Raw genomic sequence first — 50,885 nt, forward strand, 5'->3', positions numbered from 1 at the left:
TTGATAACTAAAAAAAAATATGATTTACTGTTTATGAATCTCAGCATAATTTGCGTTTAAAACGCAGGGCATCGGAAAACAGCTTGAAGCTGCTTTTTCCCGTCCGTGCAGAGTAAATTTTCACTCTGTACCGTTCACTTTGTGAAGTGAACAGTGCAGAGTGAATTAATTTACTATGCACACAAAGGTGAACAGTAAAAAAATCTAATTTTTATTTTATTTTTAATTGTGTTTTATTTGAAAAATTAGTGTTTAACATTATTCAATGACAATACATAAATTAAAAGGAGATCGCATGATGATGTAGCATTTGCAGAATTTGATCGTAATCCCAATTTTGTTCATGATGATATTTTACCTGATTTTGTTGCACGCTCAAAAAACCATGGAAACTGTAGTCTTTGTCGGATGAATTTCGTACGTGATGGAATTGTAGATAGTTTAATGAAACAATAAAAAATATTTTATACAAAATATTATTTATTTCACGATATAGTAACAGTAGTTAAATCTACAATATTTAAATTAAAAATCATTAATATTAATTTATATCTTTTTTAGTTATTTTATAACCTCAATTTGAAAAGTATTCTTAACCAAATACATTAAATTACTTTTTGTTTAACTTTAATTTCAACCACAGTTTTAATCAAATATATATAAATACCAAACCAACCTCAATCAAAAGTGTTTTTTATAAAATAATTTTTTTCAAATTATAACTACAAAAACTACCCCAATACCAAAAAAAACCTATTCATGCCTTTTAAACCCTCTTTAACTACTTGTTTCTAGTCTTTACGGGCTCCGTAGAGCTAGGCCACTCTAAACTTTTCAATAGACATCTAACATGCTATCAGTGTCTGATCCTTTCCTTGTCATAATTTTCGCTCCAACTCCATGCTTCGCGTGAGGGGATGTTAGAATCGCTTCCCAAGCCAGGAAATTCTAGGCTTTTCAATAAAATCTAACACACTCAATAACTTAATGTGAACGATACCAACTTGACACCCAAGCACTACTTCCCTAGGATCACCATAGCTAGCCAAGGAAGACAAGCCAGTTGCTGTTTTTCCCAGTTTTCAAGTGCCTTGCAAATCTAACTTCTCTGATTCGCTCATTTCTTTTTCACTTTTTATAAATTAATTATGTAACATACTTCATTTTGAGCAAGATCCAGACACTATAATAAATTTCCTGTCCAAGAAAAACACCTCTCTGTTGACTCTTGACTGGACATGATACATATTTGGTTTTTGCCAGACAGTTTCGGATGTTGTCGTTGATTTAGCCTTCAAGTTTCTGACCCGAGGTTTTGTTTAGCAGACATGGTTTGGTTGCTGCAAATTTCATGTTCTGATGAGAACCAGGATGGAAGAAGCAAAAGGCAGCAGCAAACATTTCCAGCAAAGTCAGGGAAGCAGAAACATCAGCAAGCACGACAGAATTTCCAGCAGAGTCAGCAGAAGAGTGCTGGTGGGTTTGAGTTTTCCAGCACCTATAAGTCGGTAACCAGAGGTGTTGGGGATTCCGACTCCCCATGCGCGGACCGGTGGTGTATCGATAGTTGCTCATTGGAGGCTAAGCACACTGACACAATATTTAACGTGGTTCGGCAAAACCGCCTACATCCACGGGAGAAGTCAATATTATTAGAGTCAGATAAAGAAAGGATTAAAACACACATGAAGGAGGAGGATCACTTCACTCAAACTCTACTCCCATTGCTCTTACACTGCTGCACAAGGCAGCAGGGCTACTGCCCTTGACAGCCCCTCACTTTCTCTCTTGTTCTCTCACGTTCTCTTCTTTACACTCTCTCTTTGCTCTTAAAAACATGCCTCTTTTATAGGCAAACATGGTGAGCCCTTCCAGCACATTTGTCAACATGGAAGGGCCAATAAAGCCTTAAACCATGCCACCAAATGTGACACTAATGATGCTTCTACTTGCTTGGTGGTGGGGTATTGCCACAAATGACAATATCCTAACAAGAAGGAGTTTTCCAGCAGGAATTCGACTGGAAGAAAGAGGAACAATCCTACAAGAAAGATGATAAGAGAAGTCAAGAAATAAGAGGCATTCTATGCGGCAGAATCACTCCTAAAGTCAGCAACTCAACTAGCCAGCTTTAGGTTCCTGAGTTGAGCCCTGAGTTCTGATTTGTATTAACTAGCTTAGACTAGATTATAATGAGTTATTCTTCAGGAAGTAGAATCTTTATTATGTTAGGATAAAAGTCCCAATCTATCCACACACATGCAACGGAAGCCCATAATTAAGCATGCAAAGAATAATTTACAGCAACACACACACACACAAAAGCATTAAGAAAATCTAGGGCTAACAGACAAACACATTATATATATTTTAATTTGACAAAAATATCAAATACTTAATTTTAATCATCATTGGAGAAAATATACATATTATTTGATCTAGTTAGTTTTAATCATCGCCATCATCAGGGAAAATAGACGTCTAAGAAATATGAAGATCAAGATTTTCATCATTCCACTCGGGAGAGGGCGGGAGGATGAAGAAAGGGAGCCAGCAGATGTCATCCCACTCTGGAGAGGGAGAGGGTTGGATGAACAAGGAGGGTTCAAGCTAGAGACTTGAATGAATCCTGTAATGGTGAATTTACTCTTTTTTTTTTTTGTTTTTCTAATTATATTGTGTTAATAGTTCTATAATTTTAATAGATTATCTCATGATAACAAAAGAATTATTATCTTTCTTGATTTTTAAATTTAAATTTTAGAGTCAACGTTAAAAAAATATTATTTAATAAATTCTTAAACCTTCAAACAATTTATGAAAAATATTAATTATAATTTTATGATAAATTACCCAAATTTATTGTTAACAATATTACTTTAATTTACTTTTATGTTTTAAAATTATTTTAATGTATTAATATTAAAAATAAATTTTAATATATTTTAAAAAATAATAACTTGGATGTTTTCCTATTTATTGCAGCAACAACTCTTTAAATAATTTAGGGCCTTGATAAAGACAACGCCTACACAGCCATCTTTTAACTTCAACATAATCACCTTCACATTCTCTTTCTCTCTCTCCCTCATGGTTTTTGGACCGTTAATAATACCCTAATCAAATCTCTCTCCAAAATTTCTCTTGATTCTCTTTCCGGGTCACGATATTTCTAAAAAATTCAAACTTTCCTGCAATTCCCCTTGTTTTCTCTTCTGGGTTTCTCTCAGATTTCTCAAAATGGGCAAAAATCAAGCTTACAAAGCTATGCAAAGATCCAGGCTTGGCTCCAGCTCTGCTGGTCCTGAAGAGATCGAAGATGGGATGGTTTGTACCTTTTCATACTGTTCTTTAAATTCTCATGTTCAATTTCCACTCTTTTATTACCCTTTTTCTTCTAGTTTTATGTTTTTCTTCTTTGTATTGATTTTTGTTGCTTTGGCTTAATGTTTGTGGTTCTATGTTTATTGTTTATTGAATCTTTTTTGCCAATGGATTGACAGTATTGTTTCTATTGTTGAATTTTTGGTATGGATTTGAGAACATAGTTATTGAAATTAGTAAGATGCTACCGAAAAGTTGGATGCTTTGGGGCAGCTAATAATCTGAGTTTTCTAAGCTTCTAGGTTAATTTATTTGTTGTATGTTCCTTTTGGGTTTTGATTTGGTCGTGAATTTATGTGGTCAACACAAATGGTGGGCTCCTTTAACTGTTTTATCCTCTTTGTGGGTTGTTAAGGTTAAAAGTGTGTTTTCGCCATTTTACCTGGAATGGTGTTTGACGGTGATGGATGCTTATCTTGCTGCTGCTGTATAGTTGAGCTGCTTTGATGCAATGCTATACACGTTGCCCTTTGCATGTTGAACAGTGGTTCCAAGTGCTTCATAATCATTTTTGTTTCCTTCTTATTGTAAAATCTTTTATCTTTGCCACTGTTTTATTGCTGTATCAATGAATTTCTTTGGTTTCATTGTTTTAAGACTTATTCAAAGATGATCATTAGACTTTGATTTCATTAGACAATAGACATTGGCTATAACTGTTGGAATACGCTTATATGTTGAAGAAAAAAGAACAACTGAGACATGACAGCACAACTAAGCATTTTTTTTTCTTTTGTATCTTTTGCAGCATGAATGCTTATAGTATTAAGTGCAAAATACTTCTCCTTTTGTTCTGTAATTGTGTTTGTAAAGAAATATAGAGATATAGATGTAAAGTTAAGTTTAGTTTTTGTATTTTGAATGCTTCATTTTTATTATTTTTATTTTCATGGAACATTTCTGATGAGGCGAGTCGCAGGTGGATGGTTCTTTTCATTCACCAGAGTGGCATGCTGCTCGTTTGGCCAGCCTTAATAAATCTCACACAGTAACCTGGGAAGAGTTCAAGAAAAAGCAGAAGGTAATCTGTGGATATGCTACTTTCTTTCATAACTGTCTTGCTGTTTGTGCAACTATTAGTTGTGCACATATTTGTTTGTATAACGATTTGATATTTCTAGATTCTATATGAATGCTGAATTTTTGTTCTGCATTTGATGTACTAGGAGGATGAAATGAGAAACGGGGAGCTAGAAGCAGATAAGGACAGAATGATGCGGGAGTACCGAGCTCAATTGGATGCTGAAAGGGCACACAAACTTGCTCATGGCCGGAATCACTCTGGTAGCAAATCTAGTCATAAAAAGGGTATGTATATGGATATCTTGTCTTTGTGTAACCATCCTCTTTTGCACATCTGAATTTGAGATGTGCTCTTGCAGATAGAAAGGACAGGGATTTAAAGAAACGCAGAAGTAAAAAAAGAAAGGTGCCTGAATTTTCTAATAGCTTACTTTTAATTGAATTGCATTGTCTACAATATTAAATTTTCTGTCACTCAGAACTACAGTGCTAAATTTGATGATACCAATGTTTTCTTATTGACAAGGAAATCCACGCAACTTCTTTTGGCTAGTTTTTCTTAATGAAACTAAAGATACCATGAAGAATATCCTTGTGAAAAAATAGTTGGTCCTCGTGCTTTGATGACCAGAGTAGATAGCTTCATTTTATCTGGTCTAGGTAAAATGACTCATGGCAGATTAATTATCATTAAGGGATTTTGAATGTTCTTTACATGGAAAGAAGTAGCAATATGAAGCTATCTCATTTCAAAGGAAGTTGCAAGAGAGCTTAGCTCCTGTTTGTCTGTGCTTGTTCTTTTAACCAGTGAAAAAAGGCCACTAAGAAATTGTCATGGTCCTGCCATAGGAGGCTTTTGATAAATTAATCTGGAAATTGTGCCTTTGCTTCTGTCTGAACTCAAATCCTTTACAATTGTATTCCATAAGAACTTGCCCAAGGGGCGATATCAATTTGGTTGAAAAGAAAAAGGCATATTACTTGAAGAGAAGTTAGGGGGCAAGGGTTAGAGAACTTGGGGGGACAAACTCTTGGTATTTTGTGGTTTCACAGGGTGTTTTCTGTAGGGGAGTTATACACCATCTTATGTCTTGTGTTCTCCAAATGAAAACACGGGTTTCCACAGGTAATTCTTAAAGTAACAGTTACTCTTGATAGATTTGCAGAAATAAAGTGAGCATTTTGGGTTGTTGATGCAAGCAACATTAACGGCTTTTATTGGAAAATACCCTTTGTGATAGTGAAGCTAGTGAAAGAAATACTGAAATGGCTCATCTTTTGAAGCTCTTAAGATGGTTTGTTTTTCAAGTGGGTTATCTGGGATAGATTTTAGGTTGGTTTCCAGGAGCTCTTACATGTGATCTTGAGATTCTGATGCTATTTGATGTCCACTTTGTAGATCTTGGTTCGTAACCCATTTTGTCCCTGTTTTCTTCTGTTTAAGATTCAATTTTCTTTTGTTTTTTTGTTCTTTAAAGTTTTTTGGCATTAGATATGCTGGGTTCTTAGAAATGTATGTCTTATTCATTTGATTGTATGAAAAATTGATGAAAATGAAGGGTAAATTTGGGTTCCAAAAAGGTTCAAGTTCACCTAGATTTCTCCAAAAAGAACTAGTTATAGTTTGGTCCTTAAAGTTGCAATTCCATGCAATTTAGTCCTTATGGTTAAAGATAAAAAGCAACTAGTTTGAACATGTTTTCTGATTTTCTAATTTGTAAAACTAATTTTCTGAAGGAGAATGAAAATCTGAAAGGAGTAGAAAATTGGAGATAGAAAATGGAAAACCTTTTTTTATTTCCGAACAGGCCCATAGTTTCTTCTGTAGTTGTTTTGGATTATACCTCGTTTCTATTCTGTATGCATAAGCCTCCATTAATATGTTTTAGAATCTTTGAGAATTGCTGTTTTAAATTTCATGTGAATGCATTTGAAAGCTGTGGGTTCACGACTATACAAAATACAATGCCTCTTGAATGAGACCAAGTGCAATATTGAAGTTTTAAAATCTATGCTAAAGGTGGGGTAATCACAAACTTGCATTGCTCATTTATCAAGTGTCTCCTATATAGTCTTCTCGATTGATAATCACCATCCTTTTTATTTCCATCTCCATTGCTATGAATACCTCATTCCTTTGGAATATAAAACCGAAACAAATCCTGATCTTGCATTACCTTGCAGCATTCCAGGCGGAGATCTGATGATTCTAGCTCCTCCAGTTCATCTTCGGATTCTTCAAGTAGTGAAGACGAGAGAGAATTGAAAAGATCAAAGTCCAAGTCTAGAAAAACAAAGGAAAAGAAGCACAAGTCAAGACCCAAACACTCCAGTAGTGATGATGAAGAGGCTGGTGGACCTGTGCCACTTTCTAGATTTTTTGGAAGCTTGAAGAACTAATGGCAGATGTCTCTTATTATAAGAGGATATCAATAATAGCCTTGGTTCTTTCTTGCAATTTTTTCCAGAAATTTGCTGAGCAAATATGTATCCAATTGCACCTTCCTTTGCATGTCACTGAGCTTGTGATGTTATTAGTTTGATTCCAAATTTTCGCTTAAAAATATCAGTTCCATCGTTTTTTCAGAATATTATGGTACACTATTTGGCAAGTATGTGAGCTGTATCATATTAGTTGGAGCAGCGACGCAATAAATCTGAACCAAGAAATTGAGTTTATGCTATAATTTTTCCTGCTGGTAGTTCAAATAAGCAAAGAACTCTAGTTTATTTTACCGTGGCTCTTATTTTTCCTTTATATGTTTGGACTAATGCATTTCACATGAGTTTGACCAGAAAATATACCAGGCAAGTGAATGATAGCACCATGCAGAGGCCGCCATAGGGCATCATCCAGGAATCGTAAGATAAGAGGGATGATTTGAAGCTTGCACACTCACCACTGACGCATATTTCATATTTGGAAGTTGCTGAACGGAAAAACGTTGGCTCAATTCAATAGAAAGAACACTACATTGACGCCGATACAAACACCATTTCAATTGTTTTGTTCCCCTGAATTCTGTCCAAAATAAATATTTCAGTTCAGGAACCACCCGGTTTTGGATGGAACATATTTACACCAAGAAAGCAATCACCGGTAAACATATAAATCAAAGAAGCCACGCTGGTCGACTCATTGTCACTGGTTCTGGTATTCGGGGTTGAATGCAAGAGCTTCCCGATAAATAAGCTCCTTCATCTGTTCTTCAGTCAGTGCATGCTGCTCAAAGTCAAAGCTGAATGGGGTCATGCAGACTGGTTCGTCACTGATGTCGTGAAGCGAAGTTAGGTATGGATGAGCAAGTGCATCCTCAACTGAAACAAATTACGAGGAATAAAGATTATCTAGAGTGAACAATTTTACGAGGAATTGGAGAAATAATATGCAGGATATCAAAATAGTGAAACAGAACATGTAACAAATGTCAGGCTCTACATATTTATCACATCATGTTGGATATTCTGTCAAGGGAAAAGCTAACAGCTGTGTTTACAGCACTCGTTAAGATGGTAGTTATTGATGGTTATATGTTATTATAATTAAACATCTTTAATTTTTCTTCTGCTATCATTATCTACACATGAATTATCAGTCAATGAATCTTTGATTCAACAACCATAAACAAGATATTTGCTTAGATATAACTAGATATTCTCTAGTTAATACAATACATAAATAGCATTAACTATTAAGAACGAATCTCATTACAGGTGCCCTAGTGCACCCGCTAGCCAGACCCTTCTATTAAAGTCAAGTTTAAATTAGGGGCAAGTTCAGGTTAGTATGGATGATCAATCCAAGTCATATCTAGATTATTGCATATATACCTCATCATCAGAAGAATCTCTTATTCACATGATAAGAAATGTATCTCTTGTTCACTTAACCTTAAGATCATGGGACTACTGTTATATGTTTCATTTAACCACAGTTTATTTTTTTCTTTTCTTGTGAGTTGGAATAAACGGTGGGCTTTGTTCACTTAAGCTTGTATGTTTCACTTAAGCACAGCGTGAGTTGAAAGCTGCACAGAAGACTTGGACTTGCATTGCATAGTGGACCATGATAGAAAACAAAAGGTAAGTCGACCATGATAGAAAACAAAAGGTAAGTCGACGCAATTGGTATTCCTTTCCTAGACAGGACTTGAAATCGGCAATGAAAACAAAAACTGTACAGCAATTTGAGGTTCGATAAATATTTTCTGCTTCCAATTTAATTGCATGCCACATAAATGATCTCTGCTCTCACAAATGCAGCACAGTAATGCACATAAATTTAATATTCACAGTTTTTGACAGATAATAGTGCAATGATGTTTTCTCCTCCCCACCTCCAAGTCCTACACCCATTTACACGACTCAATAGCTTTGATCTGTCACTTATCTAACTGAGATGAACAATGGATGAAGAGCAACAAAGGTGCAGGGGGAGGGAGGCTTCACCAATTGGTACCGAAACCATTGCAGGCTGGAGTTCCATTGAATACCATGTATCAATGAGTTTGATAGTCAAAACAAAGAAAACTTAAATTACCTAGTGTGTAGTGGATGCAGGACTGTATTTCTCGATACTTATAATTAAAACGAAGCAAAGGATAAAATGTAAAACTAGGGATTTTAATTCTCAAAGTCACACATGACCATTAATTGCTAAATAAGCAGTCAGTGTCTAAACAATCAAAGCACCGCATGATCCCATTTCCAATCTCATAATAGAAAACATAGCAACTAAGCAATGTGAAGCATTTACGCCAGAGCATGTAAGAGAAAAGACAATGAAAACAAGTAATTCAAATTGCGTTTACACTCTGAAGGTCAAGGAAACAAACTCACCAGTAATCCTCTGTCTGGGATCAAAAGTTAACATCTTTTCAACAAGATCAATAGCTGCTGGGTGGACAGTTGGAAACTTTTCAAGGAATGACTGACGACGATGAAGTTGGAGTTGTCGAATGTATCTCTTTGCGTTTTCATTCAAAAACTCCAACTCAGCCTCTGATGGGGTGCCAATCAGCTGCAAGGATTAGAAATGATTAATCATAAATTGAAAAAGTTTGTGCTCAGAAGAGGACACTTTGATACAACATATCCATATGCCTATTTGAAGACATGCAATACTAGTAGCTGCACACATTTGACTAAATTTTTAATAGCATATAATTTTTAAGAACTGAAAAGATATAACCAAAGGACACAATAAGTTGTCTGTCTAAGAAATGCAGCCGAAATAACTTAATTTCAGGTCAAGATTACATTTGGTTTGCACTGCAAATTCTTTTCATGAATGCGACAAAAAATGAAAAAAGAATGCCCCCATTGTTTCCAAAAAAGGATAAAAGGTAAGAGATTTGAAGGATTATCAATAAACTCAATTCAGATGTGATCCAAAAACTTTTTCAGCGGATAGGAAAATACCAACAGAAATTTAACAATTAATTTACCTCCATAAGCAAACGAAGCTGATGCACATGATCTCTGCCAGGAAATAGGGGCTTTCGATCCATCAACTCCATGAATATACAACCCACAGACCATACATCAATAGCTGTAGTGTAATCTGAGGAGTTCAAGAGCAGCTCTGGTGCTCGATACCATCTTGTAACAACATATTCTGTCATGAAATCAGTTTCTGAGGTAACACGAGCCAGACCAAAATCACATATCTTCAAGTCACAATTAGCATTCAGGAGGAGATTGCTAGGTTTTAAATCTCTATGCAGGACGTTTGCAGAATGTATATATTTCAATCCACGGAGTATCTGATACAGGAAATACTGCAGAGAACAAAAATAGAAGAATGTTTGGTTCGCAGCTCTTCAACTTAGTTTGAATAAGTAAAAATTGAAATAGCTCTTCGACTTAGTTTGATGAAAGAAAAAAATTGAACAAAGATTAAAATACAGAGCCAAAAATATGGATGTTATCAAAGTAAGAAGCAGAAAGTAGTTTTCAGTTGAGCTTGCCAAATTATGTTTGACAGCAAACTAACCAGCAAACAAGTTATTGTTCTCGGCATTTATCATTCAAGGCTCAAGGAAAATTCAACGCTTGCTAGACATCCCAAAACTCAGGTCAGCTCTCATATTAACAAAATGCCAAAGAATATGAAAAGTCCATGTTGACCACAGAAAACATTTATTTTGAAAAAGTGTATTGAGTGAAAGAAAAATGCACAATGGGCTCTCAATCAGCCATATGGAGGACCCAAAGGGAGCCATATTAAGACCAATAAGATGAGAAAATTTCAAATAACTAGTGCAGAGCTTTGGGTTGTTTGCTTCCAGTTCTTATCTCTAAACAAAGTAAATATTTAATACTAACCTGACAGTGCTCTTCTGATAATACTTGATTGGAGCGAATGATCTGATGCAGGTCAGTGTCCATCAGCTCATATGCAATGTAAACATCATTAAATGGCACCCTTTGGGGTGGAGGAATTATATCCCTGATTGCCACAACCTGCATGACAAATACAACGGATGTCAGAATATTCACAGCATCAACTTGTTTCTCCCATGAAATTTTCGCTTTTTAGTTATTTTTTTTTCAAATTCAAGTAACGAGCAAGGATTTTTATTCAAGGTAAATGTTATACAGAAAGGATGGAGATAGTTTAAAACCCTTTGTCTTAGAGTAACCAATGGTCAAATGACGCTAACTCAGATTGTTTTAAATTACATCTATGTTAATTGCTTAAGAAAATCGTTACCAGCTTCAACCTGAGTCATGGTCTTAACTTCAATTTCAATAACCTGGTTAAGAATATCTAGTCGTGCATTGTCATTGGAGTATCATTGAGATGGGAAAGTTAAAAAAGGAAAAAAAGAAAGAAAGAAGAATGCCATGAACGAGCTACCGGCTATGACTAATTGTGATTCAACAATCATGGTAACTTTCATTCAACATCCTCCCATTCGAAATGGAATTTCTACTGTCTAAATGCCATCCAGACTAATCATATCCACTCTTGCTTCATATCTACCAAATGCAATATAATTGAATCATCCCCATTTGGATACTTTTATTGATGGGTCACCGTATTTACCAAATTCCCACTCTCATCATTTCATCAAAAACCCTGAAACTACAACACATTGACACGAAACAGAACGAATAGCAATAAAATTAATCAATTACTCACTGACGTTTTCATGATCCATGTGGCGAAGCAACTTGATCTCACGAAGTGTCCTCTTCGCATCAATCTTATTATCAAACGCATTTGCTATCTTCTTTATTGCCACATGCTCAGTCGTCTCAGAATTCAAAGCCGAACTAACAAATAAGCAAACAAACAACAACACAAAATCAATAAAAGCTCCAATTCATTCCCTTAAACCCCCCTTCTCCCACACACAGAATCAACCCTTAAACAAACAACAGCTCCAATTTATCCATAAACAAAAACTAAAAACCCTAAGTTCATCACAAACACAATTTTTGCATAAAGAGTCAAACTTTCCCTCAAACACTCCAAAAAAACACGACTTTTATAAACAAAAAAAGTGGATTTCAACTCTAAAACCAAACAAAAATATAAATGAAGAAACAAAGTGGGTTTTCTTCCAAGAGAAAGATAGTTACCAGACGATGCCATAAGCCCCTTTACCAATAGGCATAATAGGAGGTTTATACTTAGCAGTAACTTCAAATATATTTCCAAATATATTATATTGTATAAACCTCCCTCCATGACTCAACGTTGCCGGTATATTCTCCATCCCTCCTCCTCCTCCTCCTCCTCCCATAAATGGTGGCTGTTGCTGCAGCTGCTGCTGCTGTGGGGCATCAGCCATCTCTGTATCCGCCTGACTTCCACCTTCCATGCCTGGAATTTTGCTGAAAGTACCTGTCTTTTGGGTTTTTGTTACAGTCAAAATAAAAAACAGATCTAATGAAAGTATTTTTTATTGTTATGAAAAAAAAATTTAGACAGAAAGAAAATGGAAATCTGTGCTGTGTGCTCTATTTATTTATTTATTAAATTTTTTGTTGCTGTTAATGTTGTCCTTGTCCTTGCTTTTGTTTTTCTGTTATTTTTAATGTTGTTGTCTTGGCTAACAGAAAATCTACACGTGGCAACTAGATTTCTTTTACTTTCCTTTTTCCTTTTTTTTTCCTTTCTATTTTGGTGTTGTCTTAAAATGAAAATAAATCAAAACTAAGTTATCTATTCGATCATTTAACATATGAGTGTATTTTATAGCGTTTTTTTCATGCATGTCAAACCTTTAAGATTTAGATTATAAGTGCGATAAGTGAATACAGATTGAATTATATATATTGATTCAAAACAACATTGTTATTATTTTTTAATATCAATCTAAATTTTACTTGAATTTTAATCGGATCTATTAAGTTTAAAAAAATTAACTCGGTTCAACTTTAACATGCTTATTAGATCATAACAATAATTTTGATAATATTTTTGATATTTTCTTGGTTGGTGCTAATTTTTTTCCTCGTAAAAAATGAATTAGATCATATGAACAAGAAAAATTTCTTATTCTACTTGTTTTTATCCCGAGCTTAAGTGGGAACATAGAAAGCAAATGAACTTACCATCTAATGTTAATTTTGATAAAAATATTTCCAATATAATGCTAAATTTAATGAAAAATTTCCAAATTATGATTGTTAGATTTGTGAAATCCGATTTACTTCATAGATTATATTTTTTGAAAAATATCTCTAGAAAAAATTAACATAATTTTGTGGATGATGTAACTTGTATATGCTTACATATAACGCTTAGGTTAACCAAATAAATTCGTAGAATAAGTTTTTTCAAGTTCTAATTGAAGACAATCTGAAGAGGAAAATATTAATGCTGGTGAAGTCTTGAAACATTTCACAAAGAAAATGTTGGTCTTTTCATGGTCTGTTATGAATTTTAGGCATGTGAGCTGGGAGCTCCTGAAAAAATAAGTTTCTAATGAGTGACTCTCTGATACTTAAATTAGTATTTGTGATGGGGAAGAAAATGATGTATAGTAGAAGAAAAGTAAAAGTAAGTCGCATGAATATTTGGGTTTAGCCTTTTTCTAGCTATGTCCAAAGTTGGTCTTTGTTCAGTGAGACTAGATGTATAAATTTACCTGACTTAAAATTTCTTCATAGAGAAGGAAATCCTGTTTTTGGCCAATCAAGGTGGCTTATCTGTTGGTGCAAGCTACCACGGGTTATGTACCTAGTATATGATTGGAGGAAAAGTTGGTGTGCCAGAGAGTATTTATTTTTATTGGCTTTTCATATGGCTAGTGGTGTAGTAGAAAGGTAACTATTGGTGATAAAATACGATGCTTGTCATGCAATAATCTTGTGTGTGCGAGATAAAAAAAGTGTATGTTACACATAAAATTGTTAGATAATTCACAAAATAATAAATAGAGGTGTGTTCCATGTAGCTTTATTTGTTAAAAAAAAGAGAGAAAAAAAAATTTGAAGAAAGAGAGGAAAGTGAGTTTGTCATAAGTCCGATGACTTATGGGCCTAGTTGCCCAAAAAAAAAGGTGACCACACTAGTCGCCTAAAAAGGGCGATCATTTGGTCGTCCAAATAGGTGACCTTATTGATTGCCTAAATGGGCGACAAGCAAGGCTGGTCACCTATGCATGGCCCAATGCAACTAACAAGTTTGGTTGCCTGAGCTGGTTAGCTGGGCTTGGCCCTGACGACCAGTCGAGCCCAAACAACTTTTTTTAAAAAAGCTTTGGCCCATCATTTTCTACCAAGTCTTTCAAATAATGTGTTTGAAAGACTTAACTTAGCTGGGAAAAAAACTTACAATTGTTACATGTATATTTGCATAACAACACTACTGTGGCTAGGTCTGTGTAAGAGATGAATGCCTGTGCTTTTATGGCTATATTTGCATTTTCGTGTATAGATTTTCTTCATGAAATTTTTTTCAACACTTTTGAAGAAGGATCCCTGATCCTTTTAGAGACAATTGGTCACGATACTTGTAGGTAAGTGGCTATGGGAACCTGGAGACATGCATAAAGATTTAATGTAGATTTTATCATGAAGATGTATTTGGAGTCATGGAGACCAAATGGGAGACAAAATAGATTTCATGGAGAAACAATACTATTTTATTGAAAAACACAATACATGGAGATACAAATCTTTAGAGATACTTCGGGGATTATTTGATCTCGAGTAGCTCATCATATGTAAGTGCACAAGTTTCTTTGCCTAGCTCTGATTGCTTTTTTTTTTTTTTTCATAAACTAGTGGAAGTAACCTCTAATGATTAATCATTTTATCTTTTTTTTAAGTGCATGCCACTTCTTAGTATCATGTCCATTGTCATAGTGAAATAGACAAAACTTATTACAATTCTTTATGTTTGTGTTGCTTTTCATAAATGGAAGATATTGCATAAATGCTTTCCATTTTATAACAGCTAGCACCTTAGTTCGTGTGGTGGTCAGATGTATAATCATGAGCTCAAGAAATGTAAGGCGATCACGGATATACCTATTGGTGCTTTTTTTGGATGCTCTTATTAGAGATTAATGGTATGGTGAAGACTCTACTTGTGTGTAAGAATATGGGTGACCTTGTCTGGTAAAGATAACTTTTTCTACCATGACATAATTTTCTATTACATGTTTGATGCTATGAGATTTTTATCGGGAGGGAGTACAATCTTTCATATAGAGAATATTTGTATACTCTATTAATTAGAGCTTTTGTGGATATGGGTTGAAAGAGTCTTTTCATATTGAGCATCTCTTCATTAAATTATTGGAGATAAGCTATAGTGCTTTCATCTTCATGTTGTATGATTGCAAAGATCTTTGTGGTGCTTTTTTGACAGAAATGCTTATGCTAAAGTAAAAGATTAGTTTGGAGCTAAGACCATAAAAATGGAGAATAAAGCCAGGATCTAGGTTATGGTACCTTGCACGTGAAGATCTATAAAAAGTTATGTGAAGAACTCCGCACATAACATCAATGTCTTGTATGATAAGCTCTAGGATGCTTTTTACATTTTGTATATGCTCTTGAGGGTCTATGAGTCCCTTATAATTGTCTAGACTGAGTTTTACAGAGACATAGTTCTTAAAGAGTCGAGTGTGGAGGATTTTATGACAAAGTAGAGATTATTCTACTAGGTTGAGTTCTTACTGACAAACTAATAAAGTTATGAAGTTTGTCTCTCACCGAAGTCTTTTTCTAATGCATAAGTGAGACGATAAAGATTGATGGCATCTAGATTATTTAGAGCGGCTTGTGTGAAAGCTATGGGTATAGCTTCATCCCTGTCTTTTTAAGGAATCAGAGTCTTCATTGCAAACTTGGTGGGGGCATTCATAAGAGCTTCTTCTTCTTCTTGTGTAAGAGGCAGAGTGTGAAGATGCAGTTGCATCATCGCGACATCATCATTGAGTAACTATACTTAGTTGAAGAGTTGTTATCTAGGGGAGCTGGAGTCCCTGTGGTGGGGAGACAAGTCACTTTTCCCCCATATTGAAGTCTTGTCAGCTATGGAAAAAGTTTTTGGTGAAAGGTTAAAATGAATGAACTAGCCTTTTTATTCAGTTTTCCATAGACAATGCTAATAATGGAGTAATGAAAAAAAATTCACATAAAAAATGTTGGGCTTTCCATGGTCTGCTATGAATCTTGAGCATGCGAGCCTAGAGTTCCTGAAAAAATAAGTCCATTATGGAACGAGGGACTCTCCAATACTTAAGTTGGTATTGTAGAGGAGAAGAAGATGTTAAATAGAAGAAGAAAAGTAAAAGTATGTTGTGTGTATTTTGGTTTAGCCTCTGTTTGACTTTGTTCAAAGTAGGTAAAGGCCTGGTAAGACTAAGTGTATTTATACACTAAGTTTAAACTTTCTTAATGGAGGAGGAAATCATATTATTGGCCAACCAAGATGGCTCATTGGTTGGTATGAGTTGCTATGGGTTCTATGCCTAGTACGTGTTTGGAGGAAAAGTTGATGTGTTATAAGGTATATTTATTTTTATTGGTCTTTTATGTGGCTGGTGGGCATAACAGAAAGGTAACTATTAGTGATAGAATACAACGCCTATCCTATAATAATGTTGTGTGTGCAGATAGAAAAAGTGTGAGTTATAGTGTAAAATTGTCAGATTATTCATATAATATTATATAGAGGTATGTGCCATGTAGCTTTATTTGTTAAAAAAAAAAGAGAAAAAGAAAAAAAAGGAGAGAAAGGAAAATGGGTTGGCCAGTGGCTACGAACTATAAGCTTGGTCGCTCAAATAGGTGACCATGTTGGTCGCTTGGGCTTGGCTTAGGTGACTAGTAGGCCCATATAGTTTTAATATCAAAAAAAGGATGGCTAATCAACCTTGATTAGCTGATTTAAAATTCTTTTAAAAGAGGGGGTTTAATTAAAAAGAAAGAAAATGAAAAATATTTTCATTTTTCATTTTTGATGTAATGCATAAAGTTCTTTGTGATTATTTACTTGAGAAAAATTTTTGCCAAATTGCTTTTAATAAGAGCTAAATATTTCTTAGTGGCTCCAAAAATAAAGTTTGTTAGATCATAACTTGTATTGAAGATAGACTTGACTACTTAAGATTGTGTATACGCATCAACATTCTTAATTATATTTTTAAAATATTTTTCTTTAAAATCATTTCCTAAACAATTTCAATTGTATCATGAGATCTATTGATGTGAACCCTACTGGAATTTTAATTGAATTCGTAAACCCAAGATCTATCTAATTTAAGCTTGAGATAAATAATTGAGCACATAATGGATGACCTACCCAAAAACACCAAGACTATAATAAACACCCTCACACAATGTCCTCACCTAATACAAAAAAGATTGATCAATTATTTGAAGAGTGTAGTTTAATCAAGAACTAAGCAAGCAAATCTTTATTTTCAATGCTACAATATGCAACAACTTTTTGTGTATTTCAATATGCAAATTAAGTCTTATAAAAAAAAGTATTTATAATCTTGGAAATAAAAACCTAATACAACTTGACAGCTTCACATGATCCAATTTGAAATTAGGCCCTAAATAATCCCAAAACAAATTAACTGGCATAAAAATAATAAAATAAATATTATGAAATGTTATCTTATAGTGCTGCAACTAATAGCTAAACAAATACATAAAAAATAATTGTTTGGATGTAAAGTCTCTCCATGCTGCTACTTCTCTTTTAAAAATAGACTAGGAAATTTTCTTATCCCATTAATCCTAGTTTGCTGCCACCTTAATGTCCATGGTAGAGTAGGATTTTCTACCAATTAAATCTCCTTGATAGATTAGGCTTTTTTCTCCAAATAATTCATGATTTCCTTGTTGGATTAGAAAATACAAAATACTTGACAAAACAAGCCCAATGATGCTGAAATTTCTCCCTTGGTCGAAACCATCCTTAAGCCCATCTTGAATATGAATAAAATTTATTAAGGCTTGATCTTCTTGGGTTGTTGCTTTTTTGTAGTCCACCTTGGCCTATATGTCTTGCAAAAGCCCATTAAAGGCTTCCTTGAACTTTATTTTCCCTAACCCTTGTGATTAAGCCTATTGGAACTACTAATGGATTCTTTGATGTGGGTTGGATTGCATCATCTATTTATTTTGGTTGTTTTATGTTAGTGTTTCAAAATAGAAAGGATAAATACACAAAAGTTAAAAACATGTTTGGTTATAAAGATAATGACATAAAATAAATACATCTATAGAAAAAAACTTCGAGTGAACTTTTATATTTTCAAAACAAAATTTTGAAAATCAAAATAATAAATTGATATGTCACTAACTTAGTTCAAAAGTCTAGACATCGATTCCTATAAATCTGTTGATCATCGAAGTAAAATAAATATCCTTTCAATTCAAGTAAATAAATTCAATGTCCCTTAAAGCTAAGGGGAATCGAGGAGATTATGAGTAATTAATTAGATAAAATTTTCTAATTAATTTTTTACCATCAAACGAATTTAATTTGAAAAGCAATTTATATATTTCTCGAGATGAGCTCTAATCAATTTTATTTTTAAATTTAATATTTATATTTTATTTATTACCTATTAAATAAAAAAACTATTAAAAAAGTCATTTAAATTAAATCAGGTTAGTATTTATTAAATTCTAGTTAAATTATCATACATTATTTGACTTTGAAAAGATAGCTTTTAAAAAAATTGATAGTAAAGATAGTTTTAGTAATTTTTCTTATTTCAACTCTATATAGAGTAGAACTAGTTATGTGAACTGTGTTTCACTGTATGTTAGATATTTTTATTTTTTGTAAAACAATTGTATTTTTAGGTTTTTTCAACACGTTTATGTAGTTTAAAAAATTTGAGTTCAAATCAAGAATTTTATGCATATATAATCAAATAAATCAAGAATGCGAATAAATAAATAAAAATTCATTAACGATATCAAATAATAAAACTTGAAAAATTGAGAGACAAGTGTAGATTAAGATATTTAATCTGGAAAGACTAGACATTGACTCGATTCTGTTTGCTAAATTTGTTTATTAAAATAATTTTTTTATTCAAGCAAATGATAATAGAAATAGAGACACAAATTAAATTGATTGAATAAAATAAAGGGGAAAAAAATACCATGCAATGCTGCATATATTAGAAATATTATCTGGAAATAATTTTTTTTATTTTAAAAATAAAGTTCATCTATACAAAAAAATAAATAAATTATAGATGAATCCAAAAAACTTTTTAAATGTAAATGCATAACAAAAGAAAATCATCATTTAGAAAAGACTCTCTAAACGAAATGAAAAAGAGAATATTTACTAATCTAAATATAAATTAAAACAATTTAGAGAAAAAATCATAAAAATCATTAATTGAAAAAAAGAATTAGAAAAACAAGTAAAGGCTAGGCAAGCTCGCCTGACCCATTCTGTCAGGGCTCACGTGCGGGCCTCCCTTGGCAGGCTTGCACAACTAGGCTTTTTTTTTTTTTGAAATGTCGCGGGTGCGCGACGTCGCGGCGAATATTCCACTTTTTAAAATCTAGGAAGTGTGTATGGTATCTATCTGGCAAATGTGGGGAGACAAGAAAATATTGTCTTTTGTTGGTAGGAAAATGGAATGGGAGTCGCCACCTAGTATTTTGATCACTAGGAACCCTAACTGGTCTCAGAGATTAGGTACGGGGACTGGTTGCGTAAAGGGAAGGTATTAGCACCCCAAATACGCCCTACCTAAGGTAAGCTGCATTGTTTATTTGTCTGATAAAATTCAAGGTCTCGTTGTGTTTCCTAGTTGTTGGTCCGTCTATGGTTCAACAAAAGTCCTCCTCAATAAGGAGGTCCTTATCTTATCGGGTAAAACCTAATCCTTCTAACGTCTATGTATGTTGGTCCGTCTATGGTTCAAGAAAAGTCCTCCTCAATAAGGAGGTCCTTATCTTAAGGGGTAAAACCTAATCCTTCTAACGTCTATGTATGTTGGTCCGTCTATGGTTCAAGAAAAGTCCTTCTCAATAAGGAGGTCCTTATCTTATCGGGTAAAACCTAACCATTCTAACGTCTATGAAAAACCATATTTTTTATATCAGGAATACGTCTTACGTATAAATTCGTAATCTCAAATACTAAAAGAAGACAAAAAGATTTTTTTTGAATTTTTGAAATATTGGCCTAGTTCTCATGGCTTGAATAAACGGGTTATTAAAGCCAAAATGCATGCTAATACATATATTGTTTTGAAATTTCCTTTGTTTGTGTGAAAATATGATGTTATGATATTTATATATATATGTTGGAGAGACTAGGCCGTATTTTAAAACAAAACATTTTTTAATTATATATATATATATATTTTTTTTTTTACGTTTTTGACGCAAATCGGGTATTTTAATACTGGCTTTGTATCCTTACGGTATAAAAATACAACCAAATATTAATCCACTTTGATACAAATATGCAGGAAAAATCAACAATATTTTTAAAGATATTTTAGAAACTTTTTTATTTTGAAAATCTTTGATGTTTTGATGAAAACCGGGAATTTTAATACCGGATTTGTATCTTTACAGTATAAAAATACAAACCGATATTAATCAAAATACAGTAATAAAATTACAAAAAAATCACATATTATTTGAAATAATTTTTGAAGAATTTTCGTAATTTTTCAAATATATATATATAAATAATACAAAATATAATATATAATATTAATATGGGCTGGGCTGGTCTGGCCCAACCCACTGGGCCGGACTCAGCCCAAAAGGTGGTGGGCCGATTTCGGCCCAAAATGGATTGGGCCGATTTCGGCCCAAATACTATTATTTTCTTCTGGGCTAGAAGAGGCCCAGAAGACCGGGCTGGGCCAGGATCAGCCTGGCCCATTAACAAGATTAGCTGGGCCAGAACAAGTCTGGCCCAGCACAAGAAATGAACGGGGGGAATTATTTTCCCCCCCTTCTCCTGCATGCAGAACGAATGTTCTGCATGCAGAAGGAAATGCAGGTCACGGAAATAACATGAGGGGGAAGGAAAGTTTACCTGGCGCGGGGAGGCGGTGTCTGGCTGTGTCGCTGGCGGTGTTGTGGCGGAGGCCGGTGGCGGTGTCTTGGCTCACGGACGGCGGCTCCAAGCAGCAGCGGCGGTGCTCTGTTTTTAGTGTTTTCCCGTGACCCTCCCAGTTTGGTTTTTTCTTTCAAGTTTTCAACTCTTCCTTCCTCTTCCTATGTTTTGATCTTCTTTTCTTTTTTTTCTTCCCTTCCCTCTCTTCTCTCGGTCTGTTTTTTTTGTTTTCTCTCCTCTCGGTTCTCCCTTCTTTCGGGTCTCCCTCCCCTTTTCTTCCTCTCCTTCTTCTGTGTTCTTGGGTCTATTTATAGAGCCAAGAGGCGGGGCTTTTTATGGCTGCACATGGGGGGCAGGGGCTGCGGCGGTTGGTCGGCCATTCGGGTGCAGCTGTCGAGACGTTACTCCCCTGTTTTCTGCATGGCGCGCGGCGGGTGGTCGGCCAGCGGGCGTGGCTGGCGAGGTGCGGCTCCCTCGGTTTTCTGGCAAGGCATGCGGTCAAGAGAGAGGCAGCACACTTGAAGAAGAAAAACCCACCATTTTGCTTTCTTCCCCTGCTGCACGTCCATGGGAGGAAGAAAGAGGAACAGTGTCGTTCAAAACGACACTGTTCCGATCTTCTCTTTTTTTTTTTTTTTTTGCATGAAACGGCGTCGTTTTAGGCAAAACGCGCCGTTTCATTTAAGTCCAGCAAGACGCCAAAACGCGTCAATTTGCAAAGCAGCCCTCAATCATCTTTTGTTCATTTCAATTGCGCCCCTGCCAAAATTAGTCCCTGCCCTTATAGTTGGCCGCGTTTTTCAGTTTGGTCCTTGGCCTCTGATTTATGCAATTGAGCCCTCAATTGATTAATAAACTTTCAATTTCTTCAATTAGGCCCCTGAACCGAATAATTGCAGCCCCTCCATTTACGCGCCTCTTCCAATTTGGTCCCTGGTTTCGGATTTTCTTAATTAAGTCCCCAATTGGCCCTTAAACTTCAATATTTATGCAATTAAACCCCTGATTTGACCTAATAAATTCCTAAAAAATATATTTTGGCCCCAGAACTTAAATTTCTTCTAATTAAAGCCCAAATTGACTTAAAAATCAATTTTTCTTACAATCAAATCTCCTATAAATTCATTTAAAAATCCAATTAAGTCCATAAACATCCAAATTTGGGCTTTTCTCCTCAAATTTCAAATTTTCCTTCTCAACAGGGCTCTCCTCCTTCAAGAATATACTGTCAAAAAATCCAATCTTTGTATTTTTAACCTCATTGACCAATTTTCCAACCATTTTCTGAGCGCTTCTGCCTCCTGTTATTTTTTTAACCTCCTTTGGCTATATATTTTTATATATATTTTGTGGGGACCAAAAAATGGGTTACAACATGAAAAACAATTGGACAACGTGTCGTCTGATTTGTCTAGTTTCCAACCACAATGCGACCAAAAAAGCTTAAGTTTTTTTGACCGAAAAACCCGTTTTTCAACTTATTTTTGGCCCAAAACAACTCTAAAACACCACATGAACTGTAATAAATCTTACTATGACCTCAAAAAACCTAAAAACTATCTCAAAACTGATGTCAACCCGAAACCAAAAATCAACCTAAGTTCAAATATGTTGTTTCATAACCCCGATATTATTAAAAAGATATTTGCAAGATAAATTTGTAAACATAAAAAAAGACCACTGAATTAACAATTTGTTGTATTAAGATAAGTGTTCATCCATATTACACCTGAAAACTTAAATGAAATGCTTTTTTACTGTAGTTATTATAGCATTAGAAATAGTAGTATTTTTTTTTTGTAAGAAATATTCTTGAACTAATTTGAATTCAACTAATTTGAAGAAGGATGGAGGGGGTTATATGCATCGTCTAAACGTAAAGGTGGTGGGTGACCTCTTTATCTAGCTTTTACATTGCACTCACCAGCAAAATACTTGCTAGATGTTCGGGCTTGGCCCAATCAGCTAGCAATCCTAGCCATTTGTTCCATATTCTCACTAATATATATATATATATATATATATATATATATATATATATATATATAGTTTTCTTCCAATATTTTTTTTGTATTTTTTGTATTTTTGGATGTTGGGACCAAAACAATAGGTAACAACAATGACTTGTATTTAATATATAAGAAAAAGTAATTTAGTTCCATACACAAACAACAAACCATGTGAATATTTTTCTTTTTTCAACAATAGTCACATGCATTTATTTGAATGGTATCTGTCAATCAGGAGTGGCAATGAGAAAACTATCTGCTTGCTCGGATTTTTTAGGAATTATATAATTTATATTTGGTTTTTATATATATATATATATATATATATATATATATATATATATATGATGGCTAAATCTATGACCCTTTCTTAGTTATTAAGATTCAAATATTAGGTTAGACTTTATAAAAAAATTCTTATGAAATCTTACCAAAGAATAATCCGTCTTTGAATACGTCGAAGAGGAGGACTTAGTTTCAATATATATACATGTGAAAACTGATATAAAAAGAATTCCCTAATCATAAATAAAAAATAACGCTTTTCTTTTAATATTTTAAAGGTTATTAATATATATGATCTTGCCATCTTTCAAGTAATAAAATTGATTTTTTTTTTTGCAATTGGTTTCTAGATCTCTTATATACATGCAGGCGATATTTCATTTCTGTAACTTTCTTTTATTTATTTATTTTTGTACATCAAATAATAGAAACTTTCTAATTGATAGTTTCAAATTAGATATTATTATTTGGTTATTTTCCTGGAGAAATTAGGGATGAAGTAGTGGTTGAAAATAATCAGAATCTTAAAAAGAAAAAAGAAAAAGAAAATAAAAGAAAATTGGAAGAATAATATTTTCTTTATTGTAATATTTTGCACACGTCTCTATTGAAGTTCTACGATTATGATTTGCATTTGATATATGAAAAAAAATGAATTTAATTCCATACACAAACAGCAAACCATGTGAATATAACGCTTAAAAAAAATAAAATAGTACGGCTTCATAACAATGGCACGCAATTATATTTATTCTTCCAACAATAGTGACTACTAAATGAGAAAGCTGTTTGCTTAAGAAGGTTAGCGACCAGTAAATGGCTAGCTTTCATCAATACTATTACTTGATTATCATAAAAACAAAATAAAGCTGTTTGCTTGCTGGGATCTTTAAGTGGCTGGTGGAGTACTTTCCCTGCATGCAGCTTCGAATATCATATCAAATGCTTTTTCTATGTGTGACTTGAGCTTCTGTGGATCGATGAAGTCTTTTTCTACAAGCAGAGAAACCCGAAGCTTCCCCACATAGCTTGTTACTCCTGCCATAAGGCTCTGCATTTGCACCAAAACAAACCATGTCATAATCGCAATGATGTTCCAAATTGAAAAAGAAAAAAGAAAAAAGAAATAGCATCATTTCATAATGTTTGTGTTTATCCTTTGAAAATGAGTGAATTGTTTTTTAATCCTTAGGGTTTCAATGCAGTTACAACTTAGGCTTGATTTTTTTTTTTTTTTTGTGTGGTGTGGTCTATGTTTTGTGTCAACCACATATTTAAAAATGTTTTTTAATCAATAAACACCATAGTTTTGCATGAGTCCCACTAAAAACTCTCTTTTAAAATATTGGTTAAGAAAAATTTATAATTTTTAGTTTTTCTTGAATCTATCTTTTCAAACTACAACAGTAAAAATTACTATAATACTTCTTTTTTTTGGATAATCATTGAGATTATATTGAAAATATCATAAAACCAATAACCAAAGCAAAATACTGACAAAAAAAAAAGAAGAAGGAACAAACTTAGAAAAAAAAAACTGCCACAATGCCTTTATGTATGAAAACTATGTGTAAGTGCATTATTCTTGTTGATTGCTGTGTTGTTTACAACAACAATCTAAATTGTAAAATAATATATTGGATTTAAAAGTGCTTTTAAAAAAATTTAAATTTTATTTTTATTTTTATTTAAAATTAATATTTTTTTAGTATTCTCATAATATTATTTTGATGTGTTGATGTAAAAAATAATTTTTTTTAAAAATATTATTTAGACGCATTTCTGAGTAAATTAAAAGTACTTTAAAAAACAACCGGTATCACACTCCCAAACACATCTTAAAGAAAAACAACTAATGATTAAATAAGACAACGGTAAATAAAATTGAAGAGACTGTAAGTAAGAGGTTTCCAAATATGAAGGACTGAATTATAATCACATTGAAATTCCAGGGACACGATGAATAATTTACTGTTTGAAAATTACTTGAACATTCATATACCTGAGGTGCTCCTGTCACCACAAAATATAGCCCATTAATTGGATTGTTAGCCAAGGCCATCTGCTCCATTGGCCCCCTTACATTTGAGATTCCCATGCTTGTATTCTTCATTGTGCCATATATGTACTTCGATGCTCCCTACAGGAGCAAGATCTCAAAAATCATAACATGGAGTAGTATATACTATATAGTAATGTCCACCCTTAAAAGAAAAAGAAAAAGAAAAAGAACAAGAGGTCCTAAATAAGTATTTCACTAAAAAAAGGCAAGTACCATACGTTTGGACCTCGAAATTTCGCAGCAAGTTGAAGGTACTTAGCAGTGAGGTAAACACCAAAAGAGCTTCTCTTCCTCTTGATGATTTTTCTTGCATTGAGGACAAATTTTAAGGGATTATTCTTAACCTCAGCATCTCTTAACTTTGGAATTCGTACGTTCAAGAAAGCAAAATGGTTGCCCCATGGCGACTCAGCATCAGGTTTTACCATTTCTTGGATTGGCTTGTAGCCTCCATGCATTCTTGTGTTAAGCAGCACCAATGATGTACTACATGCACTGCCTGATCCTTGGCTCACTGTTTCCATGTACATCCGAGCTCCCAAGAATATGATTCCAGTAATCGCATCATTTATTGTCTGCAATTACCAAGAAACGTAATTAATTCAACGAGAAAATTATATGTCATTAATTAAGTTCTAGGCTTTGAAATTGAGAGGAGGCACGGAAGTTTTTTAAGAAGAAATTGAAGTTGTCTTGATCTTACCACTCCAAGCTTGGCCTTGATTTGTTTAATTTGATCAAGAGAGAAAGCCATTGTTGTTATGGCAACAGGAAGAAACTCTACTCCAGAATGCCCTGATCGTATTGGTGTTTTGTCATCCTTTACCAAACAACTCTTTATAAAGCTTGAACAAAAATCTGATGCAGTGTTGTAAACTGAGGAGAAAAATCTAGGCACTTTTCGGAACATGCTAGAATTTCTGCCATACGTATTGGTGTGTAAATGAACAGAAGGAAATGTCAGGGGAAGAGGAGGAGCATCAGCTCTTTGTAAACAAGAAAGGAGAGCTCCCATCAAAGAGAAGCCATCACCAAGGGAATGGTGTAGCTTGAATATCATGTTACTAGCTGCGTGACTTGTGGGGTAATTTATTATGTGAACTTCCCATAATGGCTGGCTTTGAGGCAACTGCTCCATTGCCGTTTTTGAAAGATACTCATCAAAGCATTCATCATAAAATTGAGTTGACATTCCGGTGGTGAAAACCGGAAAATTTACATGATCCGTGAGCCTCACTTCCACCCTCTTCCATCGCTTTACTCCATCTTTATCTACAACCTGTAATTTCAAAACTCTATTTGGTCGATGCTATTGATGCAAAAGTAAGGAGAAGAATGAAGATACTAAGGTAGAAAGAGTACCATTATGGAGGAGAAACGAGGGTTGACAGGGAGGAAAACATCCTTGAGAAATGGAATAGCTTGGGAGTCATCAAAAGGCGCTTCGAATTCCATAACAGCTATGATAGAGAGTGATAGAATAGAGTTGCTCAGAAATTGTCCTGAAGGACTCACAGGTTCTGATATTTCTTGATCCTGTACAATCTCCATTTCTAGTTTCAAGACCCAACTCTTATTCTCTATTCACCGAAGATTGTTCGTGGAAGGTGAAGGGTATTTGTTTTGCCGAGTATATAACGAGCACAAACCAAAGAAAGAAGAACTAACCCTATGGCTTTAGAAAGGTTGAAAGGTTATTTACATATGTGAGTTGCAATATTTTTTATTCGAGAAATTATTATATAAATTAATTCTATATGTTTGAAATCAATCACATGCTATACATCCATTCACATTATATATCCGTCACAACCATGGTAATATTAGTCCATTACATCAATCAAGTAGATTGTTTTAATCCATATAAACTCAATCAGGAAGTCATAAATTAATTTTTAATGTTTTCTAGGTAGAGTTTAGATAACGTCTCATGATACAAGAAAACAAACATAATTATTCCGTATGTAATAACTCTTTCTGTTAAATGTTCAATCATTTTTTAAATAGCTAACAACTACTTTTTAATATAATTATCGGTGATTATCAGAAAACAAACACAATTAAGACATATTCTCCTTGTTTTTTTATTTTAAAAAAATAAAAATGTTATTCGAAATTAATCTAAAAACATATTAGCTGAAGCAACATACAGAGACATGACCAAATAGAAGAAAAAAAAAGAAGAAACTAACTTGGAGAAATAAAGGAAGAGAATATGGAAAAAAGAAAAAGAAATCAATGCTAGAATGTTATAACAGAAATAAAAAGACCAGAAAAAAGAAGGAAAACTGAAAATAACTAAGATATAGGACCACATTTTTTTTTTCATTTTATATTTTATATTTTTATCTTGAAACATTAACCGAATGTACCTTGTATAAAGTTTGAGTTACACACCTTCCCTCTATTCTTCTAGTTTTTTCTTAAAATAAAAATGTACTTCAAAATCTAAAAATATATTTATTTTTAAAAGGCATAGAAGTTGAAAGAAGCTTCATTTTGTCCATTTTTTCAAAAAGAGTCAGTGACTTTTCAGACATAAGTTCCTTGCAGTAACAGTTCAGAAGTGTTGAATAAGTAACATGATTTTGCACAGATGGTGGGAGGTTGTCAAAATAATTCTCGGCTGCAGCAATCCCTTTGGTTTTTGCTGTAAGATCTAGGTAAACTGCATGATCAACATGGGAAAAGTTCATTTTCCTCTTCTGCATCCACTCCATTACCTAAATGGCATGGTCGAACCTGCCGTACTTGCGGAGCTCTTTGATGCAAGCAGTGAGATTGATTTTTCTTGTTTTCCCACCCTCCAATATGAACTCATTTAACGTCTTTGACACGCTCCCTCTACTTGCCCCTAGTTCCGAAAACCTCCTGTACATCCTCTTCTGTTTTTCCGCTGCCGCCTCTGCCGCCGTACAAAGATGCCACACCGCTCGTGAACCCGTCCAAATTACACGACTTAGACTCTTCGCCATGCACTTAACTCAAATTCAGTGTTAATTAAAGCTTTCTCTCTCTTTTTGGAGAAAGGGGTTTTGGTAGGGCTTTACTTATTATTTTTGTTTTTCATTTTTGTTATTTTTGTTCTTTCAACACATTGGCACATTGTCGAAACCGGCCTCACTATTCTAGGCCAATGTAGTGCATGTTACGATTCCGAAACTATGCTTTTGAACCATCAATATACCTTATTAATCGCATGTCTATTCTTGTTCTCCAGAATAAATCTCCATTTGAGTGTTTGTTTCGTCATACTCCTGATTATAATTTTCTGTATATTTTTGGGTGTCTTTGTTTCCCCCTTTTACGTCTATATCATGCTCATAAGTTAGATTTTTATTCTTCTCCATGTGTGTTCTTAGAAAGTATCAGGTAAACCTTACAATCAAGAAACACCAAATTCAAACCCCACAATCGATAAGTATCAAGTCAACTCTCCAATAAGAAAACACCAAATTCAAACACCGCTATCGGGAGTATCAGGTTCACCCTGCAATTAGAAAGCATCAAGTTTTCAAACCCTGTGATCGAGAAATTTCAGGTCAACCCTGCAATCAGGAAACACTAAGAAATTTAAACCTTGCAATTATGAAGAAAAGTGAAAAGAACTATACTATTAGAAAGTTCTCAAGAAAAGAAGAAGATCAACCTCACGATCAAGAAGAATCAGGTTAACCATGCAATCAGAAAGCATCAAGTTTTTAAACCTCGTGATTGGGAAGTATCAACTCAACACTGCATTAAGAAAGATAGGTTAACTCTGCAATCAAGAAGCACCAAGAAAGTCAACCATGTCTTTAGGAAATCCAGCTAACCTTGTTAATTAAAATAGTTAAAGACACCCTCGGAAAGTTCCAGTTGAAGGGGATCGTTGAGATTCAAGATTTTAGGTCAACTGAGGTGGAAAAAAAACAGTTATGTAGGAGAATAGTTGTGAGCATACAATTCTCCTAGTAGCTGCAACATTTTGGTTCTGGTTAAAGGGAATCACCAGATTGGAATTTTAGATTAACCAAGTTGTAGACAAAGATTTTGGTTCTAGTTGAAAGGAATCACTAGATTGAGATTTCAGGTTAATCAAGCTGCAAACAGAGATTTTGGTTCTGGTTAGAGGGAATCTCCAGATTAAAATTTCAGGCTAACTGAGCTGTAAACAGTGTGATCATAATTCTTGATTGAAGGGGATTGTTGCAAAGATAAAGTTTCAGGTTAACCAAACTAAAAGTTTTAAGAAGATTAGTTTTGAAGAACAATTCATTTGTCTTTACAAACTTACTAGACAAAGCATTTGACAAGCCTTTGCTCTGTAAGTATTGTAAAGAAGGGGCATCTGTTGTTATCCATTTTTAGGCCCTTATATAAAAAAATCAGAAAAAAATACAAAAAATTGAAAATATATTAGAAGAAAATAAAAAAACATATAAGTGAGAAAAATATACCAGAACACCTAAGAAATTGTCAAAGACGTGTTGAGGAAGATCAAAATATACAAGATTGGAAAATTTGACAATGTATTTTTGACTAATGAAGCCCATATTGGCAAAGGAAAATTCAATTTGAGGAAGGAATCAAAAATTGGATGTTCAAGGACTCAAATGGAATTTTTCAAGGTCTAATTGTATTTATTAAGGACTTAATTGTAAGATAAATTAATTTTTTGAAGTCAAATTACTCTTTAATTAGAAGAAATTAAAGTATGAAGGTTGAATTGCAGTTTATAAGAGTTAATTTGGTCAAATAAGAGGCTTGATTGCATAAATATTGAAGATTGATGGACAATTATGGACTTGATTGAATAAATCCAAAACAAAAGACCAAACTAAAAAACACATGTAAATACAAAGGCTGAAATTGACCAAATCAAGGGCTAAATTGAAAAAATTAAAAGTTTGTTGGTCAATTGAGGGTCAAAATACACAAATTCAGAATCAAGAACTAGAATTAAAATAGCGGTCAATTTTAGGGTTGATAATTGAGTTTGACAAGGGTGAAATTGCATGAAATTAAAAATTTGGGGGTCATTACAAGCATAATTAAAAGTAATTGGAAGAATAGGGGCTTGATTGAATTTTACCAAATACTTTTAATACCATCATATTATTTTTTACTGTTGTAATTTACAGTAAACTATATCTACTACTACCATAAAAAAACCTATATGTGTTAAGAGTTTTTGTTAACTAAACCGAGTTTAGAAGTCAACTCTTGCAATTAAAACAATTAAAGATGGTCAGCTCATTAATTAATACATTAATTGCTGGATGTGCGTCTCACGAGAAACAGGGAAGTTAGGCCTAAAAGGAAGTAAAGAGTTTGTCCTCGTAATTTATTAATGAATCATTGCACGTTCTATTTTGTATTTGGAAATGTGACATTGACTACAGTTTAAAATATTTTTTATTTAAAAATATATTAAAATAATATATTTTTATTTTTAATATCAATATATTAAAATAATCTAAAAATATAAAAAAATTAATTTTAAACAAAAAAAATTATTTTAAAAAAAAACATAGTTTGAATAACCGTGTTTTCAAACACACTCTTAAACACTAGGAAAGAAGATACCAAGTTGGCAGTGGGTTGTGCATTAGTAATAATAAGTCAGTGTTTACACACATTAAATTTAAATTGAAGGGTTAATTTAAAAACAATTAAAATTTAACAAAAGGGAAAATAAATCAAAAGAATGAGGGTTAAATTGAAAACAATAAAGAACATAAACTTTAATTGAATGATGAAATTAAAAATCAAGAAAACTTTAACAAATGAGCCAAGGGAAAACAATCAGAAAAAAAAAGGACTAAATAAGAAAAAATAATATATAAAAAAATTGTAATTCAATAACTAAATTAAAAATAACTAAAACTTTTATAACAGGACCAAGGATGGCAATAAACAATAAGAAATAAAAGGACTGAAATTGACAAACGTAAAGAAAAGAAGACAAAGATGTACTTTCTTTGGATGAAAGAGAAAAGAAAGAAGAAAAAAAAAAACGACCATCGACAAGAAACCAACATGATATGCTGACACGTGCTGTGTTATTAAGAAGAGGACACAATAGTGTATCCAATTATGACATGGCAGAAGAGCAGGTTTGACCACTAGATGAGTTTCCATGCGTCACTCAAACACTATGGACAATACCTACACGTTGGCGTGTGAACGTGACACACTAGCATCCTTTTAGTATAAAATATTGTTTCCCAACGTAGAAATATCATAATGCCCTTCAAGTACCTAAGAATCACAAAAGAAAAAACTATAGTAAAAGTACACAAATGTCCTTAGATGCATGCTTTGATTTTTATTTTTTCTAAGGGTATAATATTATTTCTACTATATTTCAAAGTGCAAAAAAAAAAAAAAAAAAAAACTTTGATCAACAACTCAATCTTTTTTGCTTTTAAAGGTAAATAAGTATTTTAACTATTTCAAAGTTTTTGAAAACACTAAAACACCCCGTGAACAACAACTTAAGAAATGGTTAAATCTAGAGACAAAACTATATTTTTACTGTGTAAAAAATAGAAAATACTAACATATACCTAAACAATATTTTAATTACTAATGGACCAATCATAAAAATTAAAATACTTTTAATATCATCATATTATTTTTTACTGTTGTAATTTACAATAAACTACATCTACAACTACCATAAAAAACCTACATGTTTTAAGTTTTTGTTAACTAAACCGAGTTTAGAAGTCAACTCTTGCAATTAAAACAATTAAAGATGTTCAGCTCATTAATTAATACGTTAATTGCTGGATGGGCGTCTCAGGCAACAGGGAAGTTAGGCCTAAAAGGAAGTAAAGAGTTTGTCCTCGTTAATTTATTAATGAATTAAAAGTTGGACCTTCTATTTTGGTTCTATGAATGTGATATTGATTAAAGTTTTTTTATTTAAAAATATATTAAATAATATATTTTTAATTTTTAATTTTTTTTAATATTAACACATTAAAAGGATTTGAAAACATAAAAAAATTATTTTGTTAAGAAACGTAGTTTGAATTGTGTTTCTAAAATCTATAGGAAATTAAATGAATACACAGAAGGAGAATAAAACAAAACTTAAGAGTTCATCCTCATTAATTTATTAATTCATTAAAAGCTGGGCATCTGAAACAATGCTTAATTGTCTGTAAAGGATTGTGTGTTCAAATTTGGCCCCAAAAATGGAATCTCATTAACAAAATAAAGAGATTTTAATTAAAATATAATTTTTTATCTTTATTTTTTATATCTTTATAAATCTTTTGAATATTTATACAAATCGCTTTTGATTTTTATTAAATGAGTGCATAAAAAAAAACTATATTTTTTACTGAGAAAAAAAGATTGATAAAAAAAAAGATTATAGTAGCAAGTTATCTTATTTATAATGAACTTAAATTATAATTTTTCTTAAAAAAATATTGATATATGATTAAATAAATTTTTTTAAATAAATCTTAATGACAAAAAATCTTTATTTGCATCTATTTCTTAGCTTCTCAATTTAATTTTTTATTTACACCAACATTTTTTTTCTAACATTTATTTCCCTAACCTTTTTAGTTCATAATAAAAAAAAAAAATCAAGCTAAAAAATTTATGACTGTTCTTGTAATTTTTTTTATTACAAAATATTTTTTAATCCATCCCACAACAGATCAGCAGTAATTTGCTGGTTGATTTTTAAATCACATGAAGTTCGTCATAAGAAAAAAGATAGCTAGATGAAATACACAATTCAATTGTCACGACTCACGCACCATAACTTAAGAATAGACACAAATTATTTAGGTGGTGATCCAATGATAAGAGTTTGGGATCAAGAGATTTGCTCCCTTTGTGATCTCAGGTTCGGACCCTGTGGTTGCTCATATGATGGCCACTGGAGGCTTACATGGTCGTTAATTTCAGGGCCCATAAGATTAATCGAGGTGCGCACAAACTGGCCTGGACACCCACGTTAAACTAAAAAAAAAAATACACACACATGTCCTCGGTCTGGAATAAATGAATTGTATATTACTATATATATTTATGTGAAGTACGTACTGATATACAGCAAAAGTTATTCAGGTTCTCCATCTCTCGTTACTGAAAAACAAAACGAAAACGATATGGTCTTGGAGAAAGAAGAAGACGCTTTAGAGCCCGTGAGTCCTTCTTCACAGTACTTCAACAGCTCAGCTCTAAACGTCTCCGTTCTTGGTGTTTTGGAGACTGAAGTTCCCATTGATGACTCAAAAACTATTCCTTTGGTCAGGGATGTTTTTCTCCCCATCAACCCACGTTTCTCTTCCATCATGGTACTCTCTCTCTCTCTCTCTCTCTCGCCCCCTCTGTCAAGTGTATGAACATGTGTCTCATTACTTTTTCTTCTTTCTTTTTCTTTTTTTCGGGAAAAAAGCTACATTTTTGTCTGTTCAAAGACATGCTGCAGTACTATATCTTTTTCAACAAATAACAATCTCAGTCCTTGTAAAATTCTGGTTGTTATACTGTGAAAAGAGATATAGCAGATATGTTTCTCCTACTCTTCTTTGTATATTCCCTACAAATAGATTCCTATGGAGGCCAATTTTGGCCTACAGATCCTGTGACCGATAAAAAACTTGATGGGCAAAAAAAACCCGTCGACAGCTTTGCAATCCGCTACATTGTTTGGGCCTTGGCCTCACAGTAAACCATGGACATCCAAGCTGTTCATTATGTTGTCGGGATCTCCTCACTTGTGTTGGGTCTCGACCTAACCTTTAACTATCTCGATTGGGTATGAATCCTAGATTAATTCCACGGGAGTCTAGTCATAAGCTTTTTTTTTCAATTATGCCTCCTTGTCTTGTCAATTGCTATCACAATAATCAATAGCAAGTACAATATATATCTTATCCAATACGGTGTCTACACTTCTTAAACGCCTCATTCTAGTCCTCTTTACTATATAATATTTTTCTGAATTTAAGTATTGAGAGATTTTTTATGGTAAAAGAAATTTTGTTTTTATAAAAAAAGTGTGAAACAACTAATTAAGCACACACAGCTTATCAAAAAAAAAAAAAAAAAAACACATGAGCCAAATGTCAAATGATAGTTTCATAAACTAGCTAATAATTTCCTTGATACACTAATTGGGCAGGTGAAAGTATGATATTTATTATTCTCTCTAAATTTTTAGATTACTATGCTAATTTTTTTTAAGAAAAAAACCTGAAGACTTTGGATCAATTAATGCATTATGCCTCGAATATATTTCTCACTAGAAAACTATGCTTTTTAATGTTATTCTTCTTTTGATGAGTAATCTTTGACTCAAATAGTGAAAACGTGGATACAGGTTATTGATGAGAATGGAGAAAAAAGATGGAAGAAGGTGGAAGTAGAGCTCAAAGACCATGTTTTTGTCCCCATTTTCCCAGAAGAAATGTCACCACAATTTTATGACGAGTACTTTGAAGATTACTTATCAAAACTATCAATGTTACAACTTCCACAAAGCCAACCCTTATGGGAAATTCATTTAATAAAATACCCCACAAGTAATGCAGCAAGCACTATAATATTCAAGATCCACCATGCAATTGGAGATGGTTACTCTCTTATGGGGGCTCTTCTTTCATGTCTACAAAGAGCTGATAACCCTTCTCTTCCCTTGACATTGCCTTCTGTCCAACCACGCGTAGACACATCTGGTGATCATCGTACAATCTTTAAGACTGTTCCCAAGATTTTCTCTTTGCTGTTCAATACCGTGTCTGATTTTTTAGGAAGCCTTATGAAGAGCAGTTTAGTTGAAGATGATCTGTCTCCAATCCGATCAGGAGATATTGGAATTGAGTTTCGACCAATTGCTCCTACCACAATGACATTCTCTCTTGGTCAAATTAAACAAATTAAGGCTACTCTTGGTGTGGTAAGCTTACTTAATTTCAAGTACTATTTAGTTGTTTTTCTTAAAAAATAATAACATTTTGGCTAAGAAACCATTAGAGTTCTTAATGAATCGGCAATTACAGACAGTCAAATGACTAAATTATAGTTTTCGAAAAACTAGATGAACTAATAAGTTATTACATCGATAAAAACATAAGGATTATATTATTAAATCTCTTTTTTCTTAACGGCTAGGGTATCAACTTTCGTATTGTTTTCTTCACATGAAAATCTTAGCTATCCATGCATATATATATATATATATATATATATATATATATATATATATATATATCTCCTTACCAAATTACATGAAGATTTTTAGGCAGAATAAGTCCAAATTTTATAAGCGAGTCCCATGAAAGGTAGAAAAGAGTAGGATTAGAATATTGAAATGCAAACAGTTCTTTCCATTTCCCAGCTCACTATGCACACCAAAATAAAAGAAAGCAAAATATGAAGTTAATTCTGATCAAATATCCATTAAAGAAAAAAATTTGGTTGCAAGCTCTAATAAAACCTAAGCTAAGATTTTCATGTAAAAAAACCAGAAGCAACTCCATCTAAAATTGTTTTAAAAGAAAATAAATTGCTAATCATAGACAATTTTAAACATGATTATATTATTATTGGATCAACTTTAACAAAAAAAAATTATTAATCTTGAAGGAAATAAAATGAAACCTAATTTGGTTTACATGTAGAGATAATTTTAACACAAGGGATGGCTAATGATTGATGAGACAATCCTTCCCTTTTATTTTGTTCTTATCTCTCTACATCATCAAGTTTTTAATTTGGTTTTCTTGATATATATCAGACAATAAATGATGTTATTACTGGAGCAATTCTCTTGGGAACCCGCTTATACATGCAAGAAATGAGCAAAGGGTCAAGCGATCATTCAAATTGTACAGCATTAGTGATGCTTAATACAAGAATGTTTCGTAGTTACCAGTCAATTACAGAAATGGTAAAACCCAAAGCAGAATCACCATGGGGCAACCATTTTGCCTTCTTGCATGTCCAATTACCTGAGTTGGTGGCCAGTACTGAGTTAAATCCAATAGAATTTGTCAGGAAAGCTCAGCAAATCATCAAGCGAAAGAGAAGCTCTTTGGCTGTCTATCTCACTGCTGCATTCATTGAGATCGTGAAGAAATTAAAAGGACATGAGGTATGCTAGCTTATCTATAAGGTCTCTACAACAAAATTGAATTTCAGTGGCATCTTGTAAGTAAATGTTATGATGAAATTTAAAGTAATTGCATGCATATATGGAGTTAAAATAATATCAATTTTGGATATTTATATATATTAATTGGATCTAAAATCATTTATACTAAATTAATGCCTCTAAAATTAGTACTCACATCTAGATAAAACTATTGTTACATCAAATATCACAATTAAATTATCGTTACATGTCATTAAAGATATATAACAATAACAATTATGTAGTAATAATTGTAGCTTTTTCAATGATAATTTCAAGAACGTTATCATCGCACATGAGTGCATCAGTGGAAGCAGAGAGTTCGACACATCATTCCAGACTTCCCTCTTCTATAAAATCAGAAGACCTCTAGTATAGGTGCAGCTGCAGTGAAGGCAATTTATATTTTTAGGTGATCATGCTGCCTTTCTTATCAGTTAAACATTTTTCTGTGAATGGTTTACAAGCTTACTAAACAAAGCCCTTGAAAAAATGTTCATGTTTTTCTGTGGGAGGCATAGAAGAGAGAAAAGGGTATATGAAAAAAAGCCTATGAAACGGATATTGATGGTTAGAGAATTATGATCCCTGTGAATGGTTTGAAAGAGGTGTGTTTGGCATTTGATGGAAATTAGAAAGATGGGTAATGCTACATTTTGAGACTTCAATTTTTTATTCTTTTCATTCTCCTAAAATGCATTTGTAGGATGCTTGCTAAAATGATATCAATTAATCAACCATGTGCCTCAGGTAGCAGCCCAATACATTCATAAAACAATGGTGAACGCAAGCATGACAGTAACAAATATGATTGGCCCAGTGGAAAAGATGTCTTTGGCTAATCACCCAATCAAAGGCATGTACTTTGCCGTTGCTGGCAATCCTCAGGTACGTTATAATCACTTGTCAAATTTAATTAATCACTTATCAAATTTCAACAAAACAGTATATATATAACATGTGTTGATGGGGTTGCAGAGTCTTAACATAACAATTGTAAGCTACGTGGATAAACTAAGGCTTACATTGGGAGCTGAGAAGGGCTTCATAGATGCCCAAAAGTTGAAGTCGTGCATAGAGGAAGCTTTCCAGATGATACTCAAATCTGTTGCCTGTGAAATTCAGCAAAAGAATTGAGAGGGAATCAAATCATAGAATAATTTCGTTTCCGAAAATCTTACTCTTTATTTACTGGTCTCTTTTGAATTATAATTAATGGTTGTTGGAGCTAGCAAGTTTGATCAAGGTCAAATATTTGCTGAGTTAATTATATATAAATTATATCTTGCATCTCTTTGCTAAAATCCATTGAACTCTTTTCTAATTGCCTTTAATGTGTGTAAGTATAAGATGATAAGCTTCTAGGGTATGTTTGGAAACGTGTGCAAACTACATTCTTTTAAATTTTAATTTTTTTTATTTAAAATAAATTTTTTTATGTATTTAGATCGTTTTGATGTGCTGATATCAAAAATTATTTTTAAAAAATAAATTTTTTTTATTTTAATGTATTTCTAAACAAAAAATACTTTGAATCATTTCCAATACCATAACATCAAACACAAATGTTGTATGTATGGATATTTTTATTCATCATACATAAAACAAAACTAAAGAGTTCGTCCTCATTAAGTTTTTTTTATTAATAATCTAAGATAGTTTATTAAGGCTAAAGAAGTCCTTTAGGAAAATTCCAAAATCCAAGACGTTCCCAAAAAATGTCCCTTGTCATGTGTTTTTGTATCTCAATAGAAAGCTTTCATGGTAAGATATCAAGGCTAAAGATTAGGAGGTTATAAGCTACCGAGAAAATCTAAATGATCCCATTAGATTTTTTGTTAATGACAAGACTTCTAACCACTAGTTTACCATCAGATCAAGAAATAAAACTCGTCTGGATTTTCTTCTTTAAGATAATTTTTTCTGCTCTAGAGCCCTTTAAAAGGTTGTAGCCCCAAATGTATAATTGAATTTAGAATTTTTAATCGCATAATTTTGATATGTAAAGCTTAAGATATATCTTTTTTTTAATATTTAGTATGAAAATAAAATTTTTTTGTTGAAGGTAAGATTCTAACCTGAATTTTGAAGATCCATTTAAAGGTTTAAATGAATTTGGATTTCTGCTCGTAATACTGTGTATTTTAATTTAGATTAATTTTATATTTAGATTTTTTAACTCTAACTTGATGAAAAACTTGTAAAAAGAATCAAAGTTTGAAATATAAATTATAATTTTTTATTTTATTTTTTAGCAATTATTTTACCAAAATTTTCAGGTATGTTAAACTCGTAAAATTATTAAAAAAACACATTAAGAAGCTGCTTCATCCTCTGTTTCTGTAGCGTCTTGGTTATGCACTCTTTCTTGGATGCTGACTCTCACAGCTTTTGGTTCTCTTGTTTCTATTGTTCTTCGGTGTTATTTTAATTATTTAGCTTCTTAGTAAATGCTCTATAGATTTGCTAAGTTTCAATATAGATGGTCTGTCGTTTCATTTCCAACAGATTCGTTTTGTACTTCTTCTTCGCTATTCTTTACTGCCTTTTAATACAATCTTTTTCCTTTTAAAAATTCTCAAGTTTTCTTGTCTTTTTTTTTTATATAGCTAATATTTAAATAACAATCATTCTGCTAGGACGTGTCTAAATCAAGACTGAACTAGGACGTGTCTTCAAGTACGAATCAATCATTCTGCTCGACGATTATTTGATGGATCACCTTGATCCAAGTAATTCTTATAAGAAATATATTCCTGTTTTCCGAGCGGTTCTTCAGGAATGGAACTAGAGTTTAATTTATTGAACTTTTCTTTTTATTACTACTTATCAAATATGTATGGCAATATTGTAACATCTTCCAGCTTCAAAGCCATAAATTATGGTGTGAATTAATTAAACAGTACTCTAAAAGCTGGTAGGATTCAATTCAATTCAATGACAGCTCAATGACAGCTCCTGTTGGCTATTTTCCACATATGAGAAGATTCAATGTTAATGGAAAAGTCAAGGATTAAGGAATTTAGAAGAGAACATGCACGAGCATGCCTAAGGTCCCTTCACTTATATGCATTACAGTGTTTATCATTATTGTTGGAAAGTGTTTTTTAAAAAAATTTAAATTATTTTAAAAAAATTAATATGTTTTTTATAATATTTTTAAATTATTTTGATGTGTTGATGTCAAAAATAATTTTTAAAAAATAAAATAAATATTATTTTAATTCATATAGAAAATCTAGGGGTTACTGGTAAAGATTTTATTTGCTCCATATTTATATTTTTCGACGAATCCATTAGAACATGCATAATTCGTATGTACTTGACATTTAATTTGATTTTAATAGGTATGATCTGGATTTTAACAAAAAAAAAAAGAAACAAAAAAGAAAATTCTAAAATATACATTATGCTTGTTATGCAACATTCTTTCACTCTATAAATTAGATCAGATGTTGGATGTCTTGTAATAAATCAAATAAATTTAGGTTAATCTACTAAACCTATAATTCGGGTTATGAGATTATAATAGTCATACAAAAAGAAAATAAAAAAATAAATTATAAAATCTAATTTCCAACCAATCCAATGTTAAATGATTAATTAAAACAAAAAATCTTAAAAAAACAACCAAAATCAACTCGAGCTAACCTGTTAAATGGTGACTTGGATTATAAAATTGAAATAACTTCTTAAAAATAAATAAATAATGAAACTCAATTTTCAACATATTCAATCTTAAAAGTTGAAATAAAAAAAAAAACTAAATTTATGAAATCGGGATAACTCTATGAAAAAAATTGAAAAATTAATGAAACCTAAAAAACCTGATATTGAAAGATAAAATTTTTAAAAAAATATAAAATGAAGATTGTGTGGAAAAAATAATTATAAAAAAAATATTCAATTAAAACATGGCTTAAAATTTGAACTGAGTCAACTTGGATCAACCTACCAAACATGTGATCAATGTCATGAGTTCGGGAAAATCCTATAAAAACAAATTAAAAAAATTATAAAGTTCAATTAAAAAAATATTTAATTTAAAAAGAACTCAAAAAATAAAAAAAGTCAACATGAGTCAACTTTCCAATCTCATGAAATTGGTTATATATGAGATCGAGATAACGCTAAAGAAAACAAATAAAAAATATTATAAAACCCTATTTTTAACAAACTCAATTTTAAAGGATAAAATCGAAAAAAATATTTAATTAGAAAGGAATGCAAAAAAATAACTAAAGTTAAATTAGGTTAACTTGTTAAATTCAAGAAATGAGTCATGAGATAAGGATAATTTCATAGAAATCATATCAAAAAAACATATGAAACCCATCTTCAACAAATCTAATATTGAATGCTACAATCAAGAAAATAAAAATTAAATTTATGAAATTAATATATAACCTAATAAAAAAAATTACAAAGCACAATTTCCAAAAATAATCTAATATTGAATGATAAAATAAAAAAATTAATAAAAAAATATCTTATTAAAAAGTGAAATTAAAATTAAAAATAAATAAATAAATATAAAAAATTATTTTAATAAATAATATTTTATGAATATAAATAGATTAATTTAGCCATATCCTTTAATATTTTAATAATTCAATGTTCCCGAAGCAAATAATGTCTACAATGACAGCTATTTGGCTGTTTTCCAAAAATCAATGATTAGTTGTTGGTTTAAATTAATTCTTATCTTTATATTAATTCTCTCTTTGAGGTCCCTTGACTTCTTACTTGATGAGATGAAAAGTGGTTTTTTAAAAATTATTTTTTAATTTTTTTTTATATTTATTTGTTAATAAAAAAGTTAATCAATAAAAAATATTTTTTAATTAAAAAAAATTTAGTTTTATTTCTAGAAAAATATTTTTCTTTTATTTTGGATGGAAAACACTTTTTGAAAATTGTGAAAAATTTAGAAATATTATATTATTTACTGATTATATCAAATTTAATTCTCAAACTTTTGATTGCTATATTTATTTTTTTTTAAATATTATTTTTCAATTTCATCCCTTAAAATTTGATTTTTATATTAACTTTGGTCCTTATTTTTATAATTATTATTTTTTTTCCTTATTATTTTTGAATTGAAATTTTTTATCTATCAAATTTGGTTTTTATTCTTTTGATTGTTACTTATTTTATTTGAAATAATTTATGAAATAGTAATTATTATTATTTTAATTTCTTTATTTTTCAAATTTTTTATTTGTTAGATTTGATTTATATTATTTATTATTTTATTTGAGATAATTTAAAAAATTATATTTTTTTTTCAGTTTCATTCTCATTCAACTTTTTAATTTGTAAGATTTGTTCCTCGTTATTTTAATAAACTTGAAAAAAATAAAGCATTAATAAGTTATTTTTCAGCTCATTTTTCATGACATAACAAAATACTAGAAAGTGTTTTCAAACTTATTTTTCATTATATTATCAAATATCAGAAAATAATTTATTTTTCTAAACTTTATCTTTCTAAAATTCACTTTATATATAAAAAAACCTTTCCAGTAAAATTTTTTTTTACAATTTTAAACTATCGGTTACTGTTTGGTAAAAGATCTTGTTGTACTTTTTTGGCTGTTCAAAGATTGTTTTAGCTCCACTTTTCTATTTGTCAACGATTCCATTAGAATATGTTAACATTTTATTTGAATATGAATAGGTATGATTAGGATTTCAACCAAAAAAAAAAAAGTTTTAAAATATGCATTAATTATGCTTGTGACGGAAAATTCTTTCCCTCTATAAATCTCATGTTGGATGTTCTGTAATGAATCAAAGCACTGAGTTATATATCTTCAGCTACCACTTTTCTTTCAAATTAGGAAGGGAACAACATGGAAATTCAAATTATTTCTAAGGAAATCATCAAGCCCTCTGCTCCAACACCTCACCACCTAAAAACCTATAAGCTCTCAGCTGTCGACCAGCTTGCTGCTTTTTCAGCGGATGTCCCTATCATTCTCTTTTATTCCCCAACAGATGAAATTTCCAGCAAAAACTCTGATTATCTAAAGAAATCCTTCGCTAAAACGCTAACACTCTTCTACCCTTTTGCTGGACGAATAAAAGATGATTCATCCATTGATTGCAATGATGATGGAGCCACTTATATTGAAGCCCATGTAGCAGGCAACATGTCCATGATACTTCAACAGCCAGACATGGATCAATTGGAACAGCTACAGTCATGCAAGCCGGACGAAAACGTTGATGAGCCAAGCGGCAAGGTAATGCTAGCAGCCCAAGTGAATTATTTTGATTGTGGTGGGATAGCAATCAGTGTTCGCATTCGCCATCGAATAGGTGATGCATCCTCACTGGCAAGTTTTGTTAAATGCTGGGGTGCAATTTCTTGTGGTATTTATGATAATAATGCAGGAACGGTTGTTGATTGCTCCTCAGTCTTCCCTCCGCAAGATTTGTCAGGCATGTCATTCTTATACAATCTTATACCTCGTAGTTCATTCAATATATCCACGAAAAGATTCGTGTTTGAGGGTCCTAAGCTAGCAGCGCTAAGAGGAAAGTTGTGCAACGGGCCATATTTGAATCGTCCAACCCGGTTCGAGGCTGTATCTGCCCTTATTTGGGGTGTTGTTGGAGAAGATAGTGAGTCTAAAAAGGTAAATAGACCCGCAACAATTGCCGTGGATTTGCGGAAAAGAATGGATCCACCCCTACCACAACATTGTATTGGAAATATGGTCCATTTGGCTGAGGCAAATTGGGAAAATAAAGCAGTGGACTGTAATGGTTTAGCTGGAAAAATTCATGAGTCAATAAGCATGATAAACAGTGACTATGTGAGGCAGGTATACGCAGACGGCACCTTCTTCAGTTTAATGAGACAAAGAATGGCGGAGATGGCAGAAGATCCTAATAGCTTTAGGGGTGTAATTGGTTTCAGTAGTTGGTGTAAATTTCGATTTTATGAGGTTGATTTTGGATGGGGAAAGCCCATTTGGGTAGGCACTTCTTTGAGGCTTGAACCCAACTGGGTCATGCTATTGGATACAAGGGATGGTGAGGGAATGGAAGTAAGGATTGCATTACCCAACGAAGAAATGGTCAAGTTCGAACAAAATCCAGACATCTTAGCCTATGCTTCTTTCACTCCAGCCATATGAGCTTTTATGTCGGATTCCCTTTTTTTACCCTTTTTTTAATGAAAAATTTGGATGTTTCATGTGTATAATAAAGGAACCCTAAGGATTAATAACAAGGACATACTCTTGCGCATTAAGCCTAGAGGTTTGTTCTTGGTCCTCTCCTAGTTAAGGGATTGATTGTCCAGGTTTGAGCGTGTACTACCAGGCACATGGGGGCCTTTGTTTAATTAAATTTCACTGCAAAGGAAATAATTCTTTGCTGTTTACAATATATTTGTACTGCCACCCATTAATTGTTCCCCATCAATTAAGATGAAAAGTCTTAAATCTTTTATGAAATTTTTTTCGATATTTGGGGTGCCATGACCCCGATCTTCTTGTCTTTTTGTTCCTGTTATAGCAGACTAATTATTTTTTCTCCAAGTCTGTTTTTTTTTTTTTAATCATGCCCTTGTATTTTACTTCGTTTATTAATTTTATAGTTTTTTTAATATATTTTCAATAATTATATAAAAAAAAATGTCGAGCAGTGCAAAAGATCATGTACAACTGGAGCACATTTATCTTCAGTAGTTGGTGCAGATTTCAATTAATTTTATGAGGTCCGTTTTGGTAGGCACTGCCTTGAGGTTAAGAATTAATGGCGGCATTCTCTTAGGTACATGACTCATGAGATGGTGAAGGAATAGAGAAGCTTGGGTGGCATACCAAAAGAAGAAATCAGAGCTGGCTTAAGATAATGAGACATTTGATAAAACTATAGATATAGTATTTTAAAATATTTTTTATTATTTTTTATGCATGTCTAATAAGTAAGGCATTTAAAAATTTTTATTTTGTATTTGGAGCTTTTTATTAAATAAAAATAATTGTCATTTTTTAAAATATAATTACCAAGTATATCTTATTTATTAATAAATATATTTTTCTGTTAAGTGAGAATCTTAAATAGATTGGGTGTTGAATTATAGAAGTAGGTGGTAGCTTAAAAATTTAATTTTGTTTTTTTGCTAAAAACTATTTTTTTTATATGTTTTGAATCGTTTTGATCCGCTGATTTTAAAAATGATTTTTTATTTTTAAAAATAAAAAAATTTTATTTTAATTCATTTCGACACAAAAAGCACTTTGAAAAACAACTGTGACCATACTTTCAAACAGGCTGACGTCCGAGATAATAGTCAAGTTTGAAAAATATCCTGGCATTTTAACATATGCTTCTTTCGGTCAAAGCATATTACCTTCAAGTCATTTTATTTTTTAATTGGAAAGCTTTTCTTTTCTTTTTTGTGTGAAATTTGAGCTGACATGAAATTATTGTTCAGTTCCCATCCTCCTCCGAGAGGATTGGCATGGCTCTTCTAAAAAATTGCTCATCATCGCTATGTTTTCTCAAGTAACGATCATGTGCTTGGCAAGTCCCTTTCTTGCACAAAAGTATAAAATGTTACCTAGGAGTTTTAGCATAGTATACATAAGAAAGAAATATATTTCTTATTTGTATATTCCAGAGAGCAAAATAATTGCAATATTGCATATAACATCGTTATTCAATATCCAGCAGAAATATATGTAATAATTCAGTATATATGGTAATAATGCCTTACAAATCCTCATCTGTAGACTTGGAAGAAGACTTTATGTTTTGGCTGAAAAAGAAACGAAAGAAGATTCTCAAGGCAGATTTATTTCGACCCTTCAAATTATATGATCCCTGAAGGTATCTCACATGAAGATTTGAATATCATTTCAAAGGCTGTCTCCATGCAGGACTTGAATTTTTGAGAATCCATAAATCCTTTCTCTGTTCCCACAGCTACTTTTAGCTTTCCTGCATAACTTACCATTGTTATGGTAAGACTCTGCATTACCATTCAAATAGAAATTAGTAAGTAGCTGTAAATGAACATGAAGAGCTCAGCAATGCTAATTTTACTGAGTATTCTTTCCAAAATCACTTCTCAAAAAACCTCATGCATTGAATAAATAGAATCGTTTATGGAACCCATAAATCCAATGATTAAAATTCTCGAAAATCGATTGAGTAAGAACTGTTCCATAAAATTAATTAGCAGTACTCGATGAACATAATGTTATGATTAAATTAACAAAAAAGGAAAAATATAAGCAAATATGTACCTGGGGCACACCAACTACCATAAAATAGAAGCCTTTAATTGGATGATTAGCCAAAGCCATTTTGTCAACAGGGCCAATGATATTTGAGATTGTCATGCTTGAGTTGAATAGTGTTTGTTTGATGTACTTGGCCGTTGCCTGCAAAGTTACACACTCATTGTTCTTCAAATCAAGCTATATTCAAACGAAAAAAAAGATCAATTTTTTTTTAAACCTTGTATGATGATCTTGATCATTTATTTCCCAACAGCCATGTTACGAAAAGGATACGAGTTCTTGCTTTAGCATTAATGTCTTTTATGGAGTGTTAAAAAGTAATATAAAATCTTTCATAAGATTTTTTATTTACTATCTTAAGCTTTGAATTGAAACTGTGATATCAGAGTTTTAACAAATTAGGACAAGTTGAAACAATTCATGTCTCTAAGAAGCAACAGCAGAGTACGTAATTGCATATGTTTAATGTCAAGCTCATACCTCAGGGCCTCTAAACTTCCTCAGAACCTCCAGGAGCCTACCAGTGAGGTTAACAGCAAGAGAACTTCTCTTCCTCTGGATGATTTCCTGCGCTATTGTGACGCATTCAAGAGGTTTAGAAAACCTGGAATCAGTTAATTCAGGCACCGAAACGTGCAGGAATCCGAACTGGTTCCCCCATGGTGACTCAGCATCAGGCTTGACCATTTCCTTTACTGATCTGTACCCACTAATGACTCTAGTATTAAGCAACACCAAAGCTGTGGAATGTGCATTGGTTGATTTATCATCAACATTTTGCATATATAATCGTGTTCCGTAGAAAATTATGCCAGTAATCACATCGTTTATCGTCTGTCGAAAATAAAAAAAATTTGAATGTTAACATACAGCTTCTGCAACGTATTTCTGATTTCTTGTTCTTGAAATTGTTAGTGAAATCCACGACAGCTACCAAGTTGACAACTAGACTAACTAGTGAAATTCTAGAGACAATTCATACAGGCACCAAGAACATTATGCAACCAAATCTGCTTTCCAAGATCTCATTCTGTGTGGCTAATGTTCAATCTTTTTGTCCCAAATTTTTTCTTATCAAAATCAGACCTTGAGTCTTTGAATACAGCTAGTTTGCAAAGATTTTATAGTCTTAAAAACCAAAAAGATACTGGAAAAAGTCCATTAAACTTTGCTAATTTCTTTGCAAATGTTTAACGAGAGCATGGCTTTTGGGGTGAATCTGAAGATGACATATAAATTGGAATTGGAGGACCGCAGCACATTTATTGATCGAATTCTGAAGTAAAAAGTAGAGAGGTTGGAGGCACTCATTTAACAAACTCAACCATCCAGAAAAGAGTGGTTGATATCATTAACTAAAAACTAAAAGTCACTATCCCTCACATGGCATTATGGATGGATTATTTATAATGTCTTTTCTCTCTCTCTTTTTTTTTTTAATAAAAAATTTGGCCCGTATTGGATTAAATTATAAGTTAATTTGTTGGTAGAGGGTGAGATTGAAAGATGGAGGATTAAATTTAAAGCATGGAAACACACTCCCCCGTCCCTCTATTTTATTTTCACATTTATTAACTACCTAATGCATGTAAATTAAGAAGTGATAGATGCATGTCTACTTTATATAAGCTTACAGGGAAGAAGTGAAACTAGAAATTCAACATAATTAAATTCTAATTCCATTTAATTATTTCTTTAATTGTTAGGCCATTAAACAATTGGAAAATTTATGGATGTAAGGAAAGAGACATTGATTCAACTTACCACTCCAAGTCTGGACTTAATTTGTTTGATGTGATCGAGAGAGAATGTGATTGTTGAAATCACAATCGGCTTAAACTGGACTTCTTCATCCCCAGATCGTATAGGTGAGCGAGAATCTTCAACAAAGCTACTCTTCAGAAGGCTCCATCCGAAATCAGAAATAGTGTTAAAGATCGAACCAATACATTTCGGTACAGTGATGTTCAACTTACTAAAGCTGCAGTCTGGATTTGAAGGATATTGAAGTGAAGGAAATGTTAAAGAAAGAGAAGGATTATCGGCTCTTTGTAGACAAGAAAGAAGAGCTCCCATGAGAGAAAAGCCATCTCCAAGTGCATGGTGAAGCTTGAAAATGATATTTCCAGCTGCTTTGCTGGTGGGATATTTCACAAGATGAATTTCCCATAAAGGCTGGCTTTGTGGAAATTGCTTCAGTGCTGTTCTTGATATGTAGTCATTGAAGTAGTTGTCATAAGAAGTTGTTGACAACCCAATTGGAAAGATTGGAATGTTAACATGGTTTTGGAGCTGCACCTCAACTCTCTTCCATTGTTTTTCACCATTTTTATCATTAACCTGTTTTCCAGAAAAAGTTAAATATATTAATCATGCAAGTTACTGAAAGAGACAAATTTCTTAACGAAAGTAAAGCTTGTGTTGTGAAAATGGAAGAAGAGAGAAATCATTTTTTGTATATTGAGTTTACATTTCAATATAACAGCTAAAATTGTCAGGGAAATGAAGACAGGAAAGTAGTTCGGATAGCTACGTTTTTCCACAAAGGAAAAAACTAACAAGAATATTAACACTTACTTTTCCAAGATCTAAGACAAAGAAGAAAGGAACTTGACAAATAAGGCAAAGAAGCAGATAGTCCAGCTATGTTCTCACTAAATTGTCGATTGCTAGAAAACCAGGATTCCACAATTCTGTGAAGAGAGTAAGATTTTGGGACAGAGAGCTATAAATACCATGATTGAAGAGAAACGAGGATTTATTGGAAGGAACACATCCTTGAGCAATGTCATGGTAAGTGAGTCATCAATTGGAACTTCTGATTCCAAAACAGCAAGAACACATATAGAAAGGACTGAGCTGTTGAAGTACTGTCCAGTTGGGCTCACTGGCTCTGTTACCTCTTCTTCCTCCTTCTCCTTGAACTCCATCGCTTTGTTTTCTTGAGCTTCACCTTCCATTGAAAAAATTTATGATATGCCTTAACTTCTAACTTCAGGTCCTATATACATCAGATTGCAAAAGTCAGTAACAGGAGGGCTTCTTAATTATTGTCATAAGACATCAATTTCGTACATAGGTAACGTCCATGGGATATGAATGTGAGTACACTAATTTCCTGCCGACCTTTACCTTCTAACTTTAAATATTGAGTGGTAGGGAAAGAAAGGAATTTTCATAGTTACGTGAACTCCGTGATCGCGACATCATGTAACTCATAAAAAAAAAAAATTGGCACAAACTTTAAAAAACTAAAAATCAGATTGGAAGATAGAAACCAGACAACAATTACCTTAACTGAGACATCAAGACTAGCTATTGGTATAAAACACTCCCCTAATAATTATAATGAATCACAAATAAAAAGTATAAGGAATGATGTTATAAAAATAATTATTATCTGATAAGTTAAATTTCAATTTATTCGAGAACCTAAATATGAGAGTCCTCCCAAACACACATAATTCATATAATAAAGTTTATACCAAAGTCCTAAAACTTAATGGTTTGAAAATAAGATTAAAAATACAATAAATTAAGTTTTCAACAAATAAAATAACAAAATCCAAAACTCAATGCAAGCATGTAGCTGAACTGTCCTTGAAAAGGAAGGCTTTCAGTCTAGTGTTTGACCCTATAAAGACTCCACAACTCAAGGAAATCTAGGCTATGTTTGTTTCCTGGAATTCGCTTTCCGGAAAACCACTTTTCAAATTTTCCTGTGTTTGTTTGCCATTAAAAAAGTTGATTAACGGAAAACACTTTCCAGTCAAAGGAAAATTTGGCTTGGTTTTCAGGAAAGTGTTTTCCTGAAAAATTTAGGCGGAAAACACTTTCCGGAAATTGTGAAAAATTTAGAAATGTCATATTATTTGCTGATTATATCAAATTTGGTCCTCAAACTTTTGATTGCTATATATATTTTGTTTTGAATATTTATTTTTCAATTTCATCTCTTAAAATTTAATTTTTATATTAATTTTGGTTCTCATTTTTATAATTGTTATTTGCTTTTTCCTTATCATTTTTTATTGAAATTTTTTATCTATCAAATTTGGTCCTCATTCTTTTGATTGTTACGTATTTTATTTGAAATAATTTATGAAATGTTAATTATTATTATTTTAATTTCTTCATCTTTTATTTATTTTTATTTTTTAGATTTGATCTCTATTATTTTGATTATTATTTATTTTATTTGAGATAATTTATGAAATTATATTTTTTTTCAATTTCATTCTCATTCAACCTTTTAATTTGTAAGATTTGCTCCTCATTATTTTAATAAACTTGAGAAAAATAAAAAATTAATAAGTTATTTTCCAGCTCATTTTCCATGACATAACCAAACACTGGAAAGTGTTTTCCAACTTATTTTTCATTACACTACCAAATATCAGAAAATAATTCACTTTCCCGGAATTCACTTTCCAAAAGAAAACTACTTTCCAACAAACAAACGGGGCCCTAGTAATTTGTTGCCCCATTGTTGTTGAATATCCTTATGTCACTAGAAAAAAAAACACATGGCAAATAAGAAATTCAAATGTCAAAAGAAATCAGATAACAAAACCCAAAGTGGAAAAACATTCTAGAAAAATCTGGGTAAATTCTCAACTTGATTCAGCAGTAAGATTGAAAGTTATGATTGTTGTCGTAAAACTAGATAGTTGGAAACATTACGAAAAAATCTAAATTTGATCATTTTATTGTTGTCTGAATCATATTATTCTCTCTCTTTTGAAGATGATTCATCCTTGAATCACCAAAAAGGATAGTATATGTTTTATATGCCTTTTTTTGAAGCCTTCAAAGCTCCTTTCTTTCCAATAGTTGTCTCCAACAACACTACATGAAAGTAGCAGTCTTTCTCTTTTTTCTTTTATTCTTTTGGTGTTGTTGCTCCTCTCTTTTTGAAGCGTGTCAATCATTGAATAATTCTATTAACTTGTCAAATTCTTGCTTCAAATCCCCCAAGTGTGAGAATCCTCTCAAACACGCATCAATTCATATAACAAAGTCTACAACCCTTAAACTTCTTTTCAAAATGGCATTTATAGTGTACTAAAGACTTTAAACTTAATAGTTTGAATATAAAACTACAAATACAATAAATTAAGTTTTTTAACAAACAAAACTCAAAACTCAAAACTCAAAGCAAGCATGC

At 32.3% G+C, this 50,885-nt stretch overlaps 6 protein-coding genes across 7 annotated transcripts; 3 read left to right on the top strand and 3 right to left on the bottom strand.

Moving 5' to 3' along the window:
• Nucleotides 1-3,031: 3,031 nt before the first annotated feature.
• LOC18109425 (uncharacterized) lies at nt 3,032-7,094 on the top strand. Its single transcript, XM_006387644.3, has 5 exons — nt 3,032-3,327; nt 4,304-4,405; nt 4,551-4,692; nt 4,767-4,813; nt 6,592-7,094. The coding sequence occupies exons 1-5, from the start codon at nt 3,241-3,243 to the stop codon at nt 6,805-6,807; spliced, it is 594 nt and encodes a 197-aa protein (XP_006387706.1). The 5' UTR covers nt 3,032-3,240; the 3' UTR covers nt 6,808-7,094.
• A 244-nt stretch (nt 7,095-7,338) lies between these two features.
• On the bottom strand, nt 7,339-12,391 carry LOC7472530 (mitogen-activated protein kinase homolog NTF4). The gene is made up of 6 exons (XM_024589189.2): nt 11,998-12,391; nt 11,559-11,688; nt 10,735-10,872; nt 9,855-10,187; nt 9,247-9,427; nt 7,339-7,725 (listed from the first exon to the last, which is right to left on the bottom strand). The coding sequence occupies exons 1-6, from the start codon at nt 12,237-12,239 to the stop codon at nt 7,550-7,552; spliced, it is 1,200 nt and encodes a 399-aa protein (XP_024444957.1). The 5' UTR covers nt 12,240-12,391; the 3' UTR covers nt 7,339-7,549.
• Nucleotides 12,392-23,910: 11,519 nt separating this feature from the next.
• LOC7484587 (wax ester synthase/diacylglycerol acyltransferase 11) lies at nt 23,911-27,037 on the bottom strand. Its single transcript, XM_002323670.4, has 5 exons — nt 26,663-27,037; nt 26,004-26,579; nt 25,519-25,875; nt 25,241-25,378; nt 23,911-24,289 (listed from the first exon to the last, which is right to left on the bottom strand). Exons 1-5 carry the CDS (start codon nt 26,849-26,851, stop codon nt 24,128-24,130), a joined length of 1,422 nt encoding a protein of 473 aa, XP_002323706.1. The 5' UTR covers nt 26,852-27,037; the 3' UTR covers nt 23,911-24,127.
• A 6,323-nt stretch (nt 27,038-33,360) lies between these two features.
• LOC7484586 (wax ester synthase/diacylglycerol acyltransferase 4) lies at nt 33,361-37,753 on the top strand. The gene is made up of 5 exons (XM_024589145.2): nt 33,361-33,609; nt 34,638-35,213; nt 36,054-36,410; nt 37,200-37,337; nt 37,428-37,753. Exons 1-5 carry the CDS (start codon nt 33,421-33,423, stop codon nt 37,584-37,586), a joined length of 1,419 nt encoding a protein of 472 aa, XP_024444913.2. The 5' UTR covers nt 33,361-33,420; the 3' UTR covers nt 37,587-37,753.
• A 4,554-nt stretch (nt 37,754-42,307) lies between these two features.
• LOC112324774 (stemmadenine O-acetyltransferase) lies at nt 42,308-43,600 on the top strand. Its single transcript, XM_024589266.1, has one exon. It carries the CDS (start codon nt 42,308-42,310, stop codon nt 43,598-43,600), a length of 1,293 nt encoding a protein of 430 aa, XP_024445034.1.
• Nucleotides 43,601-45,053: 1,453 nt separating this feature from the next.
• Nucleotides 45,054-48,825, bottom strand: LOC112324754 (wax ester synthase/diacylglycerol acyltransferase 4). Of its 2 annotated transcripts, none has more exons than XM_024589142.2 (5): nt 48,454-48,825; nt 47,483-48,058; nt 46,199-46,552; nt 45,722-45,895; nt 45,054-45,444 (listed from the first exon to the last, which is right to left on the bottom strand). In XM_024589142.2, the coding sequence occupies exons 1-5, from the start codon at nt 48,676-48,678 to the stop codon at nt 45,286-45,288; spliced, it is 1,488 nt and encodes a 495-aa protein (XP_024444910.2). In that variant the 5' UTR covers nt 48,679-48,825; the 3' UTR covers nt 45,054-45,285. The 2 variants fall into 2 exon arrangements, with proteins under 2 accessions (XP_024444910.2, XP_024444911.2); XM_024589143.2 differs by having other exon boundaries at nt 45,722-45,859; nt 48,454-48,822.
• Nucleotides 48,826-50,885: the final 2,060 nt, after the last annotated feature.

This window comes from Populus trichocarpa, chromosome 17 (assembly GCF_000002775.5).
Source record: "Populus trichocarpa isolate Nisqually-1 chromosome 17, P.trichocarpa_v4.1, whole genome shotgun sequence".
NCBI lineage: Eukaryota > Viridiplantae > Streptophyta > Magnoliopsida > Malpighiales > Salicaceae > Populus > Populus trichocarpa.

Bases quoted from the DNA above. Each gene is read 5' to 3' on its own strand.
- LOC18109425 (XM_006387644.3), top strand. From the start codon at position 3,241: ATGGGCAAAAATCAAGCTTACAAAGCTATGCAAAGATCCAGGCTTGGC. The intron at 3,328-4,303 runs GTTTGTACCTTT...GGCGAGTCGCAG, and splicing joins AAGAGATCGAAGATGGGATG to GTGGATGGTTCTTTTCATTC. The intron at 4,406-4,550 runs GTAATCTGTGGA...TTGATGTACTAG, and splicing joins AGTTCAAGAAAAAGCAGAAG to GAGGATGAAATGAGAAACGG.
- LOC7484587 (XM_002323670.4), bottom strand. From the start codon at position 26,851: ATGGAGATTGTACAGGATCAAGAAATATCAGAACCTGTGAGTCCTTCA. The intron at 25,379-25,518 runs GTATGGTACTTG...TTGCTCCTGTAG, and splicing joins CGAAATTTCGAGGTCCAAAC to GGAGCATCGAAGTACATATA. The intron at 24,290-25,240 runs GTATATGAATGT...GTGCAAATGCAG, and splicing joins TGGTGACAGGAGCACCTCAG to AGCCTTATGGCAGGAGTAAC.
- LOC112324774 (XM_024589266.1), top strand. From the start codon at position 42,308: ATGGAAATTCAAATTATTTCTAAGGAAATCATCAAGCCCTCTGCTCCA.
- LOC7484586 (XM_024589145.2), top strand. From the start codon at position 33,421: ATGGTCTTGGAGAAAGAAGAAGACGCTTTAGAGCCCGTGAGTCCTTCT. The intron at 36,411-37,199 runs GTATGCTAGCTT...CATGTGCCTCAG, and splicing joins AGAAATTAAAAGGACATGAG to GTAGCAGCCCAATACATTCA. The intron at 37,338-37,427 runs GTACGTTATAAT...ATGGGGTTGCAG, and splicing joins CCGTTGCTGGCAATCCTCAG to AGTCTTAACATAACAATTGT.
- LOC112324754 (XM_024589142.2), bottom strand. From the start codon at position 48,678: ATGGAAGGTGAAGCTCAAGAAAACAAAGCGATGGAGTTCAAGGAGAAG. The intron at 48,059-48,453 runs GTATTTATAGCT...TCTGGAAAACAG, and splicing joins CTCGTTTCTCTTCAATCATG to GTTAATGATAAAAATGGTGA. The intron at 46,553-47,482 runs GTAAGTTGAATC...TATTTTCGACAG, and splicing joins TTAAGTCCAGACTTGGAGTG to ACGATAAACGATGTGATTAC.
- LOC7472530 (XM_024589189.2), bottom strand. From the start codon at position 12,239: ATGGAAGGTGGAAGTCAGGCGGATACAGAGATGGCTGATGCCCCACAG. The intron at 10,873-11,558 runs GTCAGTGAGTAA...TTTGTCATGCAG, and splicing joins GCCACATGGATCATGAAAAC to GTTGTGGCAATCAGGGATAT. The intron at 9,428-9,854 runs GTAAATTAATTG...TAATCCTTGCAG, and splicing joins AGCTTCGTTTGCTTATGGAG to CTGATTGGCACCCCATCAGA.